Raw genomic sequence first — 72,089 nt, 5'->3', positions numbered from 1 at the left:
CTTAATCTGTTGGTTATGTCCAGTTCCATGTTGTCTCCCCCATTAGATTGGGAGCTTCCTGAGGGCAGGGACTGTTTTTGCCTTTCTTAGTTAAGATCTAAGGCCAGAGCTTAGCACAGTTCCAGGAACATGGTGGGTCATGTTTGCTGACTTGTAAATGGAGGGGGTTGAACGAGGTGACTTACAAGTCACAGGTCCCTGCCGGCCCATGATCTTGTATGAGATTGTTTGTAAGGTCCCTTCCAGCTCTGGGTCCTATCAGCTGATCCTCTGACTGAGCTCCCAGATGGCAAGAATCAGGTGCCCAGCGTTCTCTTCATACGATCCCCAGCACAGAGCCACGTGTCATGAGACCTGCAGTATTAATGACATCCCCTTATAGTTCTTAAGCACTTTTACATACAGATGTACTCAGGTAATGTTGCCTCCGACAGAACTGTTTTGCAAAAATGTTAGTATTGAGTAATATTAACAATATCTCATGTTTATAGAGTTATTTTGATGTTACAAAGCACCTTCCAGACAACTGCCTTATGAGGTAAGTAGTGCAAGTATTATCATTACTATTGCATAGAGAAGGGAACTCCAAGAGATTGTGCCTTGCCCAAAGCCATCCAACGAGTTAGAATGTCGGTCAGGGACCTGAAGCCAAGTCTCCAGATTCCAAGGGCTCGGGCTACTTTCCATGATCCAAACACCCAAACCCCACCATGATAATAATACATAGCATTCAGTTTGTTAATAAGCATTTATTAAGTACCTGCTACAGGACAGGCACTGTGCTAAGCGCTGGGTATACAAAGAAAGGTAAAAGACAATTCCAGTTCTCAGGGAGTTCACCTCCCTCATTCTATAAAATCCTGTTTCAAAACCCTACTCATTCAGGGGCTTGGTTGTAATCTTTTGTTTCTCTGCGTGTTCTGTACTTGAGACTGTCTACATAACCCAGGAGGCATGACCTAGTGGAGGAAGTACTATATATATATATATATATATGATAAACTGGAAATAATTAATGGAAGGAAGGAAGTAAAATAGGGGTGGGGAGCCTGTGGCCCTCTAGGTCCTCAAGTGCAGCCTTTTGACCAAATCCAAAGTGGATTCCAAAGTGGATTCAGTCAAAGGGCCACACTTGAGGACCTAGAGGGCCACATGTGGCCTAGAGGCTGCAGGCTCCCCACCCCAGCGCTAAAACAAGAGGAATGGGAAAGGCTTCTTATAGGAGGCAGGATTCTGGTTGGAGCTTGAAGAAAGTCAAGGGCAGGTAGGAGGTGGTGATGAGAAGAGAGAGCCTTCCAGGCATGGAGGAAGCCAGAGAAAACGGCCCGAAGGTCAAGGAGGCCTGGGTCACTGAAGAGAAGAGCATGTGGGGGTAAAGGGTGGGGTGTAAAGTGTAAGAAAACCGGAAAGGTGAGGGGGGGTAGTTAATGAAGGCCTTTAGACACCAAGTAGAGGATGTTGTGTTTGATCCTGGAGGTGATAGGGAGCCGGTGGTGACATGGTCAAGTAGGATCTGCACTTTAGGAAAATCCCTTTGGGAAAAGCACAAAGGGAAGGTGAGGGGGAAGGGTCCCCTGCTGGAAGATCCAGAGCTGTGAGGGTCCTTAGAGGTCATCTATTTCAACTCCTTTATTCTATATAAAGAAACTGAGGCCTAGAGAGGCAAGAGACTTCACCCAGGTGGTCAGCAGCACAGCTGCTTCAAAGTAGGAGCCAAGATTCCATGTTCAGCCCCTCTCTGCTGCACCGAGTGGCTCCTCTGATCCCGATATACAAGAGGAAGATGAATCAGAAATGGTGATTGTCACTGCAAATGTGAAGCGGGGGAACCGATCTGGGGAAATGAAGTGACTTGTTTAAGAGAATGACACCTTTAAAAAAGGTTGACAGTGTTTTCTCCACAATCACCCTGTGGGGAAGAGAATACAAGTATTATTATTGTTGTTTGTTCTTCATTCTCATCTAAAAAAGGCAAAAATGAGTCCTCAGGGAGCTCCCAGTCTAATGGGGGAGACAACATGTACAGACAAGTTGGAAACAGGATAAACTGGACATAACCAACAGATTAAGAGAATCATGACATCAGGGAGGTGATACCATGACTTTTGAGTGAATTGGATTTAAATGAGGCAGGGCTGGGCAAAGTCACCAGCCTCACTTTCTCCTCTGCAGCCATCTGGGTCCAGTGGCAAGAAGACATCGATCAGGACAATTGGAGATGACCCTGGATGCAAAGGGAGACCTTGGCTTTTTTTAAGCTAAGGTCTTTCCCAGGTTTCAGTTTGACTGAGGCAACACCCATTCAGGGATCAAGGCTAGGTAAGAAATGAGGCAAAGAATGGTCTTGTTTACCTGGTTAAAAAAAAAAAAAAACAACTTGGGAGGGGAAGATCCTCTGGATTTCTGGCCCAAACAGAAGATGTCCTGACAGACCAACCCATGGTACAGTGGATAGAGCACTGCACCCAGAATCAGAAAGACCTGTGTTCAAATCCAGCCTCAGACACCAACTAGCTGTGTGACCCTGGGCAAGTCCCTCAACCTCTGTCAGTCTCAGTTTCTTTCTGTTCAATTGTTTCAGTCATGTCTGATGCTTCATGATCCCATCTGGGGTTTTCTTGGCAAAGGTACTAGAAGGTACTCATTTCCTTCTCCAGCTCATTTTACAGATGAGGAAACTGAGGTAAACAGGGGTAAGTGACTTGCCCAGGGTCACACAGCTAGTAAGTGTCTGAGGCCAGATCTGAACTCAAGAGATGAGTCTTCTTGACTCCAGGCCCTCTGTTCACCATGCCACCTCGCTGTCCCCTTCCCCATCTGCAGGGGATAATAATAGCACCTACTTCCCAGAGTTGTTGTGGTGACAAAATGAGGTACTATTTGTAAGGCGTTTTGCCAGCTTTAGTGTTACATGAATGCTAGCAATCATCATTATTAAAAAACTGGCCAGATACGGCCCCTGTAGAAGGTCACCTCAGTGCTGTCACCTTCCATTTGTGTAAGACTTGTTGGCCCCCTTCACTGTCTTCTCATTCTTTCCAAACACGGCCTCAGCTTGGTGTCACCGATGAAGATCTCCTGCTTAGAGTCAGGTTTCCCCAGGACAGACAACTAGGTATGCGACCTGGGTTGGCCTCAGCTTTAGTATCATGGCAGAAGCCCAGGAAAGAGTAGATCCCAATACACATTCACTGGCGCTTTCCACATTCCCAGCCAGGCCAGGCGGCTCTGCCCAGAGATCACCTGATCCAGCAGATATCTTACCTTCACCTTCCCAAGGATGCTCTTATAATAATAAATGAATGAATGAATGAATGAAGAAAGAAAGAAAGAAAGAAAGAAAGAAAGAAAGAAAGAAAGAAAGAAAGAAAGAAAGAAAGAAAGAAAGAAAGAAAGAAAGAAAGAAAGAAAGAAAGAAAGAAAGCTTGCTAAATAAAGCACACTGTCCAAAGGCAAATGCTTCTGGAAACTAGGTCTGGAGACTAAAAACACCATCTAAATGACAACAGCAAAACCCTTTTAAAATATAATATTTTTAGTCCAGAGAACAAGAGGCAGGAGCACTTGGGAGGTTGTACAGAAAGCACCCCTACCTAGAGTGCTCATTGAGAGAGAAAGATGAGAACTCCAAGCAGGAATGCCTTCAATAAAGGTTGTCCCACCATGTGACTTAAGCTTTTTTTAAATTTTAAACCACCAGCAAATCTCCAGGACTCCCTCGCATACAGGCCATTTGTCATTATTTGGAGGGACGAGTCAGAAAGATTCATTCAAAATGTGTAAGAATAGATAACATTTAATGACATCCTGGGATTGCACCCACAACCATCGAGGAAAATGGCGGAAGTGGGATTCAGCTGAGACCATCCTTCGAGTCCTCCACTTCACAACGCTGGAGTTATTGTTGACTCTTCTCTCCTTCATCCCCCAAATTCGATCAGTGGCTAAGCCTGCCGCACTTCTGCAGCATCTCTCCCCGTCCCCTTCTCCACACTTACGTAGCCGTGACCCAAGTTCAGACTTCGTGGCTCCTCATTTGGACTATTATGACAGCTTCCTAACTGGTCCCCTTTGCCTCCAAGCTTGTCCCTTGCAGATCTACACAACTACACAAACTGATACGCAACTACTCACAACTACAAAACAGAGTTCCAAAACATAGATCTGCGCGTGCTACACCCCTACTCAAAAATCTTTAGTGGATCCCTACTGCCTCTGAGACAAAATACAAATAACTAGCAACGACAGCCCATCGCAATCTGGTTCGGGTACCTCGGTCCTCTTCCTTCTCCGTCCACTTCTCCCTCCTCACCCCACTAATGCTCCCCCTCTGAGCTGCCCTCTCATTTACACTGAATGTATATTGTGTGTACCTAGCTGTTTGCCTGTAGCCTCTCTAATTAGAATGTGAACTCCCTGAGGGCAGGGACTGCAGCTTGGCTTTTCTTTCTTTGCATCCCCAGCACTTAGCACAGTGTCTGGCCCATGGTAAGTGTTAATAATGCTTGTTGACTCTCCACTCCAGTCAAACTGGTCCAGGAGGGCTCCTCATTCTAGCCTCCATCTCCCACCAACATGTCTTTACAACGCTCTCTCTCTCTCTCCTCCCCTCTCCTTACTTCCAAGAAGTAAGCCCGTCTTTCTTCTTTTTCTTTTTTTGTTTAAAGGCAATTGGGGTTAAGTGACTTGCCCAGGTTCACACAGCTAGTAAGTGTCAAGTGTTTGGTCTGAGGCCGGATTTGAACTCAGGTCCTCCTGACTTCAGGGCCGGTGCTGTGCCCACTGTGCCACTTAGCTGCCCCCCATCTTTCTTCAAAGCACAATTCGAGTGCTGTATTGACTCACTTGTCTCCCCCTTTAAAAGTGTAGACCCTTTGCAAGTCAGGACTGTTGCATTCTTCGTACTTCTTTGCTTGGCACATAGTAGGTGCTTAATGGATAGTATCTGCTTGATGGATTGATTTCTAGAGCCAAAGAACTGGAAATTGCAGGGATGCCCACCAATTGGGGAATGGCTAAACAAGCTGTGGTATATGGTGGTGATGGAACATTATGGTGCTGTAAGAAATAATGAGCTTAGGGCAGCTAGGTGGCACTGTGGATAGAGCGCTGGCCCTAGAGTCAGGAGGACCTGAGTTCAAATCCAGCCTCAGACACATAACACTCACTAGCTGTGTGACCCTGGGCAAGTCACTGAACCCCAATTGCCTCACCAAAAAATAATAATAATAATAAATAGAAAAACATGGATGGACTTGCACAAAATAATGAAGAGCAAAATGAGCAGAACTGAGAGAACATTGTATACAGTAACAAAAATATTGTTTTAAGAAGGACTTTGAGCAAATATGTTATTTGTCTATTAGAAATACCCAAATTAGCTATAAAGGACATATGAAAAAAAGATGCTATCTGCATCCAGAGAAAGAACTGATAAATAGAAGTATATATAGAATAATTTTACATATATATGCCTATTTGTGTCTAATGGTAGACATCTCTGTGGGGGAGGGAAGAAAAAAAGAAATTTACACAATAATTTTGTTGTATAATTGAAAGGAATAGCAAGTTGTGCATAGTAGATTTGCAGTTTCATGTACAGTCATCATTTTTATTGTATTATGGAAATGATTGTTTTATTCCATGAATTAAAAAAGAAAATAAAAAAGAAAGAAAATACCTTGTATTGCTTTGTCCATATTTTGCATTTACTTATATCTGTATATAATAGATCCCCCTAGAAGAATGTGGTCAGCTCCCTGGGGGCAGGGAGGGTCTTCTTCCCATCTTTGCATCCCTAACCTATTGCAGAGGCCCTGTGCAGGTGGGTCCAAGCTCGCTTTACTAATGAAGGTCTGCAGCTTTTCTGCAGCTTATAGACATTGAGTCACCAGAAGCACAGAGGGGTTGAGTGACATGCCAAGGGCCACACAGACAGTATGTGTCAGAGGTGAGGCTAGAACCCAGGTCTTCGTATCTCCAAGGGAGGGGGGCTCTTTATTCATTATTCACTATCCTGGCTACCTTTTCTATCACTGGTTGTGCTTTCATTCATTCCCCCTTCCAACTCACTAGCGGGGAGGGGGAAATGAGGATTTATTAAGCCCCCGCTGTGTGCAAGACACCATGCTAAGTCCTTTATAATTATCTCATTTGATCCTCACAGCCCTCAGAGGATCCATCATGATCCCCACTTAACAGAGGAAGAAATTGAGGCAGAGGTTAAGTGACTAGCCTAGGGTCACACAGCTGTGTTCGGCGGTCAAATTTAAGTTCAGCTCTTCCTGACTTCAGACTCAGCATTCTATCAGCTGCACCATCTGGCTGCCTCTAGCTCCCCATGGCTCCTTCCAAGCTCACTCCGTACCACCGCCATTCTCTCCTCTGAGGTTCACTCAAGCCAGAGCTACCGTCCAATCAAATTCTCGCAGCTGTCATTTACTGACCTTGGAAATAATCCTCCTTTCAGTGACAAGCTCGGTGCCAGGCTCCCAGTCCTTCTCCCTTCTCCAACTCCTGGTTTTGTACTAGGGAACATCGACATACACACTCACACATACACACATGTAGAAAAATGTGTATATATCCACACAATACATACATATATAATGTGCACGTGTGTATGTGTATGTATGTACACACATATGCGTACATTATGTAAGCGTATATAGGCTTTTATTTTTGGTCTCTTTTCTTTCACAACATGATTAATATGGAAATGTTTTGCATGATTGCACACCTATAACCTATATAAAATTGCTTACCATCTCAAGTAGGGGGGAAGGGAGGGAGAGAATTTGGAACTCAACTTTAAAAAACAAATGTTAAACTTATTTTTACATGTATTTGAGGAAAATATTATTTAAAAAATAAAAAGAGGGGGAAAAGAGATGAGAAGATTCCATAAATTATAGACCAGCAAGCTTCAATATATGTATATATTATGGGTATATATACATGTATGTGTATTATATATTGTATGTGTGTGTATTTCCTTCTTTCTTTCTTTCTCTACTCCCTCAAAAACCCTAACCTTCCAGTTCATCAACTTATTCATATCACACAACCTGCTACTCTACCCCACTTAAACTACATGCAGAGATGGGCATCCCTTGATCTTGACATCACCCACAAAGGCACTACTTCATTGTTCATGAACTTTGAAATTCCTTCAAGTGATCACAATTTGTCATCATTCCACCTTTCCCTCTCCCTTGCAACTCCTCACAACGTGACCTTCAATCCCTTGGCCCCTCGGCTCTCCCCCAGGCCATCCCCTACATTGGCTACACTCCCCTCCTTTCCCCATCTTGACCTGGGGGGGTGAAACATTTTACACCCCTCTCTTCTCTTTGGTCCCTTATGCCTTCATATTGCCAAACCTGTGTACATTGAACAACAGAGCTGGAGGGAATCACGAAACTATGATGACTGAGTCTACTACAAATTTATGTTGTATAATCTCCACTGGGTTGTCACTGTGGCACTATGTCGCTGAGTTACGCACTATCCCCACTTCTGACAACAGCTTTTACAAACCTTTTCATCCCCTCCCCAAATCTCTTACTGCTCCAAGAGCTCCCTACTCTCCCTTCTTCCCCACTTCATCTCATTCAGATGCCTTTCCCACTATCTCCTTAACCCATCTCACAGGAAGAAGTAGCCCTTCTCCTTGCCGGAGTAAACCTCTCCACATGCTGCCATTCTGACTTCTCTAGTAGACTGCTGCCCCCATCATCCTCATTGTCTCATTTATTTTCAAATTTTCCCTGTCCAGCAACTGCTTCCCTGCCTACCTTGCCAACATGTCCTGTCTTCTCCGTCCTCAAAAGACCCTCCCATGGATTCAATTGTCACCTCTAAGATTTGCAAGTCTACTTATCCAGCCCTAAACTCACCTCATCTTCTACTACTATCTCCAACTGCTTATTGGACATCTAGAACTGAATGTCCCTGAGACATCTTAAACTCAATACGTTCAAAACTAAACTCATTATGTTCCCCCCACCAAATCCTCTCCTCTTCCTAAATTCTCTATTACTGTTGATACCAACATCATCCCAGTCACCCAGGATCACCACTGTCATCTTCAACTCTTCTTACTCTTCCATATCCAACTAGTTGTTTCTACCTTTGTAATATGTCTCCTCTCTTCTGACACTGCTACCATCTTGGTTTAGTCCCTCATAGCCTCGCACCAAGGCCACTACAGCTGCCTCATGGTTGGCCTCCCTCCCACAAATCTTTCCCTATTCTAGTCTATCCTCCATTCAGTGGAGGTGTGGTCCAGAAACCTCTAATGGGCCTCAAGACCCTTTTGGGGTCTGTAAGGTCAAAACTATTTTCATATTAATGCAAAGATCTTTCATTTCTAATACAGAAAAAATCAATATAGCTCACATACAGAAAAGCTCTTTAGGGATAATCCTCAATAATTTTTAAGAATGTAAACGGGCCTTGGAAGGGAAGAATGGAATAAATACTTATATAGCACCTACCATGTGCCTGGCACTGTGCTAAGCAGTTTACAAATATTATCTCACTTGATCCTCACAACACTGGAAGGTAAGTGCTGTTATTATTCCCATTTTACCATTGAGGAAACTGAGGCACACACAGAGGTCAGCTGACTTAGCTAGAGTCATAAGCTAGTTACATGTTTGAGGCCAGATTTGAACTCAGAACTTCCTGATTCCAGACCCAGTAGTTTTAGCTTACTAACCTAGAGCACTAAGAGGCTGTGATTTTGCCCAAGGTCACACAGCCAGTATAGATTAAAAGTAGCATTTGAACCCAGATCCTCCTGACTCTAAGGCCAGCTCTCTCTCTCTCTACGAAGGTCCACTCCCAGCTCTTCCTTCAGCATGAATGTAAGTTCGCACAACCCTCCTATGATTCTTGACTCCAAACTCCTGGGGGGAGGCTTTTGGTGAGTACAGATTTACACCCGCTACGGCCATGCCCACTCTACTGCAAGTTGACTTGACCAGGGGGAGAGGCAATGCCTCCAATAAGAGTGTCAGTCAGCCAATCAGCTTGGAGGCATCCCAACTCCCTGAAAACCAATCAGGAGCATCCATGACCTCTAAACATGGTGACAGAGAGCATGGCCATACTCTACATGGGGAGATACTATTCAGATGCTTCCAAAGGCTCATATCTATAAACTTATGACATTGATCGAGGAACTCATCTTGATCATTTCCCACCCCAGCTCCGAGTAGGGGATGGGGAATTGAATAGGGAGCTGATGCACCATAGACAGGGAGGTAACAAGAGTACCTACCTAGCTGCTCTTAATGAGTTCAAGTCACCAGTCTGAATAAGCTATATCCTAGGACACTGTCTACATTGGCAGAGGTGATTGCTGAGACACTGTCAAGGACTACTGAAGGACATCAAAGAGCCAGAGGGGCACCCTGGGATTGACTGGAGGAGAGCAAATATTGTCTCCAATTTCAAAAAATGAGACTTTTTTCACATTGGGCTCTTTTTTTGGGTCCATTTTTTTTCACATGACCAGTATGGAAATATTTTGTATGACTACACATGTACAACCTATATAAAATTGCTTACTGTCTCAGGGAGGGGGGAAGGGAGGGACAGAACTTCGAACTCAAAATTAAAAAACAAAATAAATGTTAAACTTGTTTTTACATGTAATTGGCGAAAATATTATTTTAAAAAAATGAGGAAAAAAAAAGGGATGAGAAGATTCCATAAATTAAAGCCCAGCAAACTTCAATTACTAGCAAAATCTTAGAACAAATTATCAAAAAGGTTCTTGATGAATGTCTAGACAAAGAAGCTACAATTCCAAAGAGCCAACACGGCAGGCTCCTCAAGAAGGTCATGGGAAACTCACTTGTTCTCTTTTTTGACAGGGCCAAGAAACTGGTAGATCAGGGGGATGCTGCTGATGCAGTCTACCTAAGTTTCCAACAAGCTTTTGACAGTCATGTTATTCCATAAGGAAAGCTAATGTGCAGGTAGGTGGACTTAAGTAAGCAAAAGGACAGTGCAGCCTAATAAAGTTATCTTCAAATATTTTTATCGCGCACTCCATGTGGACACATGGAGTGTGCAGCCCTCATCCATGTGTACAACACTGATGGATCTGTTTAAAAATTATATACTGGGACAGCTAGGTGGTGCAGAGGATAGAATACCAGCCCTGAAGTCAGGAGGACCCGAGTTCAAATCTGGCCTCAGACCAAACACTCGACACTTACTAGCTGTGTGACCCTGGGCAAGTTACTTAACCCCAACTGAAAAAAAAAATAAATAAATAAAGATAAAAATTATATATTAATACTATTGATTGTTGTTTAGTTGTTTTTTGGTCATGTCTGACTCTTCATGACCCCATTGGGGTTTTCTTGGCAGAGAAACCGGAATGATTTTGCCATTTCCTTCTCCAGCTCATTTTACAGATGAGGAAACTGAGGCAAACAGGGTTAAGTGACTTGCCCAGGGTCACACACCTAGTGTCTGAGGCCAGATTTGGACTCAGGAAGATGAGTCTTCCTGACTCCAGACATGGCACTCTATGTACTGCGCCACCTAGCTGCCCTAATACTATTAATACTAATATACTATGTACACTATTAAGATACAAAAAACAGAAATTACAAAGATAAGCTAAAGGTGACATCATTTTAAATATTCTTTCATTTTCATTTTTAATGTTATTTAAAAAACATTTTTGCCTTTGAAAGCAATATAACTGAATTTGCATCCTTATTTCTGAAAAAAAATCCCTATGTATGTGCTGGTGAGACAGAGTGGGCCTATATTTGGTCAATGTAGTTAGCCAATATCTCAAGTTGGTTTTGGATACTTTTTTATTGAAAGATAGACAATACAAAAATCAAATAAGTCATAACAGTCAGTGAACATAACAGCTTTTCAGCAGGAGTCATGTATTTCTGCCTATAGATATTCACCTCATACAATGAAAAAAGAAACAAAACAAATTGTCTCTGACTTCGACTCAGCAGAAAGTTTTCCATGTAAACCCATGTCCTTCTCTACATGATTCTGCTTAATCATGTCACACTTCAAATTCTTATTCACTTTTGGATATTTTGTGTTTTTGTTTAAGTGTGAACAGCAACACCAATATGGCTGGATTGTAGAGGGCAGGGAGAGAGCCAGGTATATAATAAGGCTGGACAGGCAGGCTGGGTCCAGATGACGAACGGCTTCAAAACCCAGAACAGTTTACATTTGAGTCTCCATTATATTATCAGGGAGCAATAGGAGTTTAACGAGAAACAGTGACATGGTTAGAACTACACTTTAGAAAAAAACACTTTGGCAGGTGTGTGCACTGGAGAATGGACTGGAGAGGAGAGAAGCCTGAGGCAGGCAATCAATTAGGAGTCCACTGCAAGTGTAAGTAAGAGGTGAGGGGGCCCGAACTAAGGTAATGGCTGTGTCATGGAGGGAAGGGAATGGATATGAGATGCTGTGGAACCAGACACTACAACATTTGACAACTGCTTGGCTAGGTAGGCTGAGTGAAAGGGAAAAGCTGAGAATGACACCAAGGTTAAAAGCCTGGGAGCCTAGAAGGATAATGTTGCTCTCAACAGAATGATGACAGATTGTGATCACTTGTACTTCCCAGCACAAAAGGGGGTGGAACAGGGTTCTTATCAGTCACTGTCCCAAGGGCAAAGTCTGCCCTGCAAGGGGTGCCTAAGGTAGTCACACACACTCCGGGGGCCAGTGGGTAACGGGCCTGTTGGGAAGTAAAGGGAATTTTCTTTATGGCATCTACACATCTTCCATTGCTATCCATGCCCAGATTGGGCTAGGTCATAAATGCCCTGAGAGTAAACATCTGGCACAGAAGAGGGATGGTTGGGAGTTGGCACATGGGGGTGCAGTAGGAGAAGGCTTGGTTACAACACACGAAGGGTTGTCCTAGAGTTGAGCCCCACCTACCTACTAAGGGGAAAGAATATGACATGACCTATCTTCCTATCTTTCCATCTTCCAATTGGTCAATCACACACCCCTTGGGGTCACACCACAGGCTCCCTCCCACCTTTGGGGCCCACTAACTTAGACAACATCTTCAAAGTCTCCTATTTGGTTTGAGTCCTCCAGAGGTTGGAGGTGAAACATAGGCCTGAGAAATTGAAAGGACCAGGATTTCTTTCCATTCCTCAGTTCAGCTTATGTGCCCTGAGTCACATAATATTCCAAGGAGATCCCATAGATTTTAAAATATTCACAGCAGCACTTTTTATCTTAGTAAACAACTAGAATCAAAGTGGGGGCCATTGGTCATGAAATGACTAAACAAACAATGGCAAAGAATCTAATAGAATATTAGAGCCCCACAAAATACAATGAACTCATGAGATGCCTAATGAATGGGTTGAACTGAAATGAGGAAACCCAAGCCTGGACAAATGAAATGACTTGCCCCAAAGGATCAAAATCCAAATCTTCTGACTCCATGTCCAATGTTCAAACAGATGTTTTGATGAGGGAAAGGGAAATGTCCACAGGAGCACGGATGATGCCTTTCCCCAACAGACCAAAGCAGGTCTGGGCAGGACATAATCATGGTGACCAGAAGGTGTGCAGGAGAAACTTGGCACTTCTCACATGTGAGATAAAGAGGTCCAAAGTCAAATTTACCTGTTTCATAACTTTCCTTTCCTATTTCTTACCGAAAGGGACTAAAGACATGTTGTTTTATTTTATAACCTGTGTTCAAGGAACTTACAGGCTAATAATGTATAAAATGGACTAGACGATGGCTAAGGCTTATTCTATTATTATTCCATGATCTGCACTTAACAAGAAAGGTGATGTGATAGAGTGGAAAAAGCATCTAGCTAGGGGAAAAAAAAACAAAAAAACCAGACCTGTTCCAGCCCTGGCATCAATGTCTGTGTAATTGAGGGCAAATCACTTACCTTCTCTAAGTCTCCACTAACTCACCTGTAAAATGAAGATATTTGCACAGCCTACCTCAAAGAACTGTTATAAGTACAGTACTTTGTAACCTGTTGTGTTGTTATTGGGGCAGGAGATAGAGAGAGAGAGAGCAGAGGGGTGGAAAGGACACCTGGTATGGAAACTCCACGAATGCAGATGGACTTGAATGCTACCAGGGACCCCAAGAGATAAGTGACTTGTGCAAGGTCACACTGTTTCCTGACAAAGAGGGGCAGGACTGGATCCCAGATCTTTCTAATTCCAAAGGCCTCTATCCATGCCAGGCTGCCTCTAGTTTTGAGAATTGTTACCATTAATTAAGAATACACTGAGGTGTTTGCAGCTTGTTTACTCCTCCCCCCGAGGTGTTTACACCTTAACAGGAGCCAAGGCCTTAAACCTGAATAGTAACGGTGATGGAGAGGAATAAGGAGAACCTTCCCAACACCCTTCAAATCAGGTCACTCCTCACCTTGCTCAGAACAAAAGGGCTGGCAGCCATTAAGGAAAGTGGTAACACAGAAGCTGCCTTACCCAGAACTGTGGCTCAGCAGGAAAAACCAGTTTCTCTGGAAGGCCTAGGTGGCTCAGGCCAGCCAAGCCCAGTCTAGCTCCCATAGGTACAGCCTCCCTGCGGAGAGGGCTGCCACACCCAAAGGAGCAGTGAGCAAACAACCAAAGCCAGGGTAAACTCCAGGGAGGGGAGGAGGCTTCCTGGACTCCAGCTGCTTCTCTAGGCCGAGTTTTCTGGGAAACAGCATCACCAACCTCCCCTGGGCAGCCTCTGCAGTATCATGAACACCACCCCATCCCTGTCTCCTTTACTCCCTGCTACAAAATGTTCTCTCCTTCACTCTCAACTCTAAGAAGTCCCCTGGGTAAAAGAGGTAACAGCCTTTCTCCTGTCCCAGCATAGGAAAAGAGGAAATGTGCAGTGGTGGGAGGGGTAGTGATGTGGAAGCAGGCAGAGCTGGGCTCAAAGCCCACCTCTTGAGCACCTGCTGGCTGCCTAGGGACAAGGCATTTAACCCACCTCACCTTGGGTACCACATCTGCGATCTTGAGCTCAAGTTAAATGAGGAGAAGGCCTTGCACTGAAAGTACTATATAAATTATACGGCCTCTTTGAGTTCATCTGTTCAACAGTATAATGATGGGGCTGCACAAGACCACCCCTTCCAGGTTTAAATCGCTCGTCTCAATGGGTGTGGAACCCAGCACAAGCTGTCAGACTTGTGCTGGTCAGTTTTGGAAAATTTTTCCTCCTCCTCCTCCTCCTCCTCCTCTCCTCCCTCTCTCTGTACAAAGGGTGGTTTACTAGGTAGGGGACAAATACATTTAGAAATGAAGGTTATGTAAAAGCAAACTATACTAATAAAAACTAAAACTTTTAAACAACCTATGGTCCCTCTTTTCCAACGTCAGCCCACAAATACACTTTACTCTTGACAGAATATCCTTGCCTGTGTTAAGTACTGTCATTTGCCACATCAAGTTAGGTTACCCCAAGTCCAATCCTATTTGGCCACAGAAGGCTGCTACCCAACTTCTGACATAGCAAGGCCAGAATCTGGGTCTCCTTCCCCCTCCTCCCACATCCGCCCCAGTGTTAGAATGGGGCTCTATTAAAGTCACCTCCTCCGGGAAGCTTTTTGCCAATCCTCCTCCCCAAACCCCCTATCAAGGAAACTCCTCCCTGGAACTGTTGAGGAGCTTTGTTTGGGTTTTTCTCAGGTACTAATGACATTATGTCAATGCTTAACTGTGCCCATAGTTTCTCCTGCCCTTACAGATCCCAACCCTCTGGTAACTCAGTAAGCTGTTTTCAAAAGATCAGAAGTCAGAGCTTTTGAGAAACTGATGGAAAGCAAGGTTATGTGACTTGTCCAAGGTTACACAGCTAGCAAGAGCCAGAACCCAGTCTTCTCACTTCAAGTCTAGTATGACTTTCACTCTGCCTCCACAGTCTCTTCAGTGGTGAAGAGGATAAATTTCAGCTCAAACACTGACTCCTGTATGAGGCCTTTCCTGCTCTTCCCCCTCACCCAGGCACAATGAAATTATCTTATATTTACTTTTTGCATAGTTTGGATTTGTACGTCTCCAACAAGAGAATGTAAACTCCTGGAGGAGAGGGACTTTGTGTTACTACATCCAGTACCTAGCTAGCACAGTGCTTGGCACAACATACATAGTTGTTGACTGATAAAGAGGAAATACATTCTGTTGAACTTCACCACATTGAGACAGACTGAATAAGAAAGTGGTATCACAATCTTTCCTGACTTTTTTTCTTGCCGCAAATTAACCTAGGTCCTATGATGCAAGGGCTGGAGGCCACAGGGAGGGGGAAACAACCAAGAGGGACTGGGGGGAGGGGGAGAAGGGAGGACACAGTCTAGCCTGCTCCCATTTCACCACCACCTTCTTTGGGCTAAATGGGAAGAAACATTTAAGATCTGCTCCCATTCCTGCTACTTACATTCAACCAAGAAAGCTGTAGATAGTGTGTTGGGTAGTTTTGGACTACAGGGTGAATAGAAGGAGTGCAGCCATAAGCATATCATAGCAATTGTTGTTGTTTTACCCTTTGTTCTCACGAGAACCATGACATCAGGGAAGTGATGCCATGATGTGCAAGTGAAGCGGATTTAAGTGAGGCAGGGCTGTGCAAAGTCACCAGCCTTACTCTCTCCTCTGGAGCGATCTGGGTCCAGTGGCCAGATACAGATCAGGACTAGAGGCAGCCCTGGATGCAGTGGGAGACCTTAACCTTTTTAAGTCAAGGTCCTTTCCAAGGCTGGAGGCAACACCCATTCTGTGACTAAGGCTAGGTAAAAATGAGGGGAAAAAAGGCCTCTTTTTCCTAGTCAAAAAAATAAAATCAATCTGGGAGGGGAAGACCTTCAGGGTTTCTGGCCAAAACAGAAATAATGGCTCTTTCTCTGACATTCTGAGCCATCAGAATCCAAGCAATGACCAAGTGAGGCTTGGGTTGGCACCTACTCTTAGCCAATCAACGAGACCAGAGCAAGAGAGTTAGAAGGGACCACCTAGTTCAACCATTCCTCCATTCGATTCCTTGAATAGGAAGGAATGGAGACAGAAGGATGAGTTCACAGGGCAAGAGGTTCTAATGAATCCCACCCCTCCCATCAGCACTGACATGATGAGAGAGAACGTGTGTGATAAGGCAGTTATCCCTTGATCCTCATAGGGAAGTCTGGCCAATAGTGCCTTTTATAAAGCTCCTAAGTCTGATGTGGGTTTTGCACACTAGAGGTGCTTATTTAAATGATGGTGGTGTTTGTTGTTCACAGGCACTTTCAGGGTGTTCTTGACCTCTTCCTCTCCGTCACCTCTTACATCCAACAGAACACCAAATCCTATCAATTCTATTTTCTCTCTATTCCCTGCCAAAACTCCAATACAGGACCTCATCACAACCAACCTAGCTTAATGTAACAAGTCTCCTATGGGGTCTTCAGGCTTCCATTATCTTCCTCCTCCAACTTTTCTCTCACACTACCGCCAGACCAATCTTACTCATGAACAGCTCATTTATACAGCAATCTTATAAAGTGCTCCTTACAACAACACTGTAAGGTAGGGTACTCATATTTTACAAGCAAACGGAGGCAGAGGTAGGAAAACTAACTTGTCCAATATAAAAAATGGCAGTAAAGATAAATCTGGCCATGTTGCTCCTTTGCTCGGAAATCTTTGGTCACTCCCTCTTACCTTCTGAAGTCAAATTCTTTTGCCTAGAATTCAAGGGCCTCCAAAAAGCAGGACCACCAGACCTACTTAGTCTTCATGCACTCTCTGCTCCAGTCAAAATGCAATATTGTCCCCTTTAATACATCTAGTGCCTTCCTGGCTTCTGTCCTCCCTTCTCCTAATGCACACCCCACCCCACTCTGGCCTGTTCACTCATTACCCATTCCTTATAATCCAACTCAAATGACATTTCCCTGAAGCCTTCCCTGATACCTACCCTCAGTTACCTTTCCCTCCAAAAAACAAAAACGAAAATTCTATATAAATATTTTCATATGTCTTAAGAGAGGTTTAGCAAGAGTGTGCTGGAGCCAGCTTACACTGGCTCCCAGAGGAGACTGTTAAATTTTGTATCTTGGGAATTGTGCAAACATTACAAATCAGGGTTTTAATTTGTTTTGTTGCTGGCCTAAACTTAAGAAAGTGATTAATGATCAATAGTGATTAATAATAATGTATTAAACTTAACTGTGCATGTTATTTTTTTCCCAGACAGCAGATCGTTAAAAATTACCAGGAAACCTCTAGGTATATGACACATATTATAGTTACACATTTATGTACTGCAGTTATCCACATACAATTTGTAAACTTCTACCAAACTGAAAGCTTACTCAGAGGAAAGAGCTAAACTCTGTATGGTTTCTCAGCCCCTAGCACAGTGCTCTGCAAACAAGTGCTTGAACTGAATTTAGATCGTTTTTCACTCATGTTAAAAAGTATGGCTATATCTATATTTTCATTTCTAGTAAGGACTCATTTCCTTATGATATTTAATAGAAATTAATCTCAACTCATTGGTGGGCCATCAAAAGGAGCAGCTGTTATCTATTAGTTCTGGTAAAAGAGTTTTGCAAAAGCAAGACAATCTCCCCTCATCTTACCTTGCCCTACAAGGGATGGAGGCCAGTATTTTCCTCAGCTTAGCAAAGTAGAGAAAGCTCTAGATTTGGAGTTAAAGACTACGGCAGTAAACGTGGTATAACATTGGGCCTCAGTTTCTTCATCAGCAAAACGGGATGATACAATTTTGCAATACAGCTTCACAGACTCACTATAAGGAAAATCCCTTTATAAACCTTGGCACCAATACAAGATCCAAATTCATTCAGTCACCGAGTAAGTCCCTTGGTTACTCTCCATCTCAAACCTGCCCTTGACATACAGATTATGTAAATATCTGGTTATCGGTCTAATGTTTCATTCTGCAAGGGATTTTCTTGCTTTTCATTTGTGCCCTTCCACATAACGGTCATAGAGGGCTGACTCACTGGTAAGTGTGTAAGCCCAGAACCAGCCCCAATTTTCCTTCTCATTTTCAGTCCTCTCAAGTTCATCTGTGCATTTCAAATGTAAGGCTGTGGGGACTAGTGCTCAGCTAGCTCTCTCTCTTTTCCACATCTTCCACTCTTTCCTCCTATTTCCTTAAAAAGCTTCACTGGTACAAACCAGGGGAAGGGGAAGGGAGGGGAGGAATGGAGAGCTACCTAATCCTGGAAGGACACCTGCCACTGCACGTAGGGCAGTTGGGCAAACAATACCAATCCACTTGCAGGCAACCTGGAAGGAAGAAATGAAACTTTGACAGCTGTCTTAAACCTGTTTCTTCACCTAGTCTGGGGATTATGCCAAAGAAAGCCTGCTTAGTCCTAGAAAAGGTGTTAGCTTCTCCCTTCCCTAGGGTGACAGATATAGAGACCTACCATAACAGATGAGCTAAAGTGTGCCAGAGGTGAAGGACAACACTGCATACAGATGTTGGCATAAGAGGGGTGATTTCCCCCAGCTGTTTTTTTTTTTTTAAACCACTGCCTTCCTCAAAACTCATTCCTAATTAGAAAAAAGGCAGGAAGGAAAATATCATCTGAAAAATGATCAAACCAATTATGATTATTTTTGAGGATCTGTTACCTTAAAAATCTTGCTGTGGGAACATTCCTCTTGTTCTGAGTTCTTTTCTTTTCACAGAAGGATGCCTTACATCTCTCTACCAGTAAACTCCTCCTTCAAGCAGTTCTTTCTAGTAGGAGTCAAAAAATAACTTTACTTGTTTCCTCCATTTGTGCAAATTCCTTGCCTCCTTCCTGAAGCCAAGCCTGGCCATATTCTTTATCTTCCTTGCTGGGAAGGTAAGGACAAGTCTCAAAGGTCCCCATCATGCAAGCTCCCTCTTAAGAACATAATGTAGTCACAATAAATGGATGCTTCAGGAAAAGTGTTTTGTCCAAAATGTTCCAAAGAAACATGGGAAGATTTGTATGAAGTAATGGAGGGGGAAGAAATCAGATGGAAAAGAATAATACTGCAATGATTGCAAGAACATAAATCAAGTCAACATGGAGGGGCAAGAAAATTCTGGTCAAATAACTGAGTTATGGTTAATGCTGCAATGTTTGAGTTAAAATGATGGCCCTCCTTTCTTAATAATAAGTTAACCATTTTGCAGGAAAGCAACTTTGTAAAGGTGTGTTTCAGTGTTTGTTATGAAGATCATTACTAACTTGTACCAAAATTTTAAAAAAGGATTAATAAATTTAAGCATTTTAAAAATGCATTGAACAGGTTACTGGCAAAAATGGAGCAAAATTAACTCATGGTTCAAACAGTCCAATTCCAGTAAGTCTGAGAGTTATATAGTTAAATTCCTACAAAGATTTGAGACGTTCAAGATCTTTAAAAAAAATTACTAAATGAGAATGACTGGTCTGCTACAAACTTGAGTTGTTTTCGTGTGCTGCAGTAGCAGTAATAATGAGGCCCACAAAAAGACTCAATCTGGAATGCCAAAAACCTGCTGTGCCCCAGGTCTGTTGCCTGGCAACAGAAAGCAGCTGCAAAAAAGCCTGGCAATCCTGAGGGCAGCAAGACCACCTTTTTGGCCAACCCATCCTGTGGTATTTTTATCATCCACCTCCTCAAGTTGAAATTCTCTTTGAGACTTTCATGACACTCCTGGACATCACACAGCAAAGGCTGAGAATATCAGCACCAAAAGCAAAAGGGTCAAGAATGACTTTTAATGTTGGAATACATGTGAAGGAGCAGAAAGGTACCTTAGAAATCCAGTCCAATCTTACTCCCATTCTACATATGACTAAACTGAGGGCCAGAGAGGGTGCAGCAGAAGCTAGTCAGCTATGGCAATGGAGGAAGGATATTAACCTCCAGAAGCCCATTTCAGCATGCCTTCCCCTACCAGTGGTTTTGGCAAATTCTTAGAACCTGCCCTGACACTTGTTTTTCATACTTCCTCAGAACTAAGAATGGTTTTTACATTTTTAAATACAAACTTCATAATTTAAAAATGTAAAAACCATTCTCAGCTCTCAGATCATGCAGGCTGTCGACAGCAGACCCCTGCTCTATACCTTAATAACCTTAAAAATCTCAAAAGGAACAAGTGAAAAAGGAAGATTAAGTGGCAAGAGTACTTTGACTCCTGCTACTAGCCCTAGGGTTCAGAAAGGAGACAGCATCCATCTGATAGATCTGCAATTTTGGGTCAGAGATAAAGTAATCATCAAGCTATTTTATATAGGTAACACCCACTGAGCTGGATAGCACTGGACATTGTCTTAGCTGTATGGATAGTCAATATTCTGCTTTAAGGAATACACATTTTCCCAAGACTCTGAAAGTATATATAGTCAGTCACTCGGGCAAAACTTGTTTACTACATACATCAAGTATATAAAAGTTGTGTTCAGAGAGCATATCTAGGGGCAGCTAGGTGGTGCAGTGGATAGAGCACCGGTCAGGAGGACCCGAGTTCAAATACGGCCTCAGACCAAATACTTGACACTTACTAGCTGTGTGACCCTGGGCAAGTCACTTAACCTCAATTGCCTAAAACAAAACAAAACAAACAGAGAGCATATCTAGTTAATTCTCAGTGCTGGTAGTCTATTTAGTGATTTAATTTTATGGAAAAAATCATTTGTATCCTCTCCAAAGGAACATTTATGTCTGAAGGGTGATGAAATCTTCCAACTATTTGTGGAAATGTTATTTACCTGATATCCCAGACATTATACTCGTATGAGCAAAGGCACAGTTTGCAGGTGATTCCAAAAGGTGTTTTGCCCAAGGAACATTAATTGCAACTTCAGGGATATTACAGTTTGCATAACTCAGAAATGGGTGACCCCTGATAGCCACAAGTAGGAGAATAGTTAAGAATTAAGGCTTACACTCCCTGTGTTTAAAGCTGGGCCTTGTTCTATTTCTTTTCCTGTTGTTTGATTTGTTTGTTTTTTTTCCCCCATAGGACAAAAGTCCTTAAAAGATAAACTGTAAAACATCGAAAAGGTCTTTTGTAGCACAGGAGGAGGCAGCCTTGAAATGAAGAGATCTCAGGTGAATTAACCACAAACACATTTTAGGGACACCCAGGGGAGTGCAAGGCTTTATTTTATCCAGATCCTGGCCCCGGAGTGGTTTTCTGGCACAATCTCAAACCCCTCTGAAGGCAATCGTAGAGCAGTGGCAAAAGCACATGACTCAAGTCAAAGGACTCAGGTTATCTTTGCTACTTATCACCTACATGACTCTGAGCAAGTTATCGGTCCTCTCCAAACCCTCAACTATACAATGAGAGATCTATACCAATCCCTTCCAGGACTATGTTAAACAATAAGTATTTATTAAGTGCCTACTGTGTGCCAAGCACTGAGAATACAGTCACTGCCCCCAAGGAGCTTACATTCTATAATGGGGGAATGCCGTGTATACATCTAAGTATATACAAAATAAATACATAAATACAAGATAATTTGAGGAGTGAGGCACTAGCAGCTGAGGAACAGGTGAAAGGCTTATTGTAGAAGGTGGCACTTGAGCTGAGCTTTGAAAGAAATCAGGCAGAGGTGTGACAACAGTATATTCCAGGCATGGGGGATAGCCTGGACAAAGGCACAAACGGGACATGGAGTACTGTGAAGAATGTCAAGAAAGCCAGGTGGGCTGGACCACAGAGTACATGAATGGGAATAATGTAAGTCAAAAAAGCTGGTTGAAACCAGGGTTTTTAAATAGTAACAGTTTTCATTTGATCCCAGAGGTAACAGTGAGCCACTGGAGTTTACTGAGCAGTGAAATGACATGGCTAGATCTATGCTTCATTGTTTCCTTTGGTAGCTGTATAAATCTTGCTATGGGGATAGTATAATCTATCTTCCCTAGACTGATCAAATCCCTCTCCAGGATTTTATTCAATGTTTAAAAAGAGCCAGAAATTCTGACTCAGCTGCTAGAGTGTGAAAAGCATCACACCTCAAAAGCCACCATCTAGGTTGGCCCAACCACCAGGCTTCTTAAAGAACATGGCAGGGGATATTGTTTTAAAGACTAGAGGAGAGAGACAGGCAAGACGTCTCTAACAAGAGAGCTTCAGATTCTAAGCAATAAAAACACTCAGGCGGAAAAAGGCAACCATTAAACAATTATTTCAAAACTTCACTCAATCAATGCACAGGGCAAAACAGGCCATCTCATACCTAAGTCTTCTACTGAAGGAAATACAATTGAGAGGTTGAATGGAAGCAGCTGAGGTGTCTCAGAGAGACAGAAGTGGTCTAGGGGCACATCAGAAAAGGTCACTGGATCCAACAACTGATAATTCCATTCACAAAAATTTATAGCTTTTGGCAAAGTAGTGCCATTTAGGCCCGAAGTGCCACCCAAATCTGCAGATGATCCGGAGCCTGAGCCACTGAAACAGAGAAGATGTGGAACATAAAGTTCAAGTTGGAATGGAAAGCTAGAGGAAGTCTGTTCTCCTAGGAATCTCTGCCTATTACTGAATGGCAGCAAGCATACGACCAGTGTTTTCATGACTACGGAACATAACCTTTCCCCAAAAAAGTGCTTTTTCAGGTAGAGATGCCTGTTTGGGTCATGTTCTATATGTGTACAGCCAATGGCTCTGCTGCTACTTAGGCAAAAAATACCAGAGGACTGCACAAATCCACATCACACCCACCCAACATTCCCAAATAATCTAGGAGAATCTGGACTTTCAGCTCTGCCAGTTATAAATGTGTATGCGAACAGAGGACAGAGCTGTCCATCTGAACCAACCCCCCCCCGGTTGATCTCTTCACTTAACATGGGCAGAAAATGATTTTAAGACCATTCATAAACCCCCAATCACATTTCATAAATGTGCTCTTGGGAAAACGGAAACTTGGCACAATCTGTACTAATTAAGCATAGTTCATACTCTATTTGATGGTGGATAAAGAAGTCATCTTTTTAAAGTGAGCTCGTGCGCACATGTATGTGCAAATGTAAAGGCAAGAAACCAAATGACTGCCTGTTGCAAGCAGGTCACTTCGGACAAGCCACTTAATTTCTCTGGGGCATTTCCTTACGTTCATTTTCCATAAAATGAGGGGGTTGGACTAGATCTAAGGTACCTTCAGCTCTAAATTTTATTCTCCCATGAATGTGTGAAACTATTTAAACTTTCTCCAACAGCGTGTCAAGTGGCTGAATAAGGGCTAGGTTTTATACTTCTAATATAATTACTACATATGAATTAACAGTGTTAATGTTAATCTTGATTACAATCGGTCTACTTGAAAAGCTCACAAGCAAAGGCAGAATTTTATGTTGTTAAATGTGTAATAATTATAAATTACAGTGTGGTCTGTAAGGATAGCAGATGCTTCTTCCCTGTCTCTCTAATCAGAAAGACCACTACTCTAACATTCCAGGTAGGAAATGAGAGAGACAATAACCAATTAAACTTTGGAAAAAACCTACCACAAACTAAGTCAAAGAATACGAAGCAACAGATGTGAAGTCGAGAACCAGATTCTAACACCAAAGACTGGAAACACATTCAACAGAGTGACTGTTCCCAGTTGTCCTGCTTCTGAGAGATGAGCTCTCTTCTACCACCCCAATTTCAGTTCTTAAGCAGATCATGTCTTTGTTGGTGATCAAGTTCTTCTGTACCTTTCAGTCCTCTGACATTCCACTGGGTGCCTGGTTGCTAACCAAAGTGTTGCTCTGAAATAGTGAGGGGGCTGGCACAATAGGCATATGTTTATTATTGCATTACAAATTACTTTCAATAAGTGTATTCTCAGGCTCCAAGACAAAAGAATTGCTTGTCTCATAAAATGACAGCTACCAACAGGTCCTCTATAAATGCCAAACCAATAGTCTCAACTAGCCCCTGAACTGGCTGCATGGGGTCTCAGAAACAGGTATGCCAACCTAATCATTTTATTTTGCTGAAACTCCATGTAACAAATGGAAGTAGGTTAAGGTGTCCAAGTATCTCTTTTAAAAAAAAGTTACTCTGCAACCACTAGAACCAAGTAAGGCCTACTTTAAATGGGTTAATTCCTGGTATTCCAGATAACACCAATAAGGTGTGACCCCACTGCTTCTGAAACATCAACTTTCAGGATCGGCAAGTTGGCTGCCTCATTTCATGTTCTATTTCAGAACACATGTCTCAGGTAACAATATGTGTGCACAATTGTGAAGGAGGAAAAAACTGTTTTAGGACAAAACGTTGAACAAAGGCAGTGCTTTTAATCAATAAGTTTGAAAAAAATTAAATCTATTTGAACACACAAGCATAATTTACAGCAGAAAGAAAAAGAAATGGTCAGAAAAGAGGTTTTTTGTGTGTTGCTTTTTCTAAAAAACTAGGCCTTCTTAAAAACAGAAAAGGCCCTTTAATACATTTCTTTTTGTCATACCTGAATAGGGAAGTACAGTACTAATACTTCAGAAAACAACCATATTAAAAAAAAAAAGGCAAGCAGTTATAAGTAAATGTATTTTAATTGATTAAATATATTATTTTAAAGTATTTTTAAAATTGTATTTTCACTGTTCTAATCAACAGCCAAAGGGAATAAAAAAAGTTTAAATCCAAAAAGTTTTGATGTGAACACTTGATGAATTGTTGTCATCTAAAGCGATATGCTGCTTCCAAGAACAATGACATTCTATGAGTGAGATAACCTCAGTATGGGCAAGGTCAAAATCTGTAATCAAATCCTGGAAGAAATATATTAATGTCTGCTTTTTTATATGTTTATTTTACATTTTTAAATACAGAATTCTTCTCACTGAAAAAAAAAAAAGCAAGAAACTGCCTAACCCCATGGTTTTACATTCTGTATGTACAAGACAGCAGACTGCCTTAAAAATGTTCTGGGTGTAACAGCACTGATAGCCATTTAGCTGGCACTACGTTTCTGAACCAAATTTAAAAACCTCAAATTAAGCACTGTGGAGCTACTTAGGAGAAAAAACCCAATTTGTGAATGAGGAGAGAAAAAAGTTAGATATATACGTGTGTGTGTGTGTGTGTGTGTGTGTGTGTGTGTGTGTGTGTATATAACATATAAACACCCACACACACAAAACCGAAGCTCAAACAGAAACAAACCCAATATATGCAAAACTCAAGTGCCCCCATTAGGTAGTGAACTGTACAAACTATAGCTAATTAATGGAAATCCTTCTTCAAGAAGTGATTTTGTGGTTTTTAAAAATCCATATATTTCAGTAACATACATTAACAGTGTTAAATGTACATTAACATCTGTCTACATGACATTCCTCCAAGGCTTCCTATACTGGCCAACTGCTTTCACAAATATGGGCCAGACAAACCCATATTTGTTTGAACTGAACAGAACCACAAGATGCTCCAACATCATCCATGACAGACATAATGCAGATTAAAGCTAGAAGACTTTAAAATTTAGGTATGTGATGGGACATTTCAACTTTCCACAATACTTAATTCTAAAGAAGAATTACATAGGATTTGTGCACAAGTGGTACCAAACATGAGAAAATGGAGTGGCAGTGATTTATCAGTGCAACAACATGAATCCCCACACACTGAATTATATACTAAAATGATTTAAAATATTTAAATGCCCCAAGTACCAATTTGCATTTATAAAATACAAAGCCAAGATTACTGAATTGGGTAGAAAACTGGGTTTGATATGACATAAAAAGCCAATCAAGCCAATAATTTATTAACTTTGTTTTTGCTACTGGTAGTCAACCTCGGGCAGAAATGGGAGGCTGGTCAGCTAAGACAGTTGACTCACTAGTACTACCCATGTTGGTATTGTAATTCATTCATCATCCTGGTTTAACAAATTCTAGGCATCCAATTCGTCCAGAGAATCCTTCTTTGTATTACCTTGGACTAACCAAAAATAAAGGCAATTTAAGTCTTGCCATTTGGGGCTATGCAGGACAAAGAGAGACAACTGTTTTTAAAAACTGCTTTAGGTAACAATTTTGAATTTCTAATTGTACCAAAAAAAACCCCAGACATTTCAAAACATAGCTATAGTCCATTAACAGAGGGACTTCAAATTAAAAGGCAATTCAACTGTTAGCAATCACAAAGCACATGAAGCAGGCACAGTGAACTAACCATCAGCCAAACAGGGTTCACACTGCGGCATTTCATTTTGTAGGATTCAAGGGATTTAACATATGTAACTCACGTAATTTCAGCTTAAGCACCATCCATCAGTGACTCTCTTGGTTAACCCCTAAGTGCTGGATAAGTCTGGAGATCCCTTTTCAACACCAAAGAATTCTTGTAATAATAATAGGGAGTCTTGGGGATAATCTTGACTCTTTAAGAGTTCATATACCGTCAGACCAAAACCAAATGGGGTAAAACCTGACTCTAACGCTCTGTTATGTTAGAAGAGATTCCCAAATAAAAGGCCATCTTCTGCCCAGCCCAAGCCTCAATTGATATTGTAACACCATTTTTATCTAGTATAATACACTCTGTAGTAGACTACTTTTGATCTCCATAAAGAATATGAGTTGTCAAATTTAAGTAGATAGACTCCTTTCCCTGGGTACTGATGGCTGCCAGCATATACTTCTTCATGACAGTCTCGTCGGTACACAGGTACAATTTCATCTAGCTGAGGCTTGCTGGACTTCCTTTTGGCTTTTTCTTCACTGTTTTCTGTTAAAAAAAAAAAAAAAAAAGAATGAAGATAGAAAATCATCACTGGTCCTTCAAACAATTCAACTAACGTGGATTCTCAGAATGGTAATGATTTGCTTCAATCCATACTAGAACTATGGAACTGGGCAGCACATTAGTAGTTTCTGTGTTTTTATGCCCTTCCTTCCCTCTTTACCCAAGTCTGATCTACTTAAATAATAGAAAATAAAAGCACACAGGTTAGTGACCCTGGGAAAATCATTTTAATTATCTGGGCCCAAATAACAGCCTGGGACTGACAGACCTCCTAAGCCTGGGATTCTAAGCTGCAGGGGGCTACTCCAATCAGATGTTTGAGCCATGAACATGGCAGCTAGGTGGCATAGTGACAATGTTGGACTTGAGGTCAAGAAGTCCTAAATTCAAGTCTTGGCATAGATACTTAATTAACTTGTGACCTGGACAAGTCACTTAATCTCTCTGTGCATCAGTTTCCTCAACTGTAAAACTGAGATAAGAGCACCTACCTCCTGGGATTGTTGAGAGTATAAAATCATGTTTGTAAAAAGCTGTATAAACCTTTAAGTGCTAAATAAATGTTAGCTACTCTCAATACAAGGGGAAGGGAATCACCAGGTTGCCTAAGGAGGGATAAACCAGCCCAGGAAGGACATTGGACAGATCAAGACTACTGTTGTTGATCAACAGTATGCCTGGGCCCCTCTACTTGCAGCTGAGGTGTGACATAGGGAGAGCTAGTCTTTTTTTTTTTTAAACCAACCCAGGAGGGTGAGACTAGTTGATCCCTAAGGTTCCTCCCAGCACCTATGAATTCAGTGTATATATCTAAAAAAATAAAGGAACCTGAACTGAGAGGGCAATTGTTTTTTTATGATACCAATATAAAGCAGGTTTTTAAAAGCATGAGGATCAACTAGCATATCTGTAAAACCTGAAGTCTCCAAAACATTATCAAATTTGCTTTACTGAAGAGAAAAAAAAACCTAAACTAAAATTGGGCTCATTTGCAGATGAGAAATTTTCTATGTTCCTGTATGCAAGACACAGGTCCATTAAGTCAAGATCTGGGTTTAGGCTAGAGGCTTTAGACTATACATCACCAAAATAAGTAAGAAAACACCTTTTAATCAGTATAAAAACCATTCAGAACAAGAGACAAAAGTGCAAAGTAATACAGGAGAATGGTCTCCGAGGCTGAAATGTATCTGTTTTTTGTTTTTTTTTTTGAAAGAAACACCTCCTACCACACTCTCCCTCCCTTTCACTCCTGCCTGAATAGCTCTTGTATTAATCCAAATTTTAAGTCTTCTTTAAAAGTATACCATGGGGGCAGCTAGGTGGCGCAGTGGCACTGGCCCTGGCGTCAGTAGGACCTGAGTTCAAATCCAGTCTCAGACCAGACACCTGATACTAGCTGTATGACCCTGGGCAAGTCACTTAATCCCAATGGTCTCGCCAAAAAAAAAAAAAAAAAAAAGTATACCATGGAGGTAAGGATTTGGTGATTTCTTTGTCCTTTCAGCCATATGTATGTATGTACCCAGATTATAAGGAGCAACAGACATACTTAAAGGTTTAAAAAAAAATCCACCACCATGATACAGACAATTTAATCAACAAGTTATTAAGCAGTTATTTAAAAGGCAGCTTTTTTTGCTAAAGACTTTATGATCATGCATATGGCAAATTAATTTTGGTGAAAGACAGCCAGCATGAGATAATACAACTAGCAATGGACTTAAGAGTCCGGGGACCTAGGTTCAAATCCTAACTATCATTTACTCCCTGTATGATCCCAAGCCAGGTATCTCACTCCTTTGTGAAATGGGGAGAAAATGGGGAAACTGGCCTAGATAATCTCTAAGGCCCCCTACAACTGCAAATCCTAGGATTCTGTGAAGGAGTACCTAAAGTACAACAACCTATTCCCTTATGAAACTATATAATTAAGTGAAAGAGTAATAAATACTTTATTTGCTTTACACTTTGCCTCAAGAAGTGTTCTTTAAACTTTTAATGTTCTATAGAAATGTTAACCAACTCAATACACACTTTACAGAATACCCATTATATCTGGTGATTCATGAGATGCTAAAGGGAAGCAGAAATGGTAACACTAAAAAGTTTAAAATGCAGTTGCCATTCAAATGAGCAAACACTAACATGCCTACATGGTATTCAGAAACGAGTGGAATTGAGCTTTTCTGGGAAAAGGAAGTGATGAAACCAACTTGTTAATTATTTTAGCAAAGCACATACAACATACTGATTAAAGAATCTACTGAACCAAAATGTGTGCCTCCTTCATGGTTCCTCTGCCAGCTCTAGCTACAGACTCCACCAGCTTCAGTGTTCAGATCTCTCTCCTCCCTTTCTCCACTCTCTCCTTCAGCACTACTACTCACTCTCAAGGCTTCCCTTTCCTCTACAGAGGACTCCTGCATATTAATCTCCAGAAGAGAATTCAAGTCTAAGAATCATGCATTTAACTTAAAATACCCAAAGGATGTCTCCATACGGATATGCCAGTGGCACCTGCAGCTTTACATATTTAAAACAAAACTCCTCTTCATTACTTTCTGCTGTCTAAACACCCCTCATGCCGATGCCACATTAATCTTCTAAGTACACATATCTGAATACGTCACTCCCATGCACAAAACCCTTAAATGGCTCCCTGATGGCTATGTAATAAAGCTGAAATCCCTGCCCCTAGCATTCCAGGTCCTCTACAATGTGATTTCACCCTAACTTTTTCGTCTTTTCTCATACTACTCCCCTCCAAGTACACTGTGCTCCCATCAAACGGGGGTAGTCATTTTCGCCCACATTATGTCCTGTACTATCCCTCCCCTCCAATGCCTTCTGCTCATGCTGTTCTTTATACCTGGAATCCCATCCCCCCTCCCCACCAACCTCTGCCAGTCAAAATTCATCTCAAATGCCATATCTCTTTCTGTCATTATGCCAAAGATTTTTATAACATACATAGACTTTTATTTTTAAATATAGTTATGAAAAAGCTGCTCTACCTTCATCTTCTTCGTCATCATCACTGGATTCACTGACATGCACACTGACATTAGTATTGGGAGACTCTGTCCATTCAAAAAATACCCCAAACCCAATGTCATAACTGTCTGTTGCAAACTCCCAGAAGAGATAAGATCCTTCCTCATGTGTAGGTACTCGAACAGTGACTACTTCTCCTCTGCCCACTGTGATCACTGAATCTGCATCCTGCCGAATCTTCTCTTTAAAGTCTTTGATCTGAGGTCTTGTCCACATGGAAGGTGCAGCTATTACAGGAACAGATTCTAGCAACAAGAGGACTCATAAAAGTTAAACAGGTCTACCATCTGCATTTATATGATAATATGAGTTAAAAAACCATTTATATTACTTTGACAACCTGGGTCCAGCTACTAACCTAGTGATAAGGCTCAGATGCTACTTCCCCTCTGGATTTATGAAGAAAACAATCCCATGGAACTGTAGGCCCAACATATGGCAGTATCTCAATATTATGGGCATATGGAAGAAGTCATGCAATATCTCAATTCTCATCGATCCCACCTTATCAAATACAATTCATAATCTTATTTACAACTGCTTTTTATACTTCACTTATAAAAGGGACTTCAGCAATAGTGTCTCTGGGGTAATTCTTGAATTCCCGTAAATAACTGAAGAGGCATTTCAACAAATAAAGGAAACTAAAGATACAGAGGTAAACTTATTAGGATTTAGGTGATAGCCTAAGGAAATTTGTATCTGATTTTAGTTTGCATAAAGCAAGAAAATAAATCTATCTCTAAAAAGTTTTAGAAACACCCCAAGACGGTGAAACAAATAAAACTCAGAAGGAAACTGACTTAAACTTCTTAAAGACTGAAGTGAATGGGAGAACAATGGATACTAAGAAGCAGACATATACCCTGGAATATTCGAAAGACTTAGATTTTACCCTGAATTTCCCTTTTGAAGATACTGATAGCTCCTGATGGTAAGCAGAAGGGCACGCCAGTGCATCTCTAAGGTTCTTTCTGATGCTACTTTCTGTGAAATGTTCCAGAGAGAAGCCACAAAGTATGATTTAGTTCTTTCCATTACAGTTGCTATATGCCACTATTTCTGTGGCTGTCCCCATCATTCAAGAGAGGTATATGCCTAGTATGAGATGTCTATCACACAATGTACTGTTTTTACCTTTAAATCTACTGAATAAATAACAGAATCAAGAGTACACAGAAGAGATTAATTCTAATTTATTTCAAAATTCTAGAGATAAGTCTACCAGATGCAGTATGTTTAGTCTATAAGGGCAAAAAATGTTGCTCAATTGACAATTCTTAATGCTCTCATGAGTAATATTCAAATATGCTCAACTCACCCTCCTGGATTTCTCATTTTTAGAGTCTTTAATAGGAAGACTAATGTACACAAATTCCTAATAATACCTTTTGGTCCATTCTCTTGGACTTCTTCTGAAATTTCTGGTTCCAGTTCTTTTGCAGAGCTGTCTGGGTGAGGTCTGGCCTGTCCATTGACTGAGAGCATTTCACCAGGTGTGGCTGCATTCACCTTTGATGCTGCAGGCAAAGATGCTCCAGTTGCTGCTGCTTCTTGCTGCTTCTGTAATGCTGCCTATAATCCAAGAAAAACATAAAATGTACTGGATGTGAAGAATGACTATTTTAGGATATGATGCTGCCCTTTCACCAAAAGGGAAAAATGTAGAAAAACCTGAAACAGCTATGTATTATTTTGAAATCACCTGAACCAATAGCAGTTAGTAGAGACTACACAAAACACCTGATTGATAAAAGTTGCTTGAGCCTACCAGCACTTGCACACTTGGGGAATGGGTTTTTTTCTTTCAAAATTTTTCTTTCCAGAGGCAAATATCTATCCAAAATAGTTATTACTATGTTAAGTTTGTAAAGAGTGCAAGTTTCACACTCCGCCCAAAAGCACATAAAACAATGTATCAACTATATGTTAGGAAATTTTTTAAATTAAAGTTTTGTTGTTGTTGTTGAAGAACTATATTATTCCATATTAATAGGAAACTGCCACCACCAGTAACAATTACGGGATACAAAAAAAATATATCACTTCAACAAATAAAATATTTAGTTTTTAGAGATCATCTAACAATCTCAACTGGAAGTATCAGGAAAGCTATGACATTCAAGGATTATTAGTATCACAGATCTGGAGCTTGAAGAGACCATGGAGGCTATCAAATCCAACCCTCTTATTTTACAAATTAACAAAGTGAGGCACAAAGAGCTGAAGTGACATATCCAAAATAATACAGCCAGTAAAGGTCTGAGACAGGATTTGAACCCAGGTCTTCCTGACTCAATGCCTATTCAATACACTACAATATCTACAGAATGTGTATTGCCTTCAAGAGCCAGGAATAAGAAGGTAGACAAAGGAGTGACAGATTTTCAATTTGGTTTCAATAGGTAAAAAATCTCAGAGATCTACTCTTAATCCCTCATTTGATTTTTTAAATTTAAATTTTATTTTCACAAAGATTTGACTTCTCTCCCTTCTCCTCACCCTCTTTCCTCACTGAGGAAGTATGAAAAATAAAATTCCTTTTACAAACAATGAATAAACAGGCGAAACAAATTCTCTCACTGGCCAGGTCCAAAAAAATGGTCTCCATCTGCACTCTTGAGTCCAGCACATCTCTATTTGGAGACATGAAGCACGTTTCATCAGGAGTCCTCTAGAATGATGGCTGGCCATCACGACCAGAGTTCCTTCCTGTCCCCTTCATCCTTTCTTACAGCACAATAGTATTCCACCACTTCTAAATCCCCAATTCTGATTCTTTGCTGCCAAAAAAAGAGCTACTGAAAATATTTTTGCACATATCTAACCTCTCATTTTATACATAAGGAAACTGAAACCCAGTTAAATGACTCTCTTCAAATGACTTACCAGGAGTTTATCAGTGTTTTCCAGTATGTTATTCTAGTATGCTCTAGCATTCTCCTCCAGGATTTTGTTTTTTTCTATATTCAGCAAGGCTTTCTACTCATTACCCGAGAAACTGTTTACAAAAATTTATACCAGCATGAGCAATTTTACAAACCGTAATATGACTTTAAAAAAAATAAGTCTTTTGCAACATAAGATGATGGAAGGAACATCTGACTTAAAATTAAAGAGGAACCATGAATGAAATGACTGACACTTTTTAGCAAGTTGCAGAATACAAGAATTTGAAAAGGCTCTTCTTAGGTGTCAATTTAGTCTAACCTGTATCTGAACAAGGCCAAATTTCCTCAACTATAAAATGGAGATAATAATCAGTCATATCTACCTCACACAAATGTTGAATCAAATGAGATAATGTACGTAGAGTGCATGTGCACATGTGCGCGCACACACACACACACAATTTATCTTAATGCCAATTAAAAAAAAGAAAGCTATAAAGGATGGAAACTATAAATGAAAGAAAACTGCTCAAGAAATTTTTTTTCTCATATAGCCATTAAAGTGTGTGTATAAAAATATACAGTCCCTTCAGCTGTAACACTTGTTTGAAAATGTAAATTTGTTCCAGCACAACTAATACATTAATGAATAAATTGAACATAATGCAAATTTTGAGTTTGCTTCTACAAGATTTCCTCTACAACAAAAAGCGAACAATGCAGAAAAACTGTACCATTTCACAATTACTCAAAAAATGCAACCCTTCCAACAATGCCCATTTCTACAAGGAAATTTCAGGTCTTTTTGAAGATCAAGTCCCATATTTATGTACATCTTCCAATGCAATAAGAACTATGGACAGAGGAGGGCTGGTCCACACCCCTACCTTTTCTGCCATACTTCAGCCCCAAGGCCCAGAATTAGGATCCTGTCCAAGTTGTTTGAGCAGCCCAGGTCCATGGCTATAGATGCAGTCACTATTTATTGTAGTATTGATGCATTTCTTAACCATTTAACATGTACAAAACCATGCTAGTATTTTTTATTAGGTTCCTATCTTTTTTATACATGTCACTAACAAAATATCTGTATTATGTCCCTAACCGTATTTCTCCCACAAGTCCTGTGGTTTTCACTGCATGATTTTGCAGAGCTAGGTGGTTTGGGGGAACATATTTTGCATGCATATTTCTCCAAAAACACAACTTGGAATTGGAATGAATTTTCATTTTGCATCACCACTTTTCAAGAGAAAGTGGTGATGTCTTGTGGATTTCACAGATATCAAATATGTGAATCATAAATAAAACTAGGTTTCTGATACACTATATGATTTTACAAGGACTCAAAGAACATGCCAGCCTACTTTATACTGTCCTCTATACTCTTGCTGTCAAGACTTAAATATGTCAGAAGTAGAAAATTCACAAATTCTATGTTCCAAAGAATATGCTATACATTTGTATATTTGTATAACCCTAACTCTATTTATATGGAATGGCTTTTGTGTTATTTTAATAAATAGGAGGAATACAGCTTCTCTTGCTTCACTCAGATTCTTTGCTCATAATCGCTCTATCACAGCTAAATAAATAAAACTTAACCTATAGATGAAAAGACAAAAAGGGCAAAGCCTCACAGGGTTGGGAGGAGCAGTCAAGAATCTGATCTCCACAAGCATGCCTTTCAAGAACCTAGTGCAATCAACTTATCACAACGAGGCCTCGGGGCTGGGGCTTTATCTTATGCCTCTAATCAGGATGGTATGAGGAAAGGAAGGGTTCTGTTATCACCATTTTGTAGCCTGGGAAACTGAGGCAGAGAGAATCACTTGAAGTTTAAACTACCTGCTTAAGTTCCCAGAGATTCTGTCAGAACCAGTACAGTAACACTGGCTTGTAGTCCAGGGCTCCTTCCGCAAGAGTACAACTAAGAGCTAGCTGATTTCTAGCCCAGTGCTCTTATGATATACTATACCGTGATGCTCAATGGTTCCAGGGAATACCGCCTCAAGAGCTAAGCACAGCTATCAGGCCAGAGGGGCCTTCCGGCCCACAAGTCAAGGCCAAATCAGGCCCCCAGGCAGCATCATTCACACTTACAGCCACTCAGAGGGAAAGGCAATTTCTGCTTTAAACTCAAGTGAAGGAGATGCAGGATCAGGGGATCTACACTCTTGGAACAGATTCCAACCTTCCTCACTTAAAAGAAGAGGAACTCCCAGATGAAACACAGAAGCAGCCTGGCATAATGGATAGATGGGGGCCTAGCGTCAGATTCTCCCTAAGACAACAAAGAGCTAAGGGACTTTAGGTAAGCCATTTACCCTCTCTCAGCTTCAGCATCCTCATCTGTAAAATGGGGATAACAGTAACACCTACCTCATAGGGCTGCTGTGACAATCAAATAGCTTTGCAAACTTTAAAATACTATATAAATGTTAGCTAGTTATTATTCAATGATCTGTCTGAAAACATACAGGGAACAACCAGCAAAGGCCGGGTCGTCTCACACCTGCTCTACGACATTCTTCCCACCTCATCAGGTAGGTTGCCTTGACCGGTAGGCAGGTCCTGGGCTTGCTGGGATCCTCAGGAGATCGAGGACTCATCCACACTCTGTGGCAGCTTCAGACAACACAGTTTACTGGCCTATGCTGATTCCAATTTATACTCCCATATCAATATCTACTGCCATTTTTTCCAGGTTGTAAGAGATGATAAAGCAGCTTCTGGAGGCACTCTTGTCAACCAAACACTCATTTTAAAAAAACTGTCAAAACATGCTACTTCAAGCATATTTGGTTTGTAACTGTCCATGAAATCACATCTATGACCTAACCAAAATAGACCCTTTCTCCTCAAGGTAGAACTAAAGCTCTCTTTTACCTTGGATCACAGTTTAAAGTTCACTAGTATTGCTCTAGAGACAGGGCCTGGCCCTATGATTTCACTGGCGGGTGAGCTCCAGATGAGGAAATGCCCTCTACGATGGCAGATCAGCAGCTTCTCTGCAAGCTGGGAGTCTTGAGAGAGTCGCCAGGGGTACCAAGAGGGTCAGGGACCTGCCTCAGGGTCACACAGCTAGCCTGAGTCAGAGGAAGACTTGAAGTCAAACCTTCCTTGATGTAAAGCAAGCTCTCTATTCTCTCTACCCTCTACGCCATTAAAATTATAATGGCCATTCTATGGTGCCTTAAAGTTTACAAAGTGCTTTACACAGATTATCTCATATGTTCCTTTCAACAATCCTATGAAAGATATACTACACTATAGGGATTATCTCCCTTTTACAAAAGAGGAAACGAAGACTCAAAAAGCTTACGCCAGTACCCATGCTCACAGAACTACTGAGATCAGAGGCTGGAGTGGAACTCAGGTCTCTCCTGACTCCAAGTGAAAAACTCATCTTACTACAGCGTATTGTCTCTCAACTACCACTTGCTAAAATGAATCTCCATTCCAACCAAACTGAATACCTTCGCTAATGCTGCAGTCTGAGTCTATCATACCTGTTGCTGCGAAAGCTGGACTTGATACAACTGCTGCATGTACTGCTGATAATGCTGCTCTTGCAGCTGCCGAATGAGAATCTGCTGCTGCTCATAGTTCCCTGGATACTGCTGGGCCGCGTACTGCTGGAACTGCACAGCAGTCTGGGAGTTTAGTGCTGCCATTATCTGTTGCCTAAAAATGTTAAAAATAGACCAGGCTGACTACAAAGGACTATTTACTATGAAAGGCAAGTCATTGATATATATTAAATTGTACAAACCCTTTGAAATGACTAGGCCAGTTATGCTCATTAACATGTGCCTCTGGCCTAGAAGAAATAAGGCACTGAATCTACAGTTGTAATGAACACTGTTTCTATTCAACTTTAGTTAACTTTTCAAAGAAGTATGTCTTGGAGGGATTTCTTTTTCAACAGAGACTGCAATTTCATCGGTTTAAGGAACTCTTAAGGGTGAAGAACTCCCTCTATCAATACAGACTGTGCACTGCTCTAAAACTTGTAGTCTTTGATAGACTCTGAGAGTTGCCTGGGGAACCAAGAGGGGAAATGACTTGCCCCGGATTACACCACCAGTCTGTGCCAGAGACAGGGCTTGACCTCAAGCCTTTGTGCCTCCAAGGCCAACTCTCTATCCACTACGCTGCATGCTGCCTTTTGTGGGTGCTTTTATATAAGACAGAAGGCAGCATGAGAGGATGTGATTCATTATTAGATAATTGTGGTTAGGATTATTAAGTACAGGTAAAATCAGTGAAATTTTGTGGTATCATAGGATTTTTAGGCCTACCTTAAAAAGACCTCACTGCACTTCGTTTCATGTAAAACTTTTTATAAAAAATGTAAAATTCTTTCTCATCTTGTTCACAAGCACATAGATTTAGAGTTGGAAGACACCACACAGGTCATCTAATCCAACTTCCTTCTTTTACAGATGAGGAAACGGAAACCTAGAAAGCTTAAGCGACTTGCCCCAGGTCACAAGAATAATAAATTAACAGTAAGGATTCAAACCAAGGACCTCTGATTTCACCTTTCCACTATCATGCTATTTAGAACCTTGCAAAAAGTTATCCAGAATGTTCTCATGAACTGAGAGCTACGTGGTCAATTCCCTAGAAACCCAGAAGCCACCCAGGCACACCAGGGCAGTCACAGATGCTATGACAGACAGTGTCAATGCTCCCTACACTTCACTAATATAAGCATAGAAATGAATGATGTCCAGATATGGGATTTTCCCCAGGTCCTCTGATCTCAAAGTAACTCAACAGTTTTCTTATAATACTAGTGAAAACAACCGTCCATGCCTTATTTCTCCCCATTATATTTTCAGGTACTTGAAGACAGGGACTCAGGGTGGCAGGGTAGTTAAGAACACTGGATGGGAAACCCGAGAACTGGGTTTTGAATCCCAGCTCTGTCACTTCTTATTTTTGTGACCTTGGGCAAGGCACACAACCTCTGTCAGCTTCAGTTACTTCATCTGCAAAATGGCCTCTCTGAGCTCCAATTTTATGATCCTACGACTATCTTACTTATCTTTGCATTTCTCCCAGCAATTAGCCAAGTTTACTGCACATAGCAGGCATTTACTCAACGCTGAATGGAAGTATCCAGAAGGGCCAGAAGTAAGGTAGGAGAAATCCCAGTAGCTCTCTATGAAGAGAATGCCACCAATGCCTAGAGGCAGACGTTGAGACAGAGGTCACTGCACCCCTTCAAGGCCAAGGCTTTAGAGAGGAGGCTCTTTTTCAATCGTTAAGTTATCACTGGTACAAATTTCCATCAAGCTACAATAACAGCACTGCTCCAAAGCACATAATGAAGAACAAGGCTCCAATGACTGACTTAGTAACCCATTTGTAAGTGCCATCTAGGGAGGAGGCTTACTTCTGCTGTTCCAGCCGCAGCTTCTCCTCCTCTATTCGTCTCCTTTCCTCTGCTTCCCTTTTCAACCTTTCAGATTCTTCCTGAATACGTTTTTCTTCCTCCCTTTGCAAACGTTCTCTTTCTTCCTTTTCCCGACGCCTTTGCTCCTCCTCTTCCTTCCTACAAGGTAAAAAAAACAAAACAGATAGAATGAGTATATTAAAACGAAACCCACTCCCTCTTTTTTCTGTCTTTCAAAACCTTTTTATCTTATTTTTTAATTAATTTGTTTTGAATTATCAACAATCACTTCCATAAGCTTTTGAGTTTCAAATTTTTCTCCCCCTCCTTCCCCACCTCCCTCCCTAAGACAATGCACAATCTAATACAGGCTATACATATACATTTCTATTAAACATATTTTCACATTAGTCATGTTATAAGGAAGAATTAGAACCAACAGGAGGAACCACCAGAAAGAGGAAACAAAACATAACAAAAGAAAAAAAAAAAGCAAACAGTATGCTTCGATCTGTATTCAAACTCCATAGTTCTTTCTTCTTTGTGGATAGCATTTTCCATAATGAGGCCTTTGGAGATGTCTTACATCCTTGCATTGCTGAGAAGGGCTAAGTCAATCAACTTCAATCATCGTACAACATGGCTGTTACTGTGTACAACATTCTCCTGGTTCTGCTCACTTCACTCAGCGTCAGACCATACAAGTCTTTCCAGGTTTTTCTGAAGTCAGCCTGTTCATCATTTCTTTTTTTTTAATCAATTTATTTTGAATTATCAACAATCACTTCCATAAACTTTTGAGTTTTAATTTTTTCTCCCCCTCCCTCCCCAAGCTGGTGTGCAATCCGATACAGGCTATACATATATATTCCTATTAAACATATTTTCACCCTAGCGATGTTGTAAGGAAGAATTAGAACCAATAGGAGGAACCACCAGAAAGAGGAAACAAAACACAACAGAAGAAAAAAATAGCAAATAGTATGCTTTGATCTGCATTCAAACTCCATAGTTCTTTCTCTGGATGTGGATAGCATTTTATATCATGAGACTTTTGGAGATGTCTTTGATCCTTGCATTGCTGAGAAGAGCTAAGTCTATCAAAGTTAGGCATTGCACAATGTGGCTGTTTCTGTGTACAACATTCTCCTGGTTCTGCTCACTTCACTCAGCATCAGTCCATACAAGTCTTTCTAGGTTTTTCTGAAGTCTGCCTGCTCATCATTTCTTATAGCCCAGTAGTATTCCATTACATTCATATACCACAACTTGTTCAGTCATTCCCCAATTGATGGGCATCCTCTCAATTTCCAATTCTTTGCCACCACAAAAAGAGCTGCTATAAATATTTTTGTACATGTGGGTCCTTTTCTCATTTGTATGATCTCTTTGGGATCTAGCCCTACAAGTGCTATTAGCTGGGTCAAAGGGCATGCACATTTTTATAGCCCTTTGGCATAGTTCCAAATTGCTCTCCAAAATGGTTGGATCATTTCACAACTCCACCAACAATGCATTAGTGTTCCAATTTTCCCACATCTTCTCCAACATTTTTCATTTTCCTGTTTTGTCACGTTAGCCAATCTGATAGGTGTGATGTGGTACCTCAGAGCTGTTTTGATTTGCATTTCTCTAATCGATAGTGATTTAGAGCTTTTTTTCATATAACTATAGATGGCTTTCATTTTTTCATCTCAGAACTGCCTGTTCATACCCTTTGACCATTTATCAATTGGGAAATGACTTGTATTCTTATAAATTTGACTTAATTCTCTGTATATTTTAGAAACGAGGCCCTTATCAGAGAGACCGGCTGTAAAAATTCTTTCCTAATTTTCAACTTTCCTTCTAATTTTGGTTGCATTGGTTTTGTTTGTGCAAAAACTTTTCAATTTAATATAATCAAAGTTATCCATTTTGCATTTCATAATGTTCTCTACCTCCAATTTGGTCATGAATCCTTCTGTTCTCCATAAATCTCATAGGTAAACTATTCCTTACTCCACCCCCTCTTTTTTAAAAGAGACAACTGAGATTTCAGGTTCTACAACTTGGAAGTTATGTTCTGTACAGCTAGTTGTAATATTAGGCAATATGTTTCTGGTGAATTCAAACCTAAGAACAGAAAAGGTAGTATGATAAGACATTTGTCCACAGAGACTACTATGTTCAACATACCTCTGGCATAATACAATCCCCACCACCTCCATTATCATCATAGTATTTACTTAGTGCTTCAAGGTTTGCAAAGCATGTCATCTTAACTAAGCCTCACGACAGCACTGGGAGATAGGTGTTAGATTTAACAAAGAAAAAGCTTATTATTTTACCAAATGAAGTTTGTACAGTGAATCATTTAACATCAAAATGTAATTATGTATATTCGTAAACCTATTATAGTAGCACCTCATTTGCCCCAAATCATCAAGCAATGAGCTGTCCTGCCTAAGTTAGTTTTTCCAGATACATGAAACTTATCTTCACAAGTGCTAAAACATTTTCTATTTTGAACTATCTGGGATAAAATCCAAAATGTACCACAACCTCCTCTGGCATTCTAATATGTAGTATGCTGAACATAATTTAACCTGATTTTGGGGACTCATCATTGACTTGGGTTCAAAATCTGCCTCATTAACTAGCTGTGTGACCCTGGGCAAATTACTGAACCTCTCTTGAGATTCAGCTTTCATTATGTGTAAAATGACCATAATAATTAGCACTTACCCCATGAAAGCTGACAAGATCAAATGTAATGAAGTACATAAACCTTAAAGTACAAGTTTGCACTGCAAACCTTAAAGTGCAATAAAAATGTTTTTATTTATCATAAATTTCAATCACTGCAAGACAAAGAGTACTGGATTTGGAGTCAAAGAATCTAGATTCAAATCCTGACTCTGCCATTTACTACTTGTATGATTTTGAGCAAACAACCTCCCTGGACTTCCAGACCTCTAAGATCCCTTCCATGTCCAAACCTGTGATCCTACGATCTCTGACTTATAAAAGGTGTAAAGCCTCTGCCCCTACCCTAAATGATGTCAGATTTTCACTCTGAATTGTATGCTGCCATGTGCCTTGTCTTGACCCTTGCTTTTGGTGTGCTTGCCTCTAAGAGTTCTATCCCTTTCCAACTGGCTGTAAAACCAAATAATTATACAAAATAAAAGTACCTAGACTAGGAGTAAAGTGGCTCTACTATCACACATCTGGAATGGAAAGGCCCTCAGAGGCCATTTGGCCTATTCTCTCCTTTTACAGATGACCAAACACAAGTCCAGACAGAGTATCTGATTTGTCCATGGTGTCAGAGGCAGTCAAAGCAGAGTGGTGAGCCCGAGTCCTCTGACTTCAGATCCAGAGCTCCTTCTGCTCTACCATGCTGCCTCCCTCTCTAAGTAGAATATTTGGACTTCTCATAAACTTGGGCCATTCACTGACCTCTTTTGCTTAGATGGTAGGGTTTACCTATGTTTTGGATAACTCAAATTATGGAATGGATGTTACTATCTTTTTATATTTATGTATATATGTATGTATGTACATGTATATATGTATACATACACATACAAACATATAACATGAATGGGGCATTTTAGCAAAAAAAAAAAAAATTACTAACCTGAAAAAAAAAATCAAGCAACTTTCTGCCATGACTTCTAACTATACCCCTTTCTTACCACCATCTCCTGTTCTTTAATCTCTCCATCAGCCTCATTTCTAAAATATTCTCTGTCCTCACCCACGGCTTCCAACTTCCCCACTCTTCTGTTTCACTAGTCCAGTACCACTATTCTAGTCTCACTTCCCTCCCTGGACACTCCACCTTATGGTGAAGTAATTCAACCACACACTATCAGCTACCCTTGAATCACCTGCCTCTTGTCTTTTCACCAGTCACACCCTGTCAAACCCCAACCCCAAGGGCAGCTAGGTGGCACAGTGGATAGAGCACCAGCCCTGGAGTCAGGAGGACCTGAGTTCAAATCCAGCCTCAGACACACAACACTCACTAGCTGTGTGACTCTGGGCAAGTCACTTAACCCCAATTGCCTCACTAAAACAAAACAAACAAACCCCCACCTCAGTTTTATCCCCACCATTTTCCTTCTTCACTCCTATTCATGTGCTGCAAACAGCACTAGAGAAAGTTAGGCATTTGTGACCACCAGGGTTACTACACTGTATGTACCTAATATCAACCAAGCCTTCCCTGTTACAAAGCAGTCTTTCTATTCTTCCCTCATTAACTGAATAACACTCTAAATAGCATGAATTTCAAACCTTTTCTGACTCTCAAACCTCTAACAACATCTGCTCTCTCTCACTGTTCCCCGCTCTAAGCTCTTAGCACAGGATTTTGCCACCTCCTTAAAAAAATAAAGGCCAGGGGCAGCTAGGTGGCACAGTGAATACAGCACTGACCCTAGAGTCAGGAGGACCCGAGTTCAAATCTCAGACACTTGACACTTATTAGCTGTGTGACCCTGGGCAAGTCACTTAACCCCAACTGTCTCACCAAAAATAGAGGCCATCAATGCAAGCTCCTTCTTCTACTTCACAACACCTACAAATCTCTCAGTATCAACTTCATCTTCTCCTCCATTACTGGAGTCTCTGATAAACAGAAGTTTTTCTTCTTACTAACCCCTTCACTCATGTTCTTGGATCCAGTCTTCTCCAGGAGTTTGCCCCTAAATCATTCTTTTCTTCACCTTAAGTTCAACAAACATTTTAAATATTAAGTGCCTTCAATCTCTCCTTGGCAAATGGTTCTTTCCCCACCATCTGCAAATGTCTAGGAGTCCCTCCTCCCTAAAAAAAAACCCCATTCACTTAACTTAGCCATCTCCCCAAGCTATCATCCTATATCCCTTCCCCCTTTCACAACCAAACTCCCAAAAAAGAACATGTAAATTAATTCCCTCTATTTCCTCTCACCCTAAGCTCTCTTCTTAAATTACTGTATCTGTCTTCTACCTCTACCCTTACTTGAACCTGCCCTGCGCAAGGCCACCAAAGAATTCTTTCCTGCTATATCCAAAGGCCTTTTCTCAGTCTTCATTCTACTTGATATTTCTACTGCCTCTGACACTGTTAATCACCTCCACATACACACTCCCTACCCTTCCTCCTGGACACTCTCCCCTATCCCTGTCTGGCCTCTTTCTCAGCGTCTTCTTTGCTGGATCATAATCTAGTACTTATCTACTCACCATGTATATTATTATACCCCTCCATCCATATTATACTTCTTTCTACATACCTTTTCCCCTTGTGGTCTCATCAGCACCTACTAGATGACTCCCAAATCTATAGACAAGCCCTAATCTCTCTGCATTACCAACTACTTGCTAGAGAGCTCCACCTAATGTCCTGAAAGCGTATCAAAATCAACATATCTACAAGAATACTCATATTTCCCCCCCAAATCCAACCTTTCTTCAAATTTCCCAACTTCCTTTCAGGGGATCTTTCTAGTCAGCCAAGTTCCCAACTTTGGGGTCATCCACGACTTCCTTCTCCCTTACCTTCCACATACATTCGAAGATGAAGTCTTATCAATTCAACCTCTGTATCTCTTGTATCTGTCCCATTCTCTCCAGTCACACAATCTCTACTTTAGTTCACTTTTCACTGAAATAACTGTAAAAGCCTCCTAGTTTGTCTCTCTACATCTAGTCTGTCCCACCTCTCTAATCTATTCTCCTGACAAACTGATATTCATAAAACAAAAATCTTTGTTACTCTCATACTCAAAAATATTCACTAGCTCTGTATTGCCTCTGAAATAAAACATAAAATCCTCAGCCTGGAATTGCAAACTCTCTAAAATATGGCTCCCAACTGCCTTTCCAATCTTATTTCATATTACTAATCAAACCAATCTACTAGGTACTTCCTATATGAAGCATTCTATATCCAGACTTCCATATTAGCCTTTGCCTAATTAGTCAGAAAATGATAAGATCAGAGATCTAGAGCTAGAAGAAGCCTCAGGGCTAACTAATTCAACTCACTTATTTTATAGCTGAGGAAACTATGGCCCCTCATATCTAGAATGTACTATTTTCACCTCCTAGTACAGCTCAGGGGTTACCTTACATACAAGGTCTTTCCTGATTCCCCCATTGTTATTGCTTTTCCTTCTTAAAATTATCTTGTTATTTTTCTGTATTTTATTTATACATGTCATTTAGTAGACTATGAACTCCCTGAGGTCAGAGACTTTTTCAATTTTATTTTTATATCCCTAGCCCTTGAACATAGTAGTCACTTAACACACTTTTTGTTTAAGTCGTCAAGATCTTCAACATTAACCAAATCAAGTATTCAGCACAGCCAATGCTGTGAAACAGAATTTAAATATTCAACAGTTTTGATGAAAAGTGTAGTTGGGTTGTATGAGGAAGGTGGTGTACAGATCCAAATGAAAGTCTTCATGAGATAAAGGCTTATAATGAAATTACTAAAAAATTACTGACATTTATGTCAGAAAAAGAATGCTGTCACCTCTGTACCTATAGTTAGGGAAAACCAGAAATTACAAAACAATAGTTCATTCTGGGAAAAAGAAACAATTGCAACACAGTGAGATCTGAAAGAAAAACTTATCTAATATAAAACCAATGTGCCTCAGAGCAAATCATCAATATACAGGACTGGAAAAGAACTCTGTGCCCTTAAATTTCACCTTCTTTTTTCTTGTTCTTGCTTCTCTATTTTATGGGATGTGACATACGTTGAAAAAAGATAGCAACATCTATTTAGCAGCTTGACGAACTCTAGCATAGCATCCTCTTTAGACAGATTTCCCAGGGCTGCCCATTCTTTCCTGTAAAAATTAAACAACAACAATCACCATCCTTCCTTAAAGTTAATTTTATTTAATTTAAACATATAATCCTAAGATGAACAATTCCCAACTATCACTAAAATGAATCTCATGGAGTAATAAAATGAAATACTTTGTTTTGTCATGAGAACCTCAACTCCTCCCCCCAATAAGATCTTACATCTATTTACTAAAATAATTTATTATTTACTAAATTTGCTAGATCATCATATTGCACATACCCTAGGCAGAAGAGTACACTTCATGGATCAAGCTGCTTTAGTCCTGAGAGCAACCCTATGGTATATCTTAAACATCAGTTTTTCAAAGGCAAAAAAAAGTTACCAGATTTGATTTTTCTCATTCTTGTATCAGTAATTTTAATATCCTTGGACTTAAAAAAAAAAATAGAATGCTCAATGCATTTCCCTTCTGTCATAACCTGGTTAAGAAAATCAGGGTTTAAGAAAATCAGGGTCTAAGAGTTGGATGAGATCTTTGACATCCAACAATGATATTAAGTTATTAAAATGAAAGTAATTTTTAAAAGTTCGTTCCCTAACTCTCGGTCAGGAGAAATCAAATGAAATTATACTTGTCTTATATTCCTAATTAAATGAATGATTCTGCTATAATATCTGGCCCAAAACTTCTCCAAGCCAAATATTTGAAGACTCCAGAAAACAGAAGTAAAAACGAGTTGACTCCAATACATCTTCTCAGCTACTGAGCATAAGTCAAATTCTTCTCCTAATCAGATTATCTTGGAGCCCTCACTGTGATTTTCATTAAATTCCTCAAGCAGCAAATCCACGTTACCTTCTGTCATTTCCCAAGACATCAAAAAATCCAACCTCAGGATAAGTGTCTGGATTACATGGACCCCAAAGAACCTGCTTGTACAGTGCCACAAGTTTGAGTTTTTCTTCGTAAGTTGGATGAAATGCTTTGCCATCCTTATCTGCAAAAAAGCACACACACACACACACACACAAAATATGATCCTAGATTGTAACTACATAAAGGACAATATACATACTTCAACAGAGAGGCAAATGGACAAAGACAACGGAAGGGGGACATGGAAAGTAGTTTCTAAGTAATACATAGCTACCTGCTGAAGGTCTAAGTTCAATTAGTTGTAAATATAAGCTTAATTGATTTGTCATTGTTTGAAATTCATAATAAATTATTTTTAAAAAGAAACTGTGATTTATGATAATAGTATCCATTACGTTCAGCAACCTGCACTAAAATCTCTCTATAGGAACTATGCCACAAAATCATCTTATTGTAGCTAACAAAACAGGGTTTTGCTTTAACTTTAGTAAATAAATACTAATAGATAAAACCTAAAACAGATTCCCACTCACCTCTACTCCCTAATACAATTCTCTACTCTAGAGAATACTGTCACAGCTTGTGGCAGTATATGTGGCTAAGGCCTTTACACTGAAAGCAATCTATTAGCCAATGGAGCAGCCGACCAGCAAAATAGAACCTATAAAGTTGAAAGAAGCTTGACTGAGGCCTTTAAAACAAAACAGAATTCAAAGATTACTTTCAAAACACCACTTCTGAGTTAAATGAATTAATACTGTTATGTCTGTAAGATATAGAACTGTGTGGAAATACACCTAAATGAGAAGGAAAAGCAGCAGGGAGCACATATGGGTTAGGACAAAAAAGGTAGACACACATGGTAATGTGATGAGATTATGTTAAATAATATAAGCAAGAAAGGGATGTGTTCCTGACACAGAGGTAGGATATAGCTGTGATGGAGCTCTCTATATCTTCTGAAGCTCCCTGTCCACTCAAAGAAAAGAATCTGATAGACCCTTGACTTGACTTTTGATGGCTCCCTCACTTAAAAGGCAGCAGAAGCAATGATATAAACTGTCTCATTAGAACTAACTTGCAACGAGAGAAGGACTGGCTGAAGAAGGGAATCAGAATATCATCTTCGCCCAGACCTCGCAAAGATGGAAATAAAAGACATGTCCAAACAACATCCCTCCTAGACTTCGGGGAAGCCAATTTTTAAAAGTTCAGGGAAAAGACAAGCATGATCCCCAAACTAGAAATTTTAAGATGACAGTTCAAGAGGGAATATACCTAGTAAAAAAAAAATTCTGGTCACATAATAGCACATTATGTTAATAAAACAAGGAAATTGGATTTTAAAAATGGCTTCATAAAAAGCTATCTTTTAAGAGGTTATTAATTTATGGTTTATTAAAGACATGTAAAAGATAGGAGCAGAGTTACGTAACCAAGAAAGCATGAAGACCATAAAAAAAGACAAGAACAAAAAAGGGCTTTAAAAATCACATCAAGATTTACAGCAGCATTTTCTGTAGTAATAGGGAACTGAAAATAAAAGTATGTATCCATACAACTGGGCAGTGGATAAACAGATTTGTGTCACATGAATATATCTGAATATTACTGTGCTATAAGAAATGAATGACAAGAAGTATAGAAGACTTAACATAAACAGATACAAAGTGAAATAAAAACCAGGAAAACAATATACGTAATAGCTATTATATTGTATGTGGAATGAACAACAAAACAAAACTGAATGATGTGAAATTATAATGACCAAACTTGCTCCTAAATAAGAAAAACGAAAATGTATCTACATCTCTCTTCTTCGTAGAGTTGTGAATTTGGAATACTGCATATTATTAGACTTTTCCGACATGCTGGTTAGTTTGCTTGAAAATTTTCCCCCTATTTTTTGTTATAAGAGATGGTTTTCTGGAAGTCCTTAGGAAATCTTAATTAGTCTTTAAGATATCTTTTTATAAAGAGAGGGATCCAAAATGGAAAATATAAGTAATGTAAAAACAAAAGATGAAAACATTTAAAAAAATTCTTAAAAGAAAATAGGTTTAAGCTACTGTCTTCACTGTATACCATGAAAAAAAAAAAACCTACATCAGGATAAACAGGGAAATGATTACTGAAGAGGCCTGCTGACTGGGATGGATGGTAAATGATAACAGTTAACAAAGATAAAGTGGAATGACTCAAATACTATTTTGCTTCCATTCAAGGCATCCCAAATTCAAACTTCATATGGTACTCTGCAATTTAAAGTCTCAAAGAGCTGGCTAGGGACACAGAAAGGTTAAATAATTTGGCAAGGTCACAATGCCAGTATATGTCAGAGGCCCAGGTCTTCCTTACTCTTAGACCCTATATCCACCATGCTACTCTACAGCACATAGTAAAAGCTTAATAAATGCTTTTGTATTGACTGATTTTCTTTTTCAAGAATGATGTTCTTGACACAATGGGTAAAAGAAAATGATTAAAGGAACACTGGAATCAAATACAGGTAAGGAGAACAAGAACACTGAAATGCTTTAAATAAATTCAAAACACTTGGCAAGAATGAATGAATGACAGATACCTCAGGCTGCTAAAAAGAACTTGCAGGTGTGATAGCTGAATTGCTGACTGTCAATGATCAGAAGAAAATACATTGTCAGGCATCCTAAAGAAGACAAGGCATGCTAGAAGACGAGTTGGGCCAACATATTCCACAATATACAGGCTGGTAAACTTAATTTCGATCCCAGGCAATATCCTAAAGCATATTAAATGGCTGGCTTATAAGTACTAAAAAGGGAAAGAGCAATAACTACAAAGCTGCATGGGTTCACTAAAAACAGACGATGCCAAATTAGCCAAATTTCCTCCTTGCAGGCTTACTAAATTGAAAGATTAAGGAAAAGCTGGCCATGTAGTAGATTTGGATTTCAACCAAAAGCGTTCTTATCTTCATTTTAAAGAAGAGAAAACTGAGACTTTATCACACGATGAAGTCTCTCAAGAAATTTCATAAGGACAAAATAAGGAAATGTGGCCAGATAATTAGTATGGACTGGATGACCAGTACACTAAGTATTCATAGATTGATCTATATTAAGCTTGGAGAATTTTTTCAATGGTCTGCAGCACAGTTCTATATTTCACTCTTTTCTGGTGAACAATTATTTTTTCAAAGGCTTAGACAGAAACATCATTAGAAGGCAGTGATATTCTGGGAAGGATAGCTACTGGGTTCCAAAAGACAACAGGCTTAACTGAATCAAATTTATAAGAATACAAGTAGCTGAGTCAAATTTATAAGAATACAAGTCATTCCCCAATAGATAAATGGTCAAAGGATATGAACAGGCAGTTTTCAGATAAAGAAATTAAAGCTATCTATAGCCATACGAAAAAAATGCTCTAAATCACTATTGATTAGAGAAATGGAAATCAAAACAACTCTGAGATACCACATCACACCTATCAGATTGGCTAACATGACAAAACAGGAAAATTATAAATGTTGGAGAAGAGGTGGGAAAAATGGAACACTAATGCATTGTTGGTGGAGTTGCGAACTGATCTAACCATTCTGGAGAGCAATTTGGAACTACACCCAAAGGGCTATAAAACCATGCAAACCCTTTGACCCAGAAATAGGGTTATATCCCAAAGAGATCATAAAAATAGGAAAAGGATCCATATGTACAAAAATATTTGTAGCAGCTCTTTTTGTGATGGCAAAGAATTGGAAATTGAGGGGATCACCTTCAACTAGGGAATGGCTGAACAAGTTCTGATATATGAATGTAATGGAATAGTACTGTGCTATAAGAAATGATTAGCAAGTGGATTTCAGAAAAACCTGGAAAGATTTATATGAAGTCATGCTGAGTGAAGTGAGCAGAACCAGGAGGACATTGCACACAGTAACAGAAACGCTGTTGGATGACCAACTCTGATAAATTTGGCTCTTCTCAGCAATGCAAGGATCTAAAACAATTCCAAAAGACTCATAACGGAAAATACTAACCATACTCAGTGAAAGAAATATGGAGTTTGAATGCAGATCGAAGCATACTATTTTCTCTTTTTCTATTTTGTTTGTTTCTTCTTTTTTGTGATTTTTCCCTTTGTCTAACTCTTCTTTACAAGAAATATGTTTAATATGAATGTCTATGTATAGCTTATATCAGACTGCATGGCATCTTGGGGAGGGGGGAGAAGAGGGGAAGAAAATTTAGAACTCAAAATCTTATAAAAGTAAATGCTGAAAACTAAAAATTAAATAATTTTTTTTTTAAAAAATCACCTCTGACACAGTCAAGCCTCAAATGGGGACTTTATTCGTTAATGACAATTCAAAATTCTGAAGAGTATTTTAATAACACTATATATCAGTGCATAGATTTGTATATATTGTACTGAGGCTGAAACTATATTTGGAATATATTTCAATTCAATTAACATCCTGACCCCCCCCCCACCCCACACACAAAATGACAGGCTGGAAAAATGTAGGGAGTAACTAGATTTTAAATGGAAATAAACCAAACAAACAGGAATAAAAAGTCATAAATTTTTATATTCCACTTTTGGACTCCTCTCTACCCTCAACTCAACTGCCCAAGTACAGGACAAAGTAAACTCGACAACTGTTGGAGAGAAAGACTTGGAAATTTAAAACAGGCTATTAGCCCAATATGGCAGAAGTTAATAGTGCATTATGGCTGCCAAAAAGGATGATCTTCATTTTGGCTGCATTAATGGAAGCATAAAGGCTATAACAATCTCTCTATTCCCCGTTTTATTCAAACCACATCTGAAATAATGTCCTTAGTTCTGGAAGTCACATTTTAAAAGGAACACTAACAATGGAAGTAGAACCAGAAGGGTGACTGCAATTTTAAGAGGCCTCAAAGTATTATCACATGAGTAACAGTTGAAGAAACTAGAGATTTCATTTGTAGGGTAAAAGATATGATAGATATGATATCATCATTATCTTCAAATATCTGAAGGGTTAACATGGACAAAAGATTAGATATGCTGTGTGGTAAAATTTATATCAATGTGTTACATAAAGGCTTTAACTAATATTAAGGAAAAATATTCTAATGCTTAAGCTAGTCAAAAATGAAATTACTGTCTGATGAGGTAGTAAGCTTCTTGTCACTAAAGTTATTTAGCAGTGGAATGATCATCTGTCCAACATATTAATAACTCACATTTTATATAAAAGCCTTTCCCTCATAACCCCATAAGGTACTTACTAAAAGCATTCTTATCCCCATCTTACAGATAAGAAAATTGAGACTTAAAGAAATTAAATGACTTGCCCAAGGTCACAAATTAGTGGGCCAGGATTCAAACTCAAGTCTCTACTGACTCCAGTCCCAGAGCTCTTCCCACTATATCATGCCGCTGATTCATATCCTCGGTACAGGATGAACACCACTGAAGACCCTTGTAATTCTAGGGATCCCATGATTACATGAATTTTAAAATGTAATGAATGAAACTTCAGAGTTTACATGTCACATTTCTAAAAAGCTGACTATTTTTCAAGTTAATAGTCAAAATCTGACTATTTAATAGCTTATGTCTTGAATCAAGAATTTCTCTACACTTGAGGCAGTCCTCACCTGCCCATGTATAAACCCAGTTAGGCGGCACAGTGGATGGATAGAGTGCTGGCCCCGGAGTCAGGAGGATCTGAGTCCAAATCCAACCTCAGATATGTACCAGCTGTGTGACCCTGGGCTTAACTTAACCCTGTCAGCCTCAGCTTCATCATCTGTAAGATGAGCTGGAGAAGGAAATAGCAAACCACTCCAGTATCTTTGCCAAGAAAAGCCCAAATGGGGTCACAAAGAGTCGGACACAACTAAACAACAACAACACCCATTTGCAAACGTGACAGTTAAAAGGCCTTACTTGACATGTGGATATAAGAATAAACTAAACTAATATGGTAGTTTCAGCTTTTTACAGCTTTAAGAGGGCATCCAGCTTGCAAAGACAAGATAAAATACTTGATACAATATTAAGTATCATGAACTGCTATACTCAAAACTTACTCATTCCAACCATTACAGTTACCTTTAACTATTTTTTCTATTCTGTCAATTAAAAGTAAAACCAAAACTGGACCAAAGAAATCCTAACCAACCTCTTTCTATTCTGTGAAAGGGACGCAGAGGCAATCTTTACCAAACCAATGTGTACTTTAAGCAAATAAGTAAGGAATACTAATTACCAGCAAGTTTCAATGGCACATTCTATTACATTAAATTTTTATTTTTTCCCTAAAATGTTCAAAGGGGAAAAAAGTACTATATATATTTTTGTTTATTTCACCCACATGCAAAATGTACCTAAAAAAATTTAATGGCAAAAGAAAATGTTCATGTAAAACAACTCCAGGACACAATTTTATGCATGAAGAACTACTTTAAAATCTCTATTAGCCTCAGATTACAATGGTGGTCTCTAATTGGTCATCTTATTCATACTGAAAAGAAAACTGGCAAGTCAAAACTTCAGTTGTTGTATTACAGCTAGGATTAACTTTCCTACTTTATACTTCCACAGTCAACAGGAAGGATGAAAGCTACACCTTATAGTCATATGCAGCATGTTATAGTTTTCAAAAGTTTTTCCCAACCATGATCTCATTTAAGATTTTCATACTGATGGGCATTGTTTGCACTTATAAAAGCTCATTGAGAGCCTAGAAAGCCAGGATGAGGCCCCCTCCTTGACCTTTCAGCTTCCAGGCTCTTTGCACTATACTATGCTACCTTGAAAGATGGAGAGAAACACTAATAAAATTAGAGTTGGATGGGACCTTTGAACTCATCTAATCTAATCCTCCCATTTTATAAATGAAGGAACTGAGAGGCTGTGAACATGTGAATTTTCAAAACAATTCTCTAAAGTCTCACATAGTAAAGTGGCTGACAATGTCACTTTCTCACATCCACCTATAATGTACATATGCTTATGTTTCTATAAAGAGGCTTGATAGCATTAAAATATTTAAAAGGTATTTTAAAGATCAATATTTCTAATGATAAAACCACAGAAGAGTACAACATAAAGCACTGAACTCAGCACTACAGACCCCAACAATCATCTGCACTAAATTAGACACTACCAAAAAACAAAACAGGAAAATGAGTAACAGGATATGGGTAAGAATGTAGCACAACTCTGAAAACACCCAAAGGAAGCCCTGTTGGTAATCCTGCAAAGACAACAACATGAACGCCATCTTAGTACTGGGATACTGCCTAAAACTGAAACAAAACCTTAGCTTAATGAGAATGGCATTAGTTTAAGAATATAAAACTATAGAAGCATGTAACAAAGGCAACACTCACAGAAACCTATCAATAGTTTTGATATTTGATGTCAAGGTAATTTCATGAAAAACTAAATGAATCTGCCACTAAAAATGATTAACTTACAAGATCCAGATATTCTTTCTTTTAGGGAGAGGTTGACATTTTAACACTTCGTTCCCTATTACCATAAAAGTAACAGGAGAGGCAGTGAGGGACAGTCAAAAAGAGTCGTCTGGGTTCACATTCCACCTCAGACACTTAGGGGTTCGTGGGCAATTTTCATCTTATTTGAGCCTCCTTTTCCTCATCTATAAAATGAGGACAATCCAAGCTGCAGCAGCTACTTACTTGCCTCTAACACTTAGTACCTAGGTGACTTCAAGCAAATCACTTCACATCCCTGGACCTCAGTTTCCTCATCTGTAAAATGAAGGCACTGGGCCAGATAACCTTTGAGTCCTTTCCAGATCTAGATCGATGTTTATTCCATAAGGCTGCTGTGAAAATGAAATGAAAAGAAAAGCTCCACGTAGATGAAGTGTCTTGCAAACCTCAAAGCACCAAGCAAATGATCTCTATTACTTAGTGCACAAAACTTGAAGGGCCAAAAACAGGTAAAATTTCGATTCAATTTTTTTAAAGTGAAAATTATTGATGAGATGGCTCTAACAGATCAGATCCCTGAAAAGCCCATCCAATTACAGTGCTTTCAATTACTGCTGAGCATAATACCTAACGCTTTGTAAACCTCAAAGAAAACAGAAATATATGTTATTATAACCCTACCACCATGCCATGAACATAGATACTTATTGTTACTGAAATTGAACTAGAAAAAAAAATAGTGTCATACAAATTTACTACTCAGAGGGATTGGGACTGGAAATAACAATAACAATAACAACAACTTTTATATAGCACCAACTATGTGCCAGGTACTATGCTAAGCACTTTACTATCTCTTTTGATCCTCACAAAAACTCTAAGAAATAGGTGCTATTATTAATCTCATTTTACATGTGAGGAAACTGAGGCAAACAGAGGTTAAGTGACTTGTCCAGGGTCACAAAGCTACTAAATGTCAGGCTGCATTTGAACTCAGATCTTCCTGATTCCAGGTCCAGCACTCCATCTACTGCACCATCTAGCTTAACCCTGACTTGTTCTTTTCACTGGCACAGGAATTCAAGGATGAGTAAACTGCCTCCGAAACACAAAAATACAGCATTTTAAAATTCTTTCTTAGGTCTAAGTTACAAAATGTAAAGAAAACTCACTCTCCTTTACTTCATCCTTCCCAGTCCTCCTTAATTTTAGTGACTTCCCTCTAAAACTACACCCTATTTTATTACACACACACGCACACACATCTTGTTTGTACATAACTGTGTGTATGTTATCTCCCTCCATTAGACCATGAGCTCCTTGAGAGTAGGGACTGTTGTTTGTCCTTTTCGGTATCTCCAAGATCTTGAAAGTAATCTACTGAATATATTACATACTTTAAGAAAAATAAAGCAAGCTACACATATTAAATATTTGTGATTTCATACGTGGAAATGTTCTCTCTAGGAAGCGTCAAATTCAGAATAAAAAATAAAATTTAAAAATTTATCTTAACACAATCACACTAAAGATTCCTCTCAAAATAATAAAGTGCACCTGTGATCTCAATAATTTGGATGTTCCCTCCAATGATGTTGCATTGCTCTCCCGTTAAGTTCATTGTGTGGGAGCCCACCCAATCAACTAAAAGCCTTCCTCAATCTCTCCTGACATCCTACACAAAGATGTCAGTGAAGCACTAGTGCTGTTCACTCATCATCCCTCACCCTCCCAATGTGACCACATCACCTCCTTTTCTGATCATACATTTTCCTGAAGACATCCTTCATTTACTTTGATAGTTCTATTAACTTCCCCATATATGTTGTGCCCTGCTTGTGCCTGCCATGTTTACTGTCATTTGTGTGCCGGTCACTATTTTTATTTCTTCAACAACTGTAGAGTCCCACATCTTTCAGCCATAAAATACAGACAGAATAATACTAAAAATAGAGGCCTTTATAGAAGTTTGAGATCAGTTAAAGTGTTTGCTATTTCCTAGAGATGAAACACCCCACTCTCTCCTTTTAATGCACCATCACTGTGGTGAACATCTTTTATCATTATGCACATTCAAAAATCTGTTTCCTACTAATCCTCTCATGGAAGATACCATTGATAAATGCATAGATGAACCTCAAAAATTTTGCATAGAAGATATATATATATCTATATTATATATATCTATATTATATATATACATATATACATATATGATTAATGGTTTTTTCTCAGCTGTCCAATATTTTTTTTTCCACATCTTTGGTGTCTTCTCTTTCAGACAGCTATAGAATCAATACTCAAAATTATGTAATCTCCAAAATGGATTTTCTACATATACTAGGATTAATCCATACGCTTTTCTGGTCCTTACTGCCTTCAATACCATTTCTAAATTCAGAAGCTAAGTATACCTAGGCCCGTGATGTTACAGTGTTTAGTGTTGTGGCTTGAAACATCATCAAAGGTGAAAATTTTGTCATAAATCCTTTTCCATTTCTCTTATTGTCCTCTTTCCATTCTCATTCTGATTTTGCTTAATTGAGGACAACATCAATTTTTTTTAAACTAGTTTTGCTCCACCATTGCTTGTCTCTGCTTTATAAGGGTATACTACTCATAATCTTCCATTACCATCTCCCTATGATTTTACAAATGAGTTTATGTTCTAAACCAGTATTACCCAACGGCTGCCATTTATATCTGCTTAACAAATAAACTCAAATTGAAGTTATGGAATATAAATTTGTAGTGGACCCAGTCAGAAGTTGTGTGATTTTCTCCATCTTCATTCAGTAGCACACATGTAGGTGTGAAGGTGATGAATGGTGAAAATGCTCCAAGGGTGAGGCTTGGCTGGGTTTAATCAGTGACATAAGGGGGATAGGGATTCAATGAGGGATACCATATAGAGCTGAATTGGTTGACCTAAGAGTTAAGACAAACAGAAGAGGAAAAGTGGCCAGTGCAGACAGGAAAACTGAGGAGTTAAGGGATTGTAGGTCACTGTGAGGATGAAGAGTAGGTTTATGTAAGGCAAGGCAGAGGGAGAGATGAAAAGACAATATGTAAATGGCTGGATAAGTGAATTTCAAAATTCTTGAACATGGGTATGGTACATATGTGGATGTCAAGATCAAGAGTGTGACCATAATGGTGTGTGTCTGAGGTGGGACAAAAGAGTAACTCATGGGAAGTGAGTAGATTGAAGAACTCAGTGGTTAGGGTACTTGAGGGAGAATCAATATGTATGCTGAAGTCCCCTAGTATGAAGGCAGGCACTGAAGAGGAGAGAAAAACTGTAAGCCAGGTATCAAATTCATTGAGGGATCTATAGACAATAGCAACTAGAATTTTGATAGGGTGGTAGATATGAATAGCATGAACCTCAGAGGAGGAGAGGTTAGTGAACAATGGAGAAAGGGGGAAAACCTGGAAGGGGCGGTGGGGAGCAAGGAGTATTTCAATTTGCGCAGCCTGAAGCATTGATCTGAGAAGAATGAGTGAAAGTGAGCCAGTACTGGAAAGGGAGGCTATCATGGATTATTATTCTTTCTTCTGGCTTTTCCCCAATTTTGATTTCTACTCTAACAAGTCAAGGATCTAATCTATGTACATAGACAGTTGGCTCAAGCAATGACTCCCACATCAATGATGAGTCTTTTCTAGTCCGTTAAAATACAATGAATTTCATTGTCTGTGATGGTATAGATTGCTCGCCATGCCTTCTTGTTTTCTCAAAGAAAGTATTCATGATGTAGGGATATGAGACTTCTATAAACCCTGTAAGTCTTTGACCTCTCTCATTCCTTACTCCCATCCTATGCTTTCCAATATACTTCCTCACTATATATTCCCAAGTTAAAAATCAAGTTATTACTATAATTTTTGACACTGGGTAGATTTGTCTTACGAGCAAAGCAAAACTAGTGTAGTTACTTTTTGTTAATATGTAGCTTCCTAAAAAGACTTTCCTCTCATTTTTATTGAATGTTATGAATAACTTCACTTTGCCTTTTACCTTAATTAACCCTACTGACAAGATGTCTTGCTATTTTACAGAACCACTAGAAAAAATTACTGCAGAATAGGTCAAAGATTTCAAAAATACAAAATTGACTGTTTTATTATGAAATACAACCAAAACAGCAACAATTTTCTGGGTCTCAACTTCATGACTGAAAAAATAATCACTCTTTAAAAGATTTGTTGTTGTTTTCATAAAGAATCTGAACGCAGATCTTTTGACCCAGCAATAGCATTTCTAGGGCAGTATCCCAAAGAGATCATACAAATGGGAAAAGGGCCCAAGTGTATAAAAAATATTTATAGCAGCTCTTTCTGTGGTGGCAAAGAAATGGAAATTGAAAAGATATCCATCAATTGGGGAATGACTAAACAAGTTGTGGTATATGAATGTAATGGAATATTATTGTGCTGTAAGAAACGATGAGCAGGCAGACTTCAGAAAAATCTGGAAAAATTTGTATGGACTGATGCTGGGTGAAGTGAGCAGAACCAGGAAAATGTTGTACACAGTAGCAGCCATGCTGTTCGATAACTAACTTTGATAGACTTAGCCCTTCTCAGGAATGCAAGGATCTAAGACATCTCTAAAAGTCTCAAGATGGAAAATGCTATCCACATCCAAAGAAAGAACTATGGAGTTTGAATGCAGATCGAAGCATACTATTTGCTTTCTTTTCTTCTTCTGTTTTGTTTTTTTTCCTCTTTCCTGTGGTTCCTTCTATTGGTTCTAATTCTTCCTTACAACATGAGTAACGTGAAAATATGTTTAGTAGGTATATACATAAAGCCGATATCAGATTGCGAGCCATCTTGGGGAGAGAAGTGGGGAGAAAGGGGGAGAAAAATTTAAAACCTAAAAGCTTATGGAAGTGATTGCTGATAAATCAAAATAAATTAATAAAAAAAATAATCTGAACACAGGCACTTAACTATTATTATCTTTTAGCCTCACACAAACAAAATTATGCTGCTGGAGATTTGAGAAAGTCATTATTAACATTAGAAATGAGATGTAATTCATAAGCAAAGGGAAAATTTTCCTTAATCATTTTTAGTCTCTTGATTTTAAAATCTAAGAAAAAGATTTATGAAAGTATACAAAGCCTACTCTGACTTATACACAGAGGAAAAAATGAAAACTTTCATTGACTCAGTCTTTAAAATGAAAACTTACTCTTGTTTATCCTGCAACACAATAATATCAAATACTACAGTCTTGATACCAAACTGCCAAAATAACACACAACGGCTTTTAAGAATCCATGTTCCAGGGGCAGCTAGGTGGTGCAGTGGATAGAGCACCAGCCCTGAAGTCAGGAGTACCTGAGTTCAAATCCGGCCTCAGACACATAACACTCACTAGCTGTGTGACTCTGGGCAAGTCATTTAAACCCAACTGCCTCACTGCCTCATAGATTACTTGGTCACTCCTAGATCTCTCCCATAGTCTTTCTGTATAAGGTCCATTTTGTATCCATTAAGATGCTGGGATTCTTATAATCTTGCCACTGCTGAGATTTTCACAATCTAGCCAATAGCCCACAGATGCTCAGATTCCTTAAGAGTCTAGCTAATATGGCGAATCTTCAATAAACCTTGTTTTTGGCTGGGAAAAAAAAAAAGAATCCATGTTCCACAACTGAAAGAACGAACTTAAGGATAGGACAATGGAATAAGGGAGGTAGTGAGGTGGCTCAGTAAATAGACTGCTGGAAGACGGGAGTTCAAAACTGACTTCAGATACTTAGTAGTTATGTGCCCCCGGGTAAGTCGCTTAACCCGTTTGCCTTAATCCACTGGAGAAAGAAATGGCAAACCACTCCAGTATTTTTACCATGAAAATTCCATGTGTGAAATAGTCCAGGGGGTCATGAAGACACAACTGAACAACAACAAAAATGGAGTGGGGTATGAAGAAAAATTAAAGTGTTTCCATGCCTGCTTAAAATATCTTCTAAATCAGGAGTTCTTACTCCTTTTTTATGTCATATATCCTTTGGCAGTTTGTGAAGCCTATGAACCCTTTTTCAGAATAATGTTTTAAATGCATAAAATAAAGTACACAAGATTTACAAAGGAAACTCTACTGAATTACAATTATCAAAATATTTTTAAAACCAAATTCAGAGACTTTAAAATCAGGTTACAAACCTGAATCTAAACTTTTAGCTAATTTAAATAATAAATAAAATTATAAGGACGCTTGAGCAAGTTCTTTTTTTGGGGGAGGGGGTGAGGCAATCAGGGTTAAGTGACTTGCCCAGGGTCACACAGCTAGTAAGTGTCAAGTGTCTGAGGTTGGATTTGAACTCAGGTTCTCCTGACTCCAAGGCCAGAGCTCTATCCACCGTGCCACTTAGCTGCCCCTTTAGCAAGTTCTTAAGGCTAACCTGGAGTTCTTTAAGAAAAAGTAGGAACATAAAAAGAATCAGAAGGCAACACTTTTGTTTTCTAGAAACATTAACAGATTTTTTTCTTTTTTATCCTAAGTTAGGTATATACCAGCTACTCACCAAGGAATATTTTTCCAAAGGATAAAAATATACCTTTGTGGTCGTGAACAGGAAAATACGTCCAGTAGTTTAATTAACAAAAGCACTCCTTCCTTACCCCCATCCATGTGACCCTGAATTAAGATGATGGCAGTGGGAATAGTAAAGAAGAAATGAGGGCTTCAGAGTAAGAAGTAAATTTTCAGCAAAAATGATGATCAATACTGAGATTTAATTCAGATTGTTTTACCTTAAAAAATAAAAAAACAAGCCTAAAAGGGCTTGGAAACAGCAAACAGGGCAAATGACAAATATGTCAAATTTTAGGCAGTTTTAGAGAAAATGTAAATATAAATGGGGGGGGGAGAATATACACTGTCATTTATTCAATGACCTATTCATATGGTAAATGAGGCCGACAGCATGCAATAGTGTCCTAAATGATTCAAGAGAGAGTTTCTAGGTTATATTCTTCATTAATTTGTTAGTGTAATGACTTTACACTTACAATAAAATTTCTGAAACATCTTCTATTTCAAGAATTTGACAGTAGTTATGTAATTATAGTTACCCAGCCAAAATTGTTCAAGTCTAGAATCCAGTGATCTGCTCCTACCTAAGGAGCAGCACAGGACATGGAAGGAACTTGGGTTCAAATTTTGATAACTAATTAACTGTGTGACCTTGGGCAAGTCATGATACCTCACTGAGCCTCAGTTTTTTCATCTTAAAAATGATAAGAGTAAACACTTATACTGCCAGCCTCAAAGGGCTGTTGTGAAGATGTTTTACAAACCTTAAACCACCACACATATGTGAGTATTACAAAAAAGTTTTTGAAGCCTCTTCTCTCTTAAAACAATGTGTACCAAGATTAAGAATAAAATATACAACTATTTCTGAGATAGTTTAAGGACAGTACTGCCAAAGGGAATGGAACAAAGGGCTTTTAAAATTCCTTGAAACTTCAATAATGTCTAGAAAAATTGAGTTAACCCCCCCAAAAAGAAATTTAAAATTAAATAAAATAAAAACTAAAAGCGCCCTAATACTGCACTGATATGAAAAACTACAATTGGATTTGGTGAAAGATTCCATTTTTAGAAAAATTATAGCTAAAAATTAAGGGTGATACTAAATTCTCACTACTAGCAATCAAAATACCTCTAAAGCAGATACTAAACTCTATAAACAAATCAAGATTAATAGAATCTTTATGATTTATGAGAATATTAACTTGTGCTGGTTCATTCACAAAGCAGCCATATTTTGGAAATAGACTTGAGATAACCTCCAAATAAGAAAAATCCTGGTTTCAAACGAATTAGATAAGAACTATCAAATTGGAACAATTATTTAAGGCAGAACTGGCCAGAGGCCTAGCTAAGTTTTCTGGTGATCTACACCTCTCCCTTGGCCCTCTTAATACCCACTCATTTAGCTAGCTGTATAGTTGTGTCTGAAGGGAGAAAAATAAGTGCAAGAAAATGAAAACCTCAAGTAACAGTTTCAAACAGCATCTGACCTTGGGAAAGAAAAATTACTTAAAGAATTTGCCTACACACATACTCTCTTCCTCAACCCCCCCATCACAACCCAATTTCCTATTCTCTAATGAAGTCTTTGGTTAAAAAAATAAATTCTTACAGATGTTTAAGGAAAGTCAAAGGAAAATAAAAACCTTAGGATTTCCACAAAACTATCTATTCTCTATTGGTAATAATAATTCTTAATAATTCGATCAGTTAACAGCAACTATCCTCAATATGATAGAAAAATCCATATAATTTCTGAGTTTAATAAATTTTAAATGATTCAGTTCAACTGATCAAGTCAACAAACATTTACTAAGTGTTTATTATGTGCTAGGCATTGTGCTAAGTAAGGGATGGGTCACACAAAAAGGCAAAAACAATCCTTGCTCTCAAGGAATTCATATTCTAATGTAGTACAAACAGTTATATAAGATATATACAATGTAAGTTCAAGGTAAAAAAGTTTTTCCAAATTCAGCTGCCTCTAATATATTAAATAAAAATTTATAGGAAATCAAGAATAGAAGTTTAGGCAAAATAGCAGTATCAAACTCTTGCTTGGAATCCGGGATTTTTTTGTGTGTATATTTCTCTGTGATTTCATCTAGAAAAATAGTCATTCTAACATTTATTAAGCAAAGACCCATACTATGCAGGAGAGGGTAGAAGCAGAGAAGAGGACAGATAAACAAGAGAGCCCTTATTTTCAAGAAGCTTACAATTTAGTAGGCAAGGGGTAAAAAGCAAGTGCAAATGAGTTATATGAAAAAGGATCACAAAAAAAAAAAAAAAAGCAAAGCAACTTCCGGATCACTGCTCCACAGCAAACAACGGCATTAAAACAGCCTTTTGTTTCCTTGAGAATTATAATTCCCAGTGCCCTTAGTTAAAAGAATCAGTCTGTAAAAGTATGATACCTAGTCAAACATTGTATTAATTGAAAACGAAACATCCCAGAGGATTAAATTAATTTGTTCCAGGGATAAGAAAATGGCCTGGCAAACTAATGTCTAACCAGTAACAAGATTCTATACTTCAGTTTTTTGCTGGTTGCACAGGCTTTTAAAACTCTGAAGGTTTCTTAGTCATAGAAAAATTTCAAATGCTTAGCAACACATTTTAAAACACATCCTTAAGTAGGAATCCTAAAAAGGATGCTCCACTACTCACATTTTCTTATTGCCATTTGAGAAATTGTCCAGCAAAGTCTGACATCAACCCAGATGGTTCCTATTAGTTTTTAATTATTCTGAATTTAAGATATTTTAGATTTTCCTCTCTTTTTCTATTCTACTTTGCATATAGAATGTTCTTTGTCAAATTCAAAATTTTTAAAGTGGAACTTTTTTTTTAAAAGAGGGAAAAAAACAGATATTTCAGACAAGTGACATTCAACTCTAAAATTGGACCCGGCTATAATTCCCTGGTGACCTTCATCTATCCCTCCATCCTCTAAACCTTCCCTTTAGACAGTTATAGCTTCTGAACTGTTAAAAATTATTCAAAAATATTTAATTTTCAATCCATGTAGTCTATTTCTTGTCCACCTAGAAATGATTTAGTATAATTACTTTATCCTACTGCCATCCCATAACTACAATCTACCTAATTAGTCTATAACTCTTAAAGATCACAACTTTTACTCCCCCTGTTCATCTTGATCCAAATAACAGGGGAAAAAAAAAAAGCTAATTCAACTCTACATTCTGTGTCTCCCTACTCTATTTAATTGAAATTTGTTTTAAAAAGAAAACATCTTTTGCTTACATTTAACTTTTTCAAATCTTCTTTCATCTGTACTCATTTCATCTTCATGCTAATTTGTGGTACAATAAGGTATAATCCCCCTCAGTGGACAGATATGCAAAAACACAGAGGATTAACAGGATTATAAAGCTAACTCCCAACAGTGGCAGGAGAACCTGGAGTAGAACTCAGATGACTGTACACAATTTTTCAAATAGGCTAAGCAATCATAATTTTCAAGGTCTATTTTCATTCTGTCAAGTAAAGGGAAGTATTTCATATCTCAAATCCATTGAGGAACAGCTAAACTTTTCGGAGCAAAATTCATATAACAATGATCTTGTCACAAATCCTGAGGGAAATTTCACCCTGCAATACTATTTTAGAAAAATGAATCAAAGCCCAAATAGTTTACTAGGTCAGCAAGCCAGGGAAAAAAACAAACTATGCTTGGTGACAAGGAAGGCAGTGATTCCATTATTCTACTTTTCCATTAATCCAATGTACATTTCTTCTGACCACTTTTGGTCCCTCCCTTTTATTTTTCAATTAAGCATTTGCTATTGTAAGCATCTTTGTAGCCAAATGATCCAGAAATGGAGGCCTTTAATCACTACTACACTGATTTCTTAATAAAAATACTTGGCATCAGCTTGAGGTGGCTTAAACTAGGAACTAAATGAACTCTACATATATCGGGTACCTTTTATTTCAAGGTATGAGATTTCTAGCACCAAGAATAAAGGTTCATACTTTCAGAAGACAGCTCTACTATCCAAGGTTAATTATCCATCCATGTGTTATCCAAGCATGGCATTACTTAATACAAGGGGAAATTATTCTACCAATTTTATTCCAATCTTGTCATATTCTATGGAGGCTGAAAACTTAAGATAGCAGGCAATAGCATTTTGAACTATACTGAGACCAACAGAGCTTTATGTAAATGAGGTTTACAAAGAGAGAGCAAGGCACAGTGGATAGAAGGCTTTAGGAAAATGTGAGCTCAAATTCTGACTCTGATACAAACTAATTGTATGACCCTAGACAAGTCATTTAACCTCTCAAGGCTCCTAGGCAACTAGGGTTATAAATTAGAGAAGTGCCTAATCTGCTTTGGTGGAGGGCTCTTCTATGTGCATTTCTATATACTGACAAAATCACTGGTCCCAGATCAAAGAAGTGCCTAGCCATCCTTATCAGTTTACTCCATAATTCAATTTACACACCTCAAGACAGTGTCTGGTACATAATAAAAACTTAAGAGATGCTTGCTGACTGACATTTATTAGGGCCTTATTACATGCAAAAACACTAAAAAATGAAGCCATGGAACACTGATCACTTAAGTCAAATGGGCTAAACCTATTTTCCATTTAAATTTCTCTAAGTTGTGTGATCCTCAAAGCACTGACCTCAGTTAACTATTACTGTGAATAAAGTAGAGACATAAAGGTCCAATGAATTTTAAATAGCTTGATCTAACTAGCAACCAAGTTAGTTAATAAGATAAGAAATGTCTGAACTAGTTTGCACAGTTAAAGTCATAGGCAGTTTAATGACACAAGATCTCCTTCACTTCTATTAAACATACATAATCTGCAAGGCACATTCTTCAGAAACTTCTTTTAAAGTATTTACTAAAACACATACATGGGAAACCAGTCAAGAGACCCGAGTCTGAATTCCACAACTGTCCTATACATTATGGAAGAGATTTTCAAGTATAGGTGAAACATGGCCAAGAGATCCCTTTCAACTCAAATGTGTAAGTAACTGTGTAATAATCATGAGGAAGTTAACAACCTCTCTCTCTGAGCCTCCGTTTCCTACTCTTTCTTTTTTAAAGGGCTGTTGTGAGGAAAGCACTTTTAAGTTATTACCCTAACTAGCAATAATCAAGTCTTACATCAAAATATTTTAAACCAGATTTTCACAAATAAATCAAGTTTGCTGTTTTACCTTTAACAATGTTATACACAGCTCCTTACCGTATCAACCACATGACTTTGTCAGAGGAAAGGATGTCACCACCAACAGACTAGCTCTATCATTCAATTTTCCCCTACCCAGCAGAAATCCACGACAGGCAGACAATGAACAACTAGTTGTTGGTTGGGGTGGAAAAACAGAAGTAATTTCAAGCACAGTAAAACAAATGGAATCCACATACTTTCAAGTTGGGGGAAAAATATTTTTAATAGTCCAGAAGTCACAAAGGCCTTAAGCAGAACATTCCTTTACCTCTGGGTGTGACAAACAGGAGGGGCTACAAGAAGTTTACTCAGGTGCTTCCTCCAGGGTGCCCTAAAGACACTCATAAACCACCAGGTAATCAAATGCAATTCCAGGTTAGGAATCTCCGAATTCCCGGGAGTTAGAAATAAGTTCAGGAAAAAGCTTCTCCCCTCCCCCCCCCAAAAAAGGAACAAAACGGTGTGCCTAGAGTATTGCCAAATGAAGTGAACAAAGTTTTTTGTGTTTTTTGTTTGTTTTTTGACTGGGGTAGAAATCAAACCTAGAACAGAACCCTAGGAAGAGAATGGGAGACCCGAGTATTAGAAAGTGCGCAGCAACAGCGGCCCGGAGAAACCTGAGAAGGCGAAGCTGGTCCACGGGGCAGAAGTTCGGTCAGTGGCCCGAGGAGCCCCGGGACAAGCCCTAGGGGGAAGGCGGGGGCCAGCCTCGGAGGCCAGAGGCTGCCCGAGCGCCGGGCTCCGATTGACTGAGAGGTAGGCGGGGCAGCCAAGGGCCCGGCTCACCTTTAAAGAAGCGGAGCGCGAGGGTGTACAGCTCCTCCAGGCCGAAGCCCCAGAACTCCTCCAGGCACAGAGAGTCGTCCGCTGCTGTCACTCGGGTCGGGGCCGGGGGCGCCACCAGGGCCGGGCCCTCGGCCGCCGCCTCCTTCTCCCCGGCCTCCCGCCGCCTCTCCGACGCCGACTCAGGCTCAGACCCCGCCGGAGGCTGCGGCACCAGCGGAGCCCCCTCGGCGCTAGGCCGCTCCTCCGGGTCCGGGCTCAGAGTGAGGCCGTCGATGGAGACTTCGAGCCGCTCCGCGCTCAGCACACCCGCCATCTCGGGCTGCGCCTCCTCTGCTGCGGACAGGCGGCGGCCACGTATCTACTTCCTGCTGCCCTCTAACCTCCGCCGGCCCAAAGCGGAACTTCCGGGAGGGGAAGTGGTAGGAAGGACAAGTCTGCGTTGCCCCGCCCAGGCTCCGCCCCTTCGGCCTCTCCTCTCCAGTCACTTTGGGAGGGCAGAACGCCCAGGAATATCCCTGATGGCGACCCGTAGTCTCACGTGGCAACTCTCTGTTTAGGTTCTTTCCGCGTGACTGCAACTGATTCTGATGCTTGGTATTTAAAGCCCTGCAGAACCGGGTCCCAACCCGTTCCAGCAGGCCTTTGCACAGGCTCACCCTCCGTATATAGGGTGCTTTTCCTTCCTTCTGGCTCTTGAAATCCCCAACTCCATTCAAGGCCTACCAAGATGCCAAGACTGCCAGCCTCAATTAGGCTCTTTCTGATCCCCCTAATTTAGTTACACCCCACATTAGCCTACAGGAAATTACTTTCTATTTACTTTATTGGCTGTGTACACAGTGTCCCCACCCAGCCCAGTAAACTGTATCCTTCGTGACTTTTAATTTTTTATCTTTCCCTAGTGCCAGGAACATTAATAAATGCTTGTTGATTTGAATTGCCACCAGACTCAGAAAGCGGCATTCCGTCTCCTCTGGGACCACCCTCATTTCTCTACCCCATGCTTTGCCTTCGACCCTGTGAATCCTTGCACTTCGTCAACAGGCATTTCTTCCTGTAGTATCTATTGTGTGCAGAGTCTGACCATTTTCCATTTCTTCCTACCTTCTGTCCTTTGGCAAACTCACCCATTTTGATGACTTGGCTTCCTCTTCTAAGTAGATGTCTCCCAAATCTATATTTTTGGCTCTACCCTCTGTTCTGAGCTCCAAAGCCATTTCATTTGTAAAATGAGGTTTCAGCTGGTCCAACTCTAGACCTGTGATACTAGGACCTCTAACTGCATACAGGGCTTGTCCTTGTTGTCCTGGCTTCACTTCAAAATAAACATGTCCAAACTGAGCTTATTTCTTCTAAACCTTTTCATCTCCTTAAGTTTCCTAATTCTTTTAATGGCATTGCTATCCTGGTCACTGAGACTAAGAAATTCAGAGTCATTTTCGATTCTTCCTTCTCCCCCACCTTCTTCACAACAGAGCCAAGACTAGGGGTGAGCAAGGAAGGCACAAAACAAACTGGGAGCAGGGATGAAAAAAAGGATACTTTTAATAATGCACCTATTCTTAATGACAGAAAATTCAGATCTTTGTGGTACATCCCCCAAGAATGCTTCAGCCTTGGAATACACACTTCGTCAGTACCCTCTGCCTTGGAGTCCATCACACTAAATGGAAGGTAGAAAGCCCCTCTCAGAACCTTCATTTAAGGAGGATGCCCGGGCCATCTATCGCATCATTTTCTATTCTGCTGTCTCGTTTAGACTTCTTCATCGTGCTTCTACAGGGGTACCTTCCCTCCTGCCCTCACCTTTTCTTTTGTGTGTTTTCTTCCTCCATTAGATTGTAAGCTCCTTGAGGGCAATGACAGTCTTTTTTGTATCTATATTTCCAGCTCTTAGCACAGTGCCTGGCATATAGTAAGTACTTAATAAATGTTTATCAACTATTGTTCATTGACACAGATATTCTATAATAAGTCAAATTGAATGTGTTGCTATGATTGTTTAAAAGCTTCTATGGAGCAGTAACCCACCAGAGTATAATATTCAAATGTAGCATAACCTTGGCTCAGTGCCATAACTGATCAATGGTCAAATCTTTGTTGATTCTACTTCCAATTTTACCTCTTGTATCCTTCCATTTTTCCATTTCTACTAGTACCCTGAAACTGAACCTCATTATATCTGACCTGAATTATGGATCAATCAGTAAGCATTTATTAAGTGCCTAATAATGTACAAGGCACCAGGGATACAAGAACAAAAATGAAACAGTCCTCACTCTCAAGGAACTCACATTCTAATGAGGGAAACAATATGTGAATAACTAGGCACATGCAAGATATAAAAAGAGTGGATGGAATGGAATCTGAAAGAGGACAGGACTGAGAGATAGGAAGGCAAAGAGATTGGGAAAGGCCTGTAGATGGTGGGACTTGAGCTGAAGTGTGAAGGGGAGAATGGTGGAGGTGAGAGAACAAAGCATTCCAGCATAAGGGACAACCAATGCAAAGATACAGAAACCAAAAATAAAGAGTCTTGTGCAAGGAACAGCAAATAGGATAATGCGACTAAATTGAAGAGTACACAGAAGGGAAGTGTAAGAAGACTGGAAAAGTAGTAAGAGGCCAGGTTATGAAGAGCTTTAAATGCCAAAGATAGGAGTTTATATTTGATCATTGAGGTAATAGGAAACTACTGGAGCTAATTGAGCGGGGTGAACTGATAGGTCTTGTTAACAAGATTTTTACTGGAACCAGTCTCTAACCTGAGAGCCGCACAAAGCAGGCCTAGAGGTGGGAGTGCCAGTAACCAAGGAGTTTAATTAATCAGTTTCAGAGTGAGGAATGTCCCCTTTGCTTAAGTAAAAGCACAGGTTATGTATTTAAATCACAACTGGGGAAGAATGGAGGAAAGTGGATTACAAACAATCATTTAGTGGTTTCCCACAAGAAACCCCTGAGTCCCACAGTGCAACAATTCTGGAGTCAAGTCTTTGGGGGTTGTGACTACCTCCCCTAAAGTACAGAACCAGAGTTCTGTGATGAGAACAGGTTCTACAATCTTTGATTCGCTTCACTTCAGGTACGAAGGCAGAAGGATGCCAGTGATTGTGAGCCTTGTCAAGGTTTGATTGATCAGTTCAAGCTGCATTGTGAGTCTGTCTCACAAGCTAGAAAAGGCAGCTCATGAGAAAACTAAATTATTAGTAAATTCATTACACATAGCATATCAAATAATATGAAAATTTTAAATTCCTTTCTCATTCTATACTCCCAAGACATCAATAAAAGGGGAAAAGGACCTATTTGTATAAAAATGTTTATAGCAACTCTTGTTGTGGTGGCTAAGAATTGGAAATGGAGAGGATGCTCATCAATTGAGGAATGCCTAAGCAAGCTGTGGTATATAATTGTGATGGAATATTATTGTGCTATAAGAAATGACAAGCAGGATGATTTCAGAAAAACCTGGAAAGACTTATATGAACTGATGCAAAGTGAAGTAAGCAGAGCCAGGAGAATGTTGTGCACAGTAACAGCAATATTGTACAATGGTCAACTGTGAATGACTTAGCTCTTCTCAGCAATACAATGATCCAAGACAATCTCAAAGGATTCATGAAGAAGCAGGCTATCTGCCTCCAGAGAAAGAACTGATGCTGTCTGAATATAGACTGAAGTATGTTATTTTTCACTTTCTTTTTTTATTCATTCTTTTTTTTATTCAAGTCTTCTTGTACAAAATGACTAATATGGAAATGTTTTATATGATTGCCCATGTATAACCCATATCTGATTGCTTACTGTCTCAGGGAGAGGGGAGAGGAAGGACTGAAGGAGGGATGGAATTTGAGATTCAAAACTTAAAAAAATGTTTTAAAATTATTTTAACATGTAATTGGGGAAAAATAAAATATATTAAAAATTGAGCAGAGCAATGACATGCTTTAGAAAAATCACAGTGGTGGTTGAGTGAAAGGTGAATTAGAGTGAGGAAAGACTTAAGGCAGAAAGATCAGTTAGAAAGCTAGTGCCATAGTCCAGGAGAGAAGGGCAAAGGGCCTGACTTAAGGCTGTGGCTGTGTAAATAAAAAGAAGTGGATATATACAAGAGATGGTGTGAAGGTAGAAACAAAAAGACTTGCAGACTTAAACAAACAGCTTAGATGTGTTTAATCAGTGCCATAGAGCATTTGAAAATAAACTGAGGTTTCAAGCCTAGGCTTCTGGGAGGATAGTGGTGCTCTTAGGGCAGTTAACAAAAGGGGAAGGTTTTGAGGGAAAGATAATAAACCCTGTTTTGAACATATTGAGTTTGAGATGCCTATTGGACAACCACTTCAAGATGTCCGAAAGGTACAGTGCTGTATACATATCAGCACTGTAACTCAGGAGAGAGAAAGGGCTCCATGTAGATCTGGGAATCATCTTCATAGAGATGACAATTGAACCTATGGGAGTGATGAGATCATCAAGTAAGATAGTTTAACAAAAAGAGAAGACCCTGGACAGAGCCTTGGAGGACACCTATGATTAGTGGCTATAATATGGATAAAAAACCTGCAATTGAGACAGAGAAGAGGTAGCAGGAAAACCAGAGGAGAGCAATATTGTGAAAACCGAGAGAGGAGAAAATGTCCAAGACATCTACAGCATCAAATGCATCAGCTAAGTCTAAAGCTGAAGTGATGGATATTACAGTTGCTGTTAAGGGGGTATGTCCAGCAGACCAGAGGGACAGCTTGGAATCAGAGAACTCACCCAGTACTGTATGTCATGCCCAATGAGTTGCTAGCCAAGTACATTATGAATCACTGAATCAACTCAGCTTAGCAACAGAAGCATCTGTTCAACACAGAAATACATTCAAATTCATTAAAGAATTTTTATGTACAGTTCCTAAGACAGAAAGAGGACAATAAAGTTTCTAGGTCAGAGTTGTGAGTTTTCCTGGACGTATGGGTTTTCCTTATTTATGTGCTTTTCTGATGGGTTTCTGTATGCCCACTCTTCCCCACAGACACCAAGTACATTGGTGGGAGAGTGTGACTCAGGTATATGTGTGGACTGTGATATATTTATTAATCTTGCATTTGCCTTATAAGTGCCTATGATATTATTGCTTTTGCCTTATTGTTAAATAAGCGGTTATATTTATGATCAAATGTATCATCTTTTTGAATGACTAGGATTGTGTAAATTGAAGCTTACTAGTGGGGTTTCTTGAAAGCTATAGCAATGAGTAGGAATATCATTCCTCACAACAGGGTTATCTCTAGAACTCTGAATTTGGGTGTAGCTGCCCAGTGGTGGTCTGAGACCTAAAGCATGAAAGTAGGTTGAAGTGAGCAAGCCAGCCCAAAGGAAGAATATTAAAGTTGTGCTACATACCTGTTGCTGTTACTCAAAGTTAAGGTGAGGTCTTCGACTGAGGAAACCCAACTCTGTACCAGGAAGAGGGTCAAAAGTCAAGACCAAGATTAAAAAGGCACAAACTTGCTGGGATGACCTTACTCTCCATCTCCTGTTCATGTTACATCAGGCCCAGAACCAAAGACCCAAGGAAGTAGAAATAGAGAGGCTTTTTGCCAGTCACAGAGTAAGGGTCTCTATTTTTTCTGAAAAGAAATAATACTACCCCAGGTGAATACTGAAGCTGTGCCTGGAGGTGGAAAAAAATAGACTACGAGCTCGAGATGGGAGAGCAGAAGTACAGACAATAGCAGCCACCATAGAAAAGGAATAGAGTTCCCAGGACTCTGGGAAGAAGGTTGCTTGGGCTTATTGGGCAGGAGGATTGTTAGGACAGACAGTATACTGATGAAACAGTCTCCTTCCCCCAACTACAGACCTCAAGTTGATAATCTTCCTTCCTCCCTGCTCCCTCCCTCCTTCAGGTTCCCTTATGGAAGCCTGAAACCTTTCCTGGGTACAAGAAAATCTGTACCTTTCTTTGTTTTAAATGTATACTTTCTCTTTATAAACAGCGATGATCACAGGCTTTTATAAGTTGGGGTGTGTTTATTGGAAATATGTTTGCAAGCTGACAATAAAGAGAAACGTCCATAGAGAAGAGAGAGGTGTAACTTTGAGATGTTTTGCCAGATTCCTGTCTCTGGCTGGGGGCTCTGAATCACAAAAAATAGAATTACTGATCCTTCAATTCAACTATCCGGAGCAGAGAAGTTGTATATTGTACTGTGAAACCTTCTTTTGCCTTTCTTTGTACACTTCATACTTTGCACAATGCCTGTTACATAAAAGGGATTAATATTGCTAATTGATTTACTGAGTTAATATTAGGATG

General features: G+C 39.5%; 1 protein-coding gene across 1 annotated transcript; it reads right to left on the bottom strand.

Annotated features, from left to right (window-relative positions):
• Positions 1–24,268: 24,268 nt before the first annotated feature.
• Positions 24,269–66,126, bottom strand: LOC114049690 (Golgi resident protein GCP60-like). Its single transcript, XM_027871020.1, has 8 exons — positions 65,783–66,126; positions 45,756–45,897; positions 44,796–44,936; positions 38,099–38,257; positions 36,204–36,378; positions 31,189–31,375; positions 29,761–30,045; positions 24,269–26,725 (listed from the first exon to the last, which is right to left on the bottom strand). Exons 1-8 carry the CDS (start codon positions 66,093–66,095, stop codon positions 26,520–26,522), a joined length of 1,608 nt encoding a protein of 535 aa, XP_027726821.1. The 5' UTR covers positions 66,096–66,126; the 3' UTR covers positions 24,269–26,519.
• Positions 66,127–72,089: the final 5,963 nt, after the last annotated feature.

The sequence above is a fragment of the Vombatus ursinus genome, unplaced genomic scaffold, assembly GCF_900497805.2.
Source record: "Vombatus ursinus unplaced genomic scaffold, bare-nosed wombat genome assembly UNPS02014798.1, whole genome shotgun sequence".
In the NCBI taxonomy this organism is placed as follows: Eukaryota; Metazoa; Chordata; class Mammalia; order Diprotodontia; family Vombatidae; genus Vombatus; species Vombatus ursinus.
The sequence above is the reverse complement of the archived record's forward strand: the minus strand, read 5'-3'. Positions and strand labels throughout refer to the sequence as shown.

What these genes read in the sequence shown, in the direction of transcription:
- LOC114049690 (XM_027871020.1), bottom strand. Translation starts at nt 66,095, where the DNA reads ATGGCGGGTGTGCTGAGCGCGGAGCGGCTCGAAGTCTCCATCGACGGC. An exon ending in CGCGCTCCGCTTCTTTAAAG is followed by an intron (nt 45,898 to 65,782) that starts GTGAGCCGGGCC and finishes GCTTTTTTGCAG; the next exon opens with ATAAGGATGGCAAAGCATTT. An exon ending in CCAAGAGAATGGACCAAAAG is followed by an intron (nt 30,046 to 31,188) that starts GTATTATTAGGA and finishes TCTTGTTGCTAG; the next exon opens with AATCTGTTCCTGTAATAGCT.